The sequence below is a fragment of the Pagrus pagrus genome, assembly GCF_965226575.1.
Source record: "Pagrus pagrus genome assembly, chromosome: 17".
In the NCBI taxonomy this organism is placed as follows: Eukaryota; Metazoa; Chordata; class Actinopteri; order Spariformes; family Sparidae; genus Pagrus; species Pagrus pagrus.
This window is the reverse complement of record NC_140201.1, coordinates 23,607,445-23,679,405: the sequence shown is the minus strand read 5'-3', so window position 1 is coordinate 23,679,405 and position 71,961 is coordinate 23,607,445. Positions and strand designations below refer to the sequence as shown.

At 40.7% G+C, this 71,961-nt stretch overlaps 1 protein-coding gene across 4 annotated transcripts; it reads left to right on the top strand.

The window, feature by feature from the left end:
• Nucleotides 1-11,434: 11,434 nt before the first annotated feature.
• On the top strand, nucleotides 11,435-45,143 carry phactr4a (phosphatase and actin regulator 4a). Of its 4 annotated transcripts, none has more exons than XM_084379040.1 (16): nucleotides 11,435-11,757; nucleotides 17,110-17,224; nucleotides 20,561-20,604; nucleotides 30,604-30,765; nucleotides 30,855-30,935; nucleotides 31,038-32,240; nucleotides 33,960-34,331; nucleotides 37,760-37,891; nucleotides 38,360-38,930; nucleotides 40,827-41,062; nucleotides 41,285-41,447; nucleotides 41,708-41,763; nucleotides 42,955-43,016; nucleotides 43,140-43,277; nucleotides 43,747-43,823; nucleotides 43,993-45,143. In XM_084379040.1, the coding sequence occupies exons 3-16, from the start codon at nucleotides 20,592-20,594 to the stop codon at nucleotides 44,006-44,008; spliced, it is 3,282 nt and encodes a 1,093-aa protein (XP_084235166.1). In that variant the 5' UTR covers nucleotides 11,435-11,757; nucleotides 17,110-17,224; nucleotides 20,561-20,591; the 3' UTR covers nucleotides 44,009-45,143. The 4 variants fall into 4 exon arrangements, with proteins under 4 accessions (XP_084235166.1, XP_084235165.1, XP_084235164.1 ...); XM_084379039.1 differs by having other exon boundaries at nucleotides 20,561-20,622; XM_084379038.1 differs by lacking the exons at nucleotides 11,435-11,757; nucleotides 17,110-17,224; nucleotides 20,561-20,604 and adding an exon at nucleotides 23,503-23,739.
• The last annotated feature ends 26,818 nt before the right edge of the window (nucleotides 45,144-71,961 follow it).

Below are 71,961 nucleotides of genomic sequence, written 5' to 3'. Positions count from 1 at the left end.
GCCGTTTTGTTTATTCCTCCCTGACATTTTATTCACCATTGTACACCAGTTTGGTTCATCAATCAGCTAGCTTAGCTTTGTCGCTAATGGGACAGTAGGCTAAGGTTACCCATCTTATTTAAAAGACATGAACTGTTGACCTCTGTCTCATAACTGCTACAGTACGCTAATGAGCACTGACAAAACAACATGCTATTAGAAAATTTGCAGGTCAAAGTTCACCAAAGTTGCAGATTTACTTAGCCCCCGTGAGTGAGTCCACTTATCACGTAAATTTCACGGAATGAATTGGGATTGGGACCTCTTGACTGACGAAGCCAAATTGGCCTTGGATCATGTATTATAAGCTGGTGTCATGAGTTGTCACGTGTCACTGAAAAGCTCAATGCTGATAATACAATAAAAATACATTTTAATCTTTTAAATTGACTGGGTTTTATTTGCAGAGGTTGTCTTAAGAGCTTCATTATCACAATGAGGTCATCGTCTTGCTTTGTCAAGGTTGTTATTACAAGGAAGCTACTGTATTACAGAGGATAACATATCCTGCAGAATAATAACCTTTTGACAAAATGTTTTTCTTGGACTTGCTGATTGGTCAGCCGAACACTGACAGCTTCTTAGCTACACCTACAGTAGACAATGCTTTATTACACAGCTAAAACTTGAGGTTTTCTCATTATTTGGCTCAGAAGAAAAATCTTTTGTGCGTAAACAGCAAGAAGCTGCACAAAGGCTAGTTTTTCAATGTCAATGTGACATTTGCAAATGGTGCATAAAGACTCAACATGAACATTTTTCTAAATGAATGATTGAAGCCATCTACTTAACGTCTTATTCATTCTCTGTATAAGAGATGAGAAGATTAATGTCACTCTTGTGTCTGTGTGTTTAGTACAGACGTGGAGCCTGGAGTGATTAACTAAGCTTAGCTTAACAGCTAGCTTGGCGCTCTTAAATAAAATACACCTTCTAATAACAATTAGTAAGTTACACCTTGTATCTTGTTTGTTTATTTAGTATTAAAGATATTAATAAAATGTATAATTGCCAAGTTGAGAGACAGCTGCACTGGGGTGAGAAACAGTTAACGCCTTGTAAAGCTGGACTTGTCATTGCCATTTGTGTTTAGGTACATGTTATCTTCAGGAATGTTTTAACAAGATAAATGTATTGTCATTTTTTTAACAAGAGTATAAAAAACAAAATAATGATTGAGTCCTTGAGTCCTGCTACATCTATTTCAGACGATGGAGTGTTTTCTTTTTAGACATATTTCTGAACTATGGACGCAGCCAGACTAACTGTTTCCCCCCAATTCTAATCTTTATGGCAAACTAGGCCAACTCTCGGCAAGGAAGTGAATACGTGTATATCCTGCAATGTCAAACAATTCCTTTTAAAGAGAAACAACAGAATAAAAGGACCAAATCTTACATAACATAAGGCTGTCATAATCAGGTCATTTTTACAACAATGAGCTGGGCTGTGACTCAGGAGCAAATCTAAGTCACAACCTTTATGTTCTTGTGACGCAGCGCTGTGCTTCTTTACTGCACTGTAACAATGGGATAAATATTGGGTACAACCTAGAATAGATATGAACTCATGTGCATACTTAAGATATCTCTCCCAAATAATTGTATTTGAAATGATTCAGAATTACACATTTAGGCATTAGCCAGACCCTCTCTGACTGGGCGACTGTCAGTCAAGATTGTCAAGGAGGGTTGTAATGGACAGTGAATTAACCAGTTCAGCACCCTTTTTTTTTTTACAAGGATATAAATCGTTTACACTAATAGCATTTATAGTGATTAATCAGTACAGTGCTGGACTGGAAACATGATCAGGGAATCTATCTGACCTTATCAGTCTCACAAACCCAGACAGTGACAGGGGGACAAATAATGAGTCAAACATTTGGGTCAGTTACATCAACGTGCTGTAAATTATGTGAAGTCTGGTTCAGCATGATTCAGGTTTGTCTGCTACTGATGTGTCTATATGTAGCTAAAAGTTAAACTGGCATTGGTAACTTTATTTGCTTTAACTTATCATTCTTAAGTGAATTGCACAGTGTAATGGCTGCAGAAAAAATGACACCATCCACATATAGATTTGTCCCCTATAAACCTCACTTTCACTACACTGTTTTCAAAAACAGGAAGAGGCATTGTTTTCCCTGGTCACTATCCACAGGTAACGGTGGAGCAACTGGAATAATTACTTTATTTAGTAGCCAGGCTGCTAGCGTCGCCATGTTGCTAACTCTGTCCATTTGTAAACCCCTCATTATTCAGCGCTAAGTCACTGTCTGCGGCTGCTTATCACATGAGAGGATCCGTGGTATTCTCCAACTGACAATAAAGATTTCAACTTTTCCACATCTTTGTTGCCCTGTTGGGCATTACAGCAGTAACACCCACATGTTCTACAGAGGGACCAAGCAAACACTATTACCTGACTGTTATGACCAGACAGTGTGCCACTGTACTGCTCCTCGTGACTGATGCTGTAATACATAAATCTTCTGTTCTCCCGTCTGGCCATCATTAAACTGTTTGTTCTGCAGTCACACCGCTGCTTCTCGTGTCTGCGAGTCCATGAACAGACGATGTGTCATCGCCGACTGACAGAAACGATGTGACCTCTCTGTTAAATATGTTCAGTTAAGACCTTTGTACTTTTCCTAAACCCTTTTAAAAGTTTTTTTTTCTTTTTTTGAAAAGCACTGTTCACTTTGTAATTTTCCGTATGAAATTCTGTCTGAGCTGAGCCTGAAAAACCTGGTTTAAAAGGTTTCACAATTGCTTTAATGGGCCTATTTTACATAAGTGCATTTTCAACTGATCGAGTGACTTTCTCAGAAATTCACTTGTAACGTTGATCTGTGACGATGTTCTGTGGTCCTATCTCGGCGTTCCATCAGACAGTCCTTTTGTTTCCAAATGGTCCTGTCAGTCATCGCGTTATCAGCCGCTGTAAAGCAACGATAACACATCTTCGTCTGTCTTCTAACAGCTAAGATCAAGACAATAGATAAAAACTGAGAACAACTGAGAAGTCATAGTTGCAAGTGTGAATTGTGTCATTCCTCTGATCCCTTTTGAGATTGTCGCTGTCATTTCAAACTCACTCTTCTCCCCTTTTTTTGATGTCTTTTTCACCGACTTGGATAAGAATGCAAAGATCCCCCAGGAGAAAGGTTTGGTGCAGGGATGTTGCCTTATCTAACAACAGCACCCGCTTGTTTTTCTGTGGTGAGCAGTGTTTCATCCTGCAGACACCAGGTGCTCGATCTCAGACCCCACACCTCTGTGCTTCATCCCATGTGGGTCAGATTTGTTTATTCCATCAACAAGACAACGTGGCGTGGAATTGCAAATGATGTGTCAAAACCGGACATAATACCTTGTTTGTGTTCTGTCAGCCAAGTTTCTGCTTAACTCAGGCTAAAAGACCAGGCGTCACAGGATTGTGTTTTCACTGAACATCTGCAACTCACGCATCCCTCTTTATATTTGTATATATTGTTTATATTGTAGAAGCAGTTCATGTCCAATTTATAATCTCCTCTTTTATTTCCATATCACTGTATCATCCAAATCTATTGACTAATGGCTACGTATGTTTGAGAGACCCAGAGATGAGGCAGGAGTCCAAGGTTCAAAACACAGAGAGGCTTTCATTTCTTCATGGATTTCTTCAGAAGTCTGGTTTGTGTGTTGTGGTTTAAGGTCTGCAAAGAGAAGAAAATTATTAACACAAGATCAAATATTTCAATAGAAATTGCACGCACTAATAAAAGTAAATCAAATATTAAATACAGAAGATCACTTACATAACATGGCTGAGCTTAAGAAAGAAAACAGAGAAGAATGCAGTATTTGTAGTGGTAATCAGGGCTCTTTGAAGGGATTCATTGTTCTCTTTAGTTTTATAGGGTCAGAGGTTACTAGGTTTATCTGCGAAATTATAACTGGGTTAATGATAGGGTATCATTTGGATCAGATTAAACAATATAATTTCATTTTGCATGCGCAAACTAAGTTTACCACTGAATTACTTGTATTGTTAATGTCAATTATCTGCATCGTAAATCTCACACAAGGTGACACCATATCCTTCTGAACTTTGAACTTACCCTCCGTAAAGTTGCCTTGCCTCGAATGCCGGTTAATGTTAAAAAAGTTATTGGCACAATAAAAATGTATAAAGAAAAAAAAAAAACTAACTCCCACCAAAGTGCAGTTGAAAGAACCAGATCATTCATGAACATAACATCACTTGTACAGCAGTATACAGTATGCAGCCTCTCCGGTGAAGTTATTGCACCGTTGGGGGGCATGTCTGCTTTTTTCAAGCAGGAGTGCATCTGCTCCAGTGCGCCGCTGCAACTAAAAAGTGATAATGTGTCAATGTTTTATTTTCCTGCCTTGTTTGCCTCCAAATGGTTCATAAAATCAGTTAATGCTGTTTTTAATAAAAGTACTGTTAAGAAAAGAGAGGTAGTTTCTTGATATGAATGCATCATATCTTTTAGGCTCATCACATGTTGCATATGTGAAATGTTAAACTGCAGAGTTTAGCATGTCAGAGTAGTTACTCTACATTAACAAGTGACAAATTTAAATTAAAAGTACGATGTAAAGTGGTCTGAAGTTCAAACACTCAAGTGAAACACAAACACCAGTTGTAGGAAAAAATCAAGCTTTCTCTAAAATAGTTTCCACTTAACCTGCAACAACACTTCCTGGTCTTATGGCATTAAAGATACTGTATTTGACCTAACATCCTATTTAGAATAGCATTAAAACTATATAGTGGCCTACGATGTGCACTGAAATAATCAACACAACTGTAATTTGCTGTAATGGACAATGCCATTATAAGTCTTGTGGTGACGCTCTTTGCTGACTGACAGGGAAGTGGTGTTCAGTGTCATCGCAAACTGTCGCAGATTAATGTTGTTATGCAGGTTCTAAAGGTCAGCAATGAGGGTTATAAGCATGAGTCACCCGCAATCTGTTTTTCAGGATTACTTGGCTCTGGCTTATCTTGCGTTTGAGTGAAACCGTGATACAGCGGTGTATAATCGCTCTTTGTGTCCACACTGATGAGCTTATTGTTTTCCTGTCTGTTTCCTGCAGGGTGGCGCAGGGAATGTGTGGGCCGCTCATGTATCAGGGCAGTGGTTTCACCCTCGCTACTAAATATAACTCACTTTTGTGGTTTTCCTCTTTCACTTTTTTAACCTTTATAGAAGCGTTAGTTTTTATTCTTAAGAGAGAAACTGAGGGCATGGAAATGTTACTGAGGTAAAAAGTATGTCAGGAAAATGTGCTAGAAGTATTAAATGTACTAAGTGCAGGAAATGTCACCTGAAGCTGATATACAATCATATTTTATTTAATAGTATATTATATAAAAAGACTTTAAGTTTAAAACAATCATAAAATGAACTAACCAACTGATAAAATGTGAAGAAGGAACAGTGTTGACATTATGTCACAAATGTCTGTGCAGTGTTGCAGAGAAATCTACTGGAGGTAGAATGCTAACTAACTAGCCCTGGCCTGTTCCGTCTCGTTATACCACTTTGTACCGCGAGAGGAGTTCACAAGTAAGAAAATATTCCAGGCTTCACAAACTGTTTTAACATATATAAACGTCTAAAATATGAATCCTGGTTCAAGGTTTATTTATGTGTAACAGCAACAGACTTGCAGATTAAAATGCATAGTGTAGTCCCACGATGTCTCATGTCAGAGTGCAGAGGATGAGTTGACAACGCTTCAATATAATATGTAATAACTGTAGCTCTCCCTGCTCACTTTCTAAGATCAAGGGCGTGGAAGTCGTGACTATCTTGTTAATATCTAATTTTAATGTTTGGATAATGTTTTATCCCCCACAACATGCTACAGTCCAGTAAGTCTGAAAGTCATAAATGTGTAATGACCCTTCAAATCAAAATGCCAAATAAGGAAACAAGATTTTTATCCCCGTTATTTTATTTTTGTCATTATCCACACAGCAGACCATGTATCCAATACATCTATTGTTCCGGACCTGTTTGTCATGAGGGGTATGAGGGAGAAGCATCACTCAGCATACACAGGCAGAGAAACACATTCATGACAGAGCTAGCATGTTAGAGCACTGTCTGGCTTCTGTCTTTGGACGGTACAAACACATGCAGACATACAAATCATCATAGAAATGCTGTATCTGAGTCAAGCTTTTGTGATATCTATTCATCTGTAACATTCTGAAATCTGACAGGTAGCTGAGTGAGTTGACCAGACATGAATAAGCGCCCTTTCCCCTCTTATTCATCCATAGAATTTACGATCAGATCGCCCAAATTTGTCGCAGGAAGTGAGCGCCTTAAAAAAGAGACACGACAAAAGCCGTAATATAATCCTGCTGACTAATTATAGATCTGAAGAAGTGGGTGTAGCTAATCAAACAGCATGTATTGTGCAGATTCTATTCACCGCAAAACAGTCAGACTATCTAGCATATTTATAGTGATCCCTCGCAGGGTTCAGAGACGCAGGTTTCCTCTGTTTGTTCACTGTTTCTAAGTTTAATATGAGGGTGTTCCATGCAAGATCACAATGCTGATTGGCAAATGATTTTTTTTGAAGAGGAAATGTTAAACGTGATGAAGCTGAATTTTTCTTTGTGGAAAAACACTAGAATGATGTGTAAAGCTACTGTGTGTTCAAGAAGAACAGCACGTTTCAGTGACTTTTTATCTGCTGCATGGGGAATGACGCTGGAAGGTCAGCCGGTAGGAAGTATTGGGGACTGTGAACATAACTTTTTAATGATTAATTAATAAATCTTTGAAGTGAAGCTGTGTTCTTCACCACCTGGTTCCACATCTGTGAGTAGATTTCTTCAGAATAATAAAGTGAAAACACAAAGGCAGTTCACTCTCTGATTATCAGGCTGGTGTTTTCAGCCAAATGTGTGGTACTGGGTAACAAACTGGAATACACATAAATAAAATACACATACTCGAATCATACAGACAACATAGGAAATCATGTGAAAGCCAGTCTAAAGAAGTGTTTTGGTTTTAACAGGGTTTTTTTTACGGTCCACAGACTCAGACGATCTGATGGGAGGGGGGAGATTGTTCCAGAGCCAGGACCACACAGAGCGCTCTCCTTTGGTTTTAAGTGAGGCAAGTGGAATAATAACAAGTTGAAAAGGAGCAAGGGTTGTCTGATTAAGGTGAGTGAAAAGTGAGTTGCAGAAGTCAAGATGGGAAAATATGTACACGTGAATGATACATTCTAAATTGGAAACTGATAATAGTGATCAGACTTTTTGCAAAGGTCTGCTTTTAAATGCATTTGGGAGGATTCCTTGAACTTTAGCCTACTTAGAATATTCCTTAAAAGGAGGATAAGTCAGTTGTTGCTGAAAGGAAGAAAGCACACTAATGACTGAGCTTTAAAGAGTACAAACCAGTGTTTTGACAGGACTGTGCCTTCATCAGAGTCATGAACAAAGCCGCAAGGCAAACACATGCAGTCAACCCAGAACAGATGCACAGTTGTCAATGGATAGTTGGTTTAGCAATGGTGAGACTCACCATAGCCAGTGGTCAAGTGCCACAGCCCATAAACTACCATCACATCAGAAACAACACAGATATACACTGATCAGCCTAAATGTTTAGACCACTAACAGGTGAGGTGAATAACATTCATCATCACTTTACTATGCCAAGTGTCTGCTGGGAAGCCTTAGGTCTTGCCATTCATGTGGATGCCACTTGACACGCACCCCAAACACCATTACAGACCAAGTATGCTGACACCAGCAGTGTTCCCCCTGGCAGGATAATATACCCCGTGACACTACAAAAACTGCTCAGAAAAGCCCAGAGGAACCGGACAAAGAGCTCAAGGCCCTGACCTGGCCTCCAAATTCCCCAGATCCTAATCCAGTCAAGTATCAGTCTGACGTCCCGGAACCAGTCTGTTCCGAGGAGGCCTCACTGTGGATTGGGCTTGACTCTGACCCGTTGAGGCATGAATCCAATCGATGCAATTGGGATCAGGGAATGTTGAAGGCCTTGGGCTTTGGCAGTGTGGCGGGGTGCATTGTCCTCCTTGGGGGTCACTACCATCTGTATTGCAGTTGCCATGAGGGGATGTACTTGGGTCAGTAAGGGTGTTTGGGTGGGTGGTGCGATTCCCAGCAAAAACTCTGCGTAGTAATGAAAAGATTAATGTTCTTCAATTCACCTGGCAATGGATTAAATGTTGTGGCTGATTGGTGTATCTTAAGTTACAAGGATACAGAGAGAGTCATGTTTTTCATCCATCAGGTGTAGCCAATTAGAGGGAACACAATGTATTCAGGCCAACAGACTGTGTCCACTGGGTTAAGAGTATGAATCTAATTTGCCTCTCTGGAGAGCAGTGAATTCACTGTGTAACCACCTCAGGGAGAGGGTGAGACTAATATCTTTACCCCAGAACTTTAATGATGCAGCAGACCCATGTTTAGCCAGTACATAATGGTTTGCAGTAGCATGAAATAATCTATGTTTTGTGCGCTTTTGTGTGTTTCGATGTGTTGAGCTTAAAAGCAGTTTGTTCAACATAAACCGGCAGAGCATGAGGACATCTCAGTTTGTAGATAACACGTGTGCTACTACAGTTTATGAATGGTTTTATGGTCTAGGGTTACATTTAAAGTGGAACATTGTGTAAGATATGTGGATTTTATATATTTTCATCTACCAACTGTGCAGAGATATGAACATATGTTCATGTAAATATGAAGACATGCAGATTGATTTGGAGTTGTCTGTTTTGGTGTGGCTTTTGGTTTGTATTTCTTGATTCATTTTTAATGCAATTTTATTTGTTGTTTTTTGTCAGTAACAAACAAGAAAACTCTTATATAGTGCCATGCATAGTGTGATAAAACTGCACTGAATAAGGGCACCTAATAAAAAGCAGTAAAACCATCACAAATTTTTAGAAAACCAAACGAGGCAGCAAGAAGAATCAATTCAGAGGGTTATAAAGACAGGCTGTTAGAAGACATTTAGAAAAAGAAACAGAAGTGACAAGTGTAATTGAATGTGTCACAGTGGCAGGCTCAGACCTTAACGGCGCTTGGTCAAACTATTAAGCAAGTCGGACCAAAAGAGAACACTTAATGTGTGATTAAAAGGTCCACTCTGGTTTATAGAGTACATCCATTAGCAGCATCTTAAAATCACTGCTGACCCCGTTTGGAAACATGTGCATATTTGATATCGGATACAAAATGCATTGCTGGGGCATGATAAGGTCATTGCATTTGCTGCCAACTTAAATGCATGTACGTAACAATATAGCTCTATAAATGCTTTTAATAGGTTGCTGTCAACAGCTAAAAATCTCCCACCTCCTCTTTCCCTTATGTATCAATATCCCAGCACTTCAACAATAAGAGATCTGTCCCAATGTCATAAACCTCCACAGTCCTCGACCAGTGACCCAGCACAAACACTGTGGGATCAGATCATAAAAGGGGACTATAATTAAATACAGTAAGAGGGTGGAAACCCTGTCTGGGGCACTAAGACTAGACTGGGTCCACCAAAAGGTCACTGGCAGGCTCGCTTTTGTGTGACTTTTCCTTCATACCTAACAATTCCACTCATGTAGAGATCTCTTCCACAGAAACAACAACTCCAGACTGGGAATGGCTGGAGCAGCTATTCTCACAGCAGGCAGCGCTGCATGCACGGTGTGTTTACTTCCTAATGCCAGCCAAACAAAGGGCACATAAATTCTATCAGAGTTACATGAATTGAACAACTTCAGTATCAGCTCTGGCATCGATGCCTTGTTCTTGGATTACTGGAAACATTTAGAGGAGTGTCTGCAAAAATATATGAAAAATGGTTTCTTCCTCGATGTTTGACTTTGATTAAGAAATGTCAACTTAACAGATAAGTTTATAAAAAGCTCTGGTCATAATTAGTCCGGCGATTGTATAACTCAGTTTGTTCAGATGATTCTTGTGTTGAGTTTCTGTCTGCAGACTTGTGGAGCCACTTTGTGTCCACATTCAGTGTCAGAGTCTTTACCAGGCCAGTAGATGGCAGACCAATCTGTGCCTCTGATCTGCTGCAGGGTCTACAAAAACATGCACAGTGCTCATGCCATGTAGTTCTACAAATGACCAGAAGAGATCACAGTATTCAAACTTTTGGTTGCTCTATCTTCTGCAGAAAAACACTGAGTGACTACTCCTGTTTCAAAGAGAGCAGAGGTGAATTAGACCAATTTCAGCTGAATGCATTAAACATAGCAGTGAATTCAACATAACAACTGTGCAAGGAATACAAAATCTTTGTGCATACCAATGTTTGTAAAAGTAAAATATCTTCATGGTGACATTGCTTCCCAAGTATTTCACCTTTTACACATAGATAGAAAAAATATTTGTGCAAGTACAGTGGAAGAAAAAAAGGGAAATATTTTCATTTCCTATGCACTGAAAACACAAGAATGTTTAAAAGCTGATCTCAACCTATCCAGCACATGTTTTACTGGATATATATATTTACTACAATACTAAAGGAACTGATCCTACTTCATTAACTTTAAACCTCAATATTACAATGCTACTCATGTTTCAGTCCAAGTCTCCGCAGAGGATGGTTACATTGATATTTCTAATAGCCTACATCTGCACATGTCACTGTCACTGTCCCCTGAGGATTTGCTTCAATCGATTGCAATTACTTTGGATACAACAGTTGCAGAATTTTCCGAAATTGTATTACACCAAGTTCAACATATAGCCTCCACATTTTAAGATGTCTTGTGCAATAGATTTTTTTGATAGATAGATAGATAGATAGATAGATAGATAGATAGATGGATGGATGGATGGATGGATAGATAGATAGATAGATAGATAGATAGATAGACAGACAGATTATTTTGTGGTGAATAATCAAGGATTCAATGGTTAAGCATTATGTTAGTGAAATACAGTATGGCATACTCATTAAGGCTGTGCTAAAAGACTATTTTCAAAAATCAGAATTATAAAAAAAGAAATATGAATGCAGATAATAATAATCCTATACACTCTGATTGTTTAATCTTATGACCTAGCTAACAATTTATGCAAATTTAACAAAATATCTTGCTTTTGAAGTTATTATTTTTTTTACATTTATTTATTTTTTTGATATATATATATATATATATATACACACAACTTGCCATGGTCACAATCTTCACAAAACCTAAACAAGAAATGTGATCAGCTCCAGCCTTCAGAGAGCTCAGCTGGTCACGTGGTCCCTGCGGCCTTTTCTCCAGGTGGGGGAGCAGAGCAAACAGCCACCCTACGAAGAAGTGCGCATGCGCAACTGCATTTAATCTTCCTACCGAGTTAACGTGAGACACCTTTTGACAGCAAAGTGTTCACAAAGAAGTTTTGAATGCACCGTTAAACGGCTTTCTTGACATTAAGTGCAACGTTTAGGCGATGTTTGTACGCTTTACTCGTTTCGCCCGGTCTGGAAAAGTTACTTGTGTGACTTTATTTGGGTCAAAAGGTAGTTAGTGAAGCTAGTTCCGCCTTGCTTTCTCCCTGTGATGGACAGCCGCGACAAGTGTCAAAAGTAATCAGGAGTCAACGAGATACAGGATAAACACGTCTGCTGACTTTTGGATACACTTCCACACAAGTTACCGCTTTCTAGAAACGGTGAGTAGCCTTTGTGCGCCATAATATTTTGATCTCTTTGAGCTGGAATGACGAGTGTGGGCTAATTTACGTTAGCTAACAAAGCTAATGCTACAGTACAGGGGACAGTAGCCACCTGTTGCTGGCTCTTACTTACTTTAGCTAGCAGCAGCCAAGGATTAGCATTATGTCAGTGCACTTTGTAATACGTTTCTATCTTTAGCTCACAACCCTAGTTTTGGCTGGTCATTAGAAAGAAGTTAACAGGGCGACCGAAAAACAGTCTAAAAAACTATTTAAACTGTTGGAGTACGTGACGTCTAACTTTACCCTGTTAGCCTCTTTTATCCGCTACCTGTAGCTACCTGTCAGACATTGGCTTGCTTACATGAACACGATATATAACTTTGGCTAAGGCGATGCTAAATGGGTGAAAATACATACATACATACATACATACATACATTTGTGTTATTGTTTGCAATTCTTAATTTGCATTTGATTCGACACTGAGACTTCAGAAGTTTACATGGCAGCTGTGGCATTATGTTACATTATAATCGCTGCAGGGAGACTTCAGGTGTGAACTATTTGGCTTCCGAGTGAAGCATTCCACTGCATTCCATTCACAGGCCCGTCTACTTGTTCCAACAAGCTCCCAGAGCTTTTAGTACTGACTGAAAGCAGTAATACGCCCTGTAGGACAACACAGACTCTGAGAAATAGGGACGACAAAAGGGAGCTGCAACGTATTGTATTTGTTCTAGATAGACAGCATTGTAATCAGGTCAGTCATGTCATTGTGCTTTGTATACAGATAGTTGCGGATTGTTGCGTCTGACAGGGATTACATCTCGTTTATGAGCAGAAAAGTTGTTGGTAAATTTCATATCCGTCTGAACACATAAAGGTTGGCAGTATTTTGGAATGAGATTGACAGATTGGTGTTGCAGGGATTGTCACTAATATTTTAGTGGATTTAAATGTTGGGAAATGGACGCCTACCCCGGCTCCTGACTGTAATCCTGTCCACAATAACACCGTCTTTGGCCCATATCCAACTGGTGTCTGGAGGTAATATTTATCTCAGCCAAAGACGTCGTTTTCTTGATTCAATTTGCATGATAGTTGAGTATGTCTCAAGCATATGTTCAATTTGGTACATTGGTACATGTCCAGGAATTCTTTCTTAACATTGTAGAATGGGAATTACCACTATTTGTGTTATTTTCTCTTGTACTACTCACTGCACGTCGCAAGTAAATCATTTTTGAAACTTTTTCTAGTTAAATTTCAACAAACAGCATTGTGCAGCCTAGGCCAAGATATGCTCTGTACTTAGTCAAATTTGAGAAAGGAAGCAAACTTTAAATGTTGCTGATTTGGTAAAACAAGCTGTGGTTGCTAAAATAGACATAAATAGAAGACAGAGATGTTTTGTTGTTTGAGCATTTGAATATCGTGGGTCTTGGTGGGACTTATATAATCAGATGTGTGCCCCATTGTCAGCTAACTGTTGACAGTAGCTCATTGAGATCCATGCAGCTCACTCCCGAACAGACTCCAGCTTGGCTCTTCATTTAGTGATTGCCAAGTCTGCGGAATGGACGTGGTCCAATGGCTGATTGTACTCTGCTCAGCCCTGCAGAGCTTTATCCGATGAACTGGGAGTTCTTAATGAGCTAATAGGGAACTCACAGTGAACAAACAGGATTGTGTAAAATGTATCAATTACCACTACAGTGCAAACAGAGCTAGAGACTTTTTAAAAGAGTCATATCTTTTGAGCATGTCAATTTGACATAATCTTTTAACATTAAACAGCACTTCGGTTACATTAAAACTGAGTAAAATTTATATAAACAGGGTCTGTTTACATCTGGATTGCTAATATTGTAACAGTGAGTATAAGTGTCCTGGATTGGTCTTATATTTGTGTGAATAAACACTGTGACAGAGGATGTTTTGAGCTTTTGCAGTCTTAGATCAGGTGCATTTTTATTTTGATGTCAAGCAGCAAGCACCTGGCAGTAAGCTATCTAATTAGCATGATACCAGGTGACACTGGTGATTTGCAAATACGTCTGTGGCTGCTCTGATTATGAGAGTGAACACCCTGGTTACCAATGGCTGAGTTATTAATGATTTGATTTTTAAAGCATTGTTTAAAGACTTTAGCACAAAAAAAAGAGGTTGCAATTTTATTTTGAAGAGGAAATCTGAGGCATACGATACTGATGACACACCAGCTCCTCTGATTTTGACTGTCTCGGTTCCTGCATGACTGCCGAGAGTTGACGTAAATATGAAATAGTGAATGGAAGTCTTTTATATATAGCAGTTTGTGTAGGGATGGAGGACATGGCCAATAAATTATATCACAATGTATTTAAATGGGCTTTCTGTATCATTTTGTTGCAAGTAACATATATAACTTTCTTTTTTATTGGCCACATCTGAGTGAGTTGGAACGATATGTGAAAAATAAGACCTTCCCCATCGCTCTCAGTTGTCTCTACAAGTCTGTGGACGATTTGTTTAAGTAGTTAAATGCTGCTGGACTGTGGATTTCTTTGTAGGACTCAGGTTGAATTTATTTTGACAGTCCTTTTGTAAATATTTATTTAAATATTACACTGTCGAAATTGAACAATCTTTGGTATTCACCCTCTTTCTCTCCCCCTAGTCCCTCCCACCCTTGCAACGATAAGTTACAGTGAAACTTAATTTGAGTTTAAAAGCTAGCAGTAGCTGTCTGTTTGATATCAAGAGACAAGATCTGGAAACATGTGATTTAGTGGATTACATCGTTGGAATCTGTTCTATTTACAATGGACGATGAGCTGTTCTGTGGCTGAACTGGCCAGGATTACTTCTGTTGCGCATCCTGTTACATTGTTAAATGCCAGTCTTACAAACCATAAATGTTCGTGATATTCCTTGGGTAAGGAGGATCCTAAAGTGTGTGATTTCATTTCATGAATGGATGGATATTTAAGTGGCTGGATTATTTGGAAGAGAGAACGTCACAAAGTACAGTATTAAGTAATGTATTGTTAACAGAATGGCTTCTTTTCCTGCCTGCCTGGTTGCCTTCAGTACTTAGAATTACTTTATGAAATAAAACCCTCTGATGTAACGTTAGGAAGACGTAGGAAGAGCCACGTTAGGTAATTGGTCCAATCAGCATAACCATCCAGTTAGCTACATCACTCTATTGGTTTGTTCATATTTCTCAAATCTGCTAGGAAGTGAAGTAATGTAAAGTAAGAAGACAGGCATTGGACTGCAAACATGCATAACACAGCTGTCAGCCTTTTGTTCAGTATCAGTTTGATTTAGTCTTCTCTGTTTATTGCTGTAATACTTGTATATTTGAAGTATTGCATTTTATTGACATTGTTGAAGAATTAATACTGAGATGTCAGTGTTAAGCTGTCCTTGGTCATTTAGTAAGTGTAAAAAAATTACAAAAAGGCATACACCGATACTCATGTGAAAGTACTGAAATACTGTTGTTAGATCCTGTTACAAAACCTGAAAATCTGGCTGCCATTTTGCCTACTGTTCTTAAAATTGTTCACATTGCTTGCTGTTGCTCAGTGCATGTGGGCTTGATTTACTAAGACAACATGGAAGCAGTGACCTGAAACCGGACATAAGGCAACTCAAAGGCCAGCCCATCTCCTCCTCAACCTTTGGATGCTCTGTAAAATAATGACAGACAAGACTGGGTGTGAACCTGTTTGAGTTCGCACGCGTTTGTACATGTTCACGTGGTGTCCTGAGGGCTTCAACATTACAATGCCAGAACTGAGTCTACTGGCTCAGCTGCTTCAGTTTACTGGCTTGTATGCTCACAAAACAGCAGCGGTGCACATTAACTCACCTCTGTGTTTGCTTTGCTGCCAGCCGGAGCTCCTGCTGGCCCAGTGCACCGGGAGGATATTTGAGAACAGACTTGGGTTGCAGCGGTGCTGAACTTTATCTAGTGAATTATTTGTGAGTTCAAATGCGTATCAACTTCTCGTTCTCCACAGGCAGGTTGAAAACAATTAATAATGGATTAAGCCTTTATGAAATGGTAAGAAAATGAAGTAAAGTCAGCTCAGATTTAATGGATATTTTGTTTATTAGATTGATTTATTCCATAGCTATCCAGACATAATGATGCAAATGGCAGTAATTGTGTTAAGCTTGAAGTAAGTCATGCAAATGTTTCTGTGACACATTACTTTAGACTATACATGTGTTTATTTATCGGGAATAATATAAAAAATTAAAAAGTAATTTACAAGCTCAACAGGGTCTATGTTTATTGTATCAAAGTTTCTGGTTTCAGTTGAAACCAGTAAAGAAATGATTAGTGGCTGATGAGAGCATTAGATTAATGAATCTACTATTTAGAACTTTATAGGCAGCGCCCTTCAGCCTTGCTACCGATTTTGCCCGGTGGCCACCTGCAGTATTTCAGCAAAACATTCCCCTGCAGCTCAAAAAGCATTTTTACCCATAATGCTGGTTTTAAAACTGTTGACAGCACACCGTTAACTACAAACAAGGTCAATTATGAGGGTAGAAACTCTCATTGAAGGAAACTCTCAAGTGCTTCTTGGACTGAACTAATCCCATGTTTGCATTCGGTATCTAGTTCTTTTATAAATCTGTAGTAATCTGCCATCATGTCATTGAATGAAATTACACTGCAATGTGAATTTTTTTATTGCACCTGGAACTGAGTTTCCTCAATTATGTCATATTATGGATTCAACTGCATTTTAACAGAAATGTCCTTTGTTATTTAAAATGTCAGTTTTTTTTTAATGATAGTCATTGTACTGACTTTATGGAAGTAGGCACTGATCTGAATCATCTACCCTGATTATTCCTGTTGACAACATGAATGTGATATGTAGCAGTAACATGTACACTAGAGTAGTGGAAATAAGCCTTTTAAATTGACCGTTTGAGGTGGTGTAGAGTACAGACGTGTAGCCCTGCCTGCAGCTGTTGAGCATGTGCTCTATGTACATTGTAGGCCAGGACTTGTCAAACCAGTTGGGCTAAACCAAAGCTGATCAGGCAGAGGGGTGTCCGCTGTAAGAAGCTGCTTTAAAAGTTCAAAGCAGAGTTGCTTCGTTAGTTTGCATGTGAGGTAACAATCTGACAGCTTGGTCGTATTTAAGTCAGTGGCGATGACTGTCTTGGAAAAAGGATCTAGAACATAAGAAAATGGCACCCACTAAAACCTTCTCTGATAAACTGAGCTTAGTCAGCATGTTTTGAGAGTTTTGAAAAAGGTCACTGAGCACTGAGAAGGAAGTTGACTTTGTGTCTGCCTATTTTATGTACTCGTCTGTTTATATCTTACAGGAGTGCTGCAATCACTGCTGCTAAGTCGTCCTGCTGGAACCAGGAGTCACAGCCTAACTGCAAGGACAGGGTTTCTGTGGAAGAGTTCATCGAAGATCAATGATCTTCAATAGAAGTAAGTTGGTGAAAAAGCAACTAATATTGGCTTATTGTCCTTTTCTTTCATCACGACTACATTTGAGAATTGAATTCACAGTAAACCCTATGCTTTATCACAATGCCACAAGAACTTGGCCTAGTCCACCTGATAAGGAGGTCAAATACTTGCCTGCCATGCTACACTCTCCCTTTTATTCTGCACTGCACACATTGTGCAGCCTGTTCAGTCACACAGGCAGGGCTTCAACTGTTTGCTGTCAAAGAACTTTTGGCATTCCAAAGTGCAGCCTGATACTGCTGTTTGGACTTCCCCTCTCAGCGTCATGATGCAGCTGCACCCATGGATTTAGACCAATTAGGTGCAGGGCCATCGTTTGAATCACTATTGTGAAGCTCTGTGGGAGAGACAACACAACTTATCTTTGTTTGTCAATGTCAGCTGCTTATCTGTACTTGAAACTGATCCTCTCACCGATCATTCCTCCTGCCCAGCTGCTCTGTCGTAAAACTACAGGAAATTATAAAGTTGTTACTGAATAGTATTGGGACTTAGGTTACTTTCAAGGAAGTAATAGCAAATTCCCTGCTTTGCATCATCTCTGTTTCCCGTTTCGAACTGTTGTGAAACGCTCAAACGACAGATATGACAATACTGCTCTCAAGTGGGTGTCATTTTACAGCTACTAGCCTCTACTTCGGACGATGCGAGCATGATGATAAAGAAACGTGCTTATCCGTTTGTGTCAGTTCTGTCCCCACTCTATATCCTCTGGCTGGCAACATATCCTTGAGGAAAGCCCTGTGTAATGTTAAACAGTTGATTGGACACACTCAATTTGCATGTTTATTTGCCTGTCTCCACTTCAGACACACAAAACATTGAGCCTATTTTGCTATTCACTGGATTGTTGTGTTGATTTGATTTGGTGCAAGTTAATATGAAGCTGGTTTAATTTATCAGTTGTGTCGTCAGTCCCTCGGTGCTTAAGCACAAACAAATCTTTCCTTGTTGTTTCTTTACAAATTGAGTTCAAAGTGGCTGAAAGAGGCTGACCTGCCGCTTTTGCAGTTAAAACTATCAAAGGAATTCCTCTGTAACTGCTGTCATTGTGTCGAATCTTGAGGTCCTTTGCATCATTTACTAGTAGTTCTTGATTTAAATTACATAAAATAGAAACACCCTGAGCATCCTAGTGTCTTCAAGGGTCTAATTTTGGTTATTCAGAGCTGATTTTGTATTTTAGAAGTTATTTGATATCTTCTGTAATATTAGGTGCCTGCACAGTACATCATGGATATACCCAAATACAAAAAATTACTCAGGATTTAACTTCCTGCAGCTTTAACATGCAAAAAAACCTGCACAAAGACCACTTGATTGCTGTATTGCTGCTTGAGATAACCAGGACGATCCTTGAGTGTTCAGTGTGCTTTTGATTTTTTTTCACTGTAGATCCTTAGCTCTGGTGGGATAGAATGTATTCCCATATTCCTTCACACTGCAGTCCATTTTGTGCTTCATGCTGATGAGATGTGTATTTTTAAATGTGATTGTGTAATTGGTTGGTAATTTCTTAATCAGGACATCTGCTTTCATGTCTCTTTAGAGGAAATTCTGAATTAAAGTAGTTGATCTGCCTTTTAATCAGCAGGATTTCCAGTTGGAGTGTGGGCTAATTAATGCACTATTTTGTCTTCACTAACAGAACAGCGCCTTTGTTCAGCTTCAATCTGCCCCCTGTTAGCTGCAGAGAGCATCCAATCTATTGAAGTGCCCTGAGAGGCTTTCATTGATTTACTGAGTAATAATGGACATCTGGTGTTTTCACTGATTGGAATAACTTTTGCAAGTTCCTGTTAAGTTTAACTCCAACATCAGCAGCTTAACAATGCCATAGTCCCCAAAGCTTTTTTAATAGGAAAGTAACGAACATAAACAACTGCAGTGAGGTGCTGAAAACTGGAAATGAACATCATAAACACCTTTATCCAAATATCTACTAAATATAAAATGTATTCAAATTAAATCACATTACTTTACTGAAACTGCTTCACTTAAAGGTTTCTAATAGATGTGCTGAAAATGTTAATTTTCAGCTTTAATTGAATATAATCAACACCTTTATCTACATATCCAACCAGAATGACACTAAGTAGAGTGCATACCTCCGCCAAGGCCCAACATACTCCTTTAATTCAATCAAACCAAATCTGACACCAAACTCAATAGCCCAGTATCACTCTAAATATTAAAACACCTATAATTGCTTAACCATAATTTAAGATCACCAGATTTGTAACAGCCAACCACTAAGACAAAAAAAGAAAATGAAGATGGAATCATAATCTCCATTGTGTTGTGGAAGAATAATAGATTTTTATTAGTTTCCATATCAAATTGTACTCAATCATTGATGCCAGCCACCTAAATACACATTTATTTCATCAAGATTCATGAATTATTACCTGAGAAATTAATGAAAATGTATAAAAAAAAATAATAAAAAGCCCTTTTGCACACTGTTAAGGAAAGTGAGACGAAATTCCTGAATCTGCAACAAAAGTTAATGGGCTCTATTCTGGGCCAATACCCATCCTCCATCTAAGTTTTGTGAAAATGCATTTAGTAGTTTTTGTGTAATCCTGCTGACAAACCAACCAACAAACAAAATATAAACTAGATACCCATTACAGAAAAAACCTTCAAGTCTTAATGTATCCAGTCAGTGAGGTGCTCGAGTTCTTAACAGTAAATTCAAGTGTCTCCTGGAATGTAAAACATTCAATTTAGCTCCTCTTGGGAGAAGTAGTACCTTCTCAATTCCAATATATCTTAGAGAGGAAATGGGATGATTGAATTCAACAAAATGCATTGCCACTGAATAATTCATGTTTTTGCATCTAATAGGGCTTCTGTGATCAGCAGTATGAATTTTCACTGCTCTACTCATCTTTCCAACATATGATTTACTACAAGGGCAAGTGATAAGATAAATGGCCGACACAGTGTGGCATTAAAAAAATTCCTTAATAGGGATCTCTTCACCTGTGTGAGGATGTTTGAAGGTGTTATAGTGACAATGACTACAACAATGCAGTCAGAGTTAGGTGCTAGTTGTAGTTTGAGCCTGTGATTGAGTGTCAGATAAATATGAGTGTACCAGGCCGTCTCTCAGGTTTCTACCTCTATAATAAAGCATGACAAGTCCCACAACCCCCCAACTTTTACTTCTGATGAAATTATGCTTCACAGCTATATCTTTTAATGAAGTAATCTGTTGTATTCTGCTGTTATACTGAAGAAGGCTATCAAATGCATTTCATACTGATCCCATTTGTTTATCTATTTCAGGAGCTGCTGACTGCTGAATTTTTACACTGTAATGGAAAATCCTGGTAAGAGAAATTCTTCAAGTAAGAATTTATCATTTGTAGTTTTGATATTTAATGTTTTTCATTGTGATACCTTTGTACACAACTTGTGAAACCTTTAGATAATGCTGTACAACTTGAATTTGAAACATATGATCTGATTTAAAGGCTTTACTTTAGTATATATGTTGGCTGTAGTGAGACTCAGGTGATCTCAGCCATAGTATCATGATGACAGAAAGTGGTGAGTCACTAACCAAAGTGTTAGGTTATGAAGTTGTCCATTAAGGGGTTGCCCCTGTGACGCATGGTGCTGTTGACACTGCAGCTATCTGATTGGTCCTCACCCAGAGGACACACCTGTAGGTTATCAGAGCTGGTTTCTCTCACTGCCTCTCATGGCCTTGTGTCTGTTTCAACACTGAACTCGATCATTGACGACCGCAACATACCCACGTATCACGTGTCCCAGTTGTAGTGTATTTCTAACATCCGTGGGAAAATACCTGAGATGGCTGTTCAGTCTCAATATATTTGTGAGTAAACCTCTCTCAACCTTTCTGTGTGTTTTTGGGTGTTGAATGTTGTATTTACATTTGAACCTTTTTTGACTTGAAATGAATGTTTGAGACAGTATTGAAGTCAGATGATCATTAATGGCTTTGGTCCATTCAACTACCAAGACAGGACATGGGCATGGCTCCATGATCACTTTATAGTCAAACGGGGCCATGGCAGGAACAGATTAGTGAGGTTTGATCTACTCATCCCTGCCTGGCCCTTTGGCCAAGCAGTAAAAATAAACTAGACTTCCTCATCTGCTCTCCTCTGAAGGTGATGCGTTTCTGACATGGAGGAAAGGCTGTTGAGCCACTGTGCTTCACGTCCTTGTATTTTGATCCGAAAGAGCAAAGTCTCCCAGCATGCTGTCTCGTGTTACATTCCGTTAGTATCTTTGTGTTTTGGAGTTGTCTTGATGACAACGTGTGATAGTATTTTTGTGAGTCATCATGTTGATGTTTTTGTTCTCATGTTAAGAGTAGTTTGTTTAAAGCCTAAAAAAACGTGTTTGTCTCCATCTGCTGATGCTGTTTGGAAAGAAAGAAAGAAAAGGATTTCAGTGCCATGATGAGTCATAAGTTAGAAGATGTCCTAGGTTGTGATTCTTGTCTGTTTACCAATGACTTCCAGGATTGTTGTCCTAATTACCAAAAGGCTGATTGTGATCTTGCATTCCACACATTCCTCAGTCAGAGTTGCTCTTCTGTGCTGTCGCTTTAATTGGACTGTAGAGGGAGCAATAGTTTTCTCTCTCACTTCTCACTTAGTGTACTTTTCGATCTTCCTAACACCAATTCCTAACAGCAGTTAAAGGATCAATGATTAACCATTAATTCTTTAATTGCTGTTAGGAATTTAACTTGTTAAAGATTAACCGACAGTCGGACATAGGCACAAATACATCTAAAAAGTATCTTTTTACAAATTTCAAATACTTGCTTATCAAATACATCAAAATAGAATACAAAGTACTGTACTGGTATGAGAAAATGTATTGATTAAAATAAAATGTGTAATTTAAAAAATACAAAAAGACAAAACTGATGATATTTCATTTTAGCCATTTAGTAGCCTCTATATGGATTTTGTTGGTTAAATAGCAACAGAGGAAAGTTCCACAATTAAAATAAAGTAATTATTTTGTGTTACTAGTTAATTGTTAAGTCACCTGGTGTTTACTTTAATGTAGCAAAAGTTTTTTAATGGATAAACGTCAAACATAATTAATCAATTATTAATTATAACTCATATCAGTTGTAAAGACAGCCATCCATCAATTAAAGAAATTGGTTGAAATTTAGCATCCCTATTACATTCTACTGCTATTTATGGAAAGCTATAAGTGTTATCTCCCTGTCCCTCCATCTGTAGATAAAAAATGTTATGAACTGGTTATTACATTAAACTGTAGACTTGGATCCCTTTCTATAAACCAAATTCTGTTTGCTGAGATGTTAGAAAAAATGGTTTACATCCTTAGTCCTACTTTCCACTTTTATCTCTAACATGCATGGAGTAGCTCCTCTAACTCCCACACACTGATTACATATAAGCTAATCACACAGTGCTCTGATAGGAATGTTTGGACACAGACTGCCTGGCTGCCCTGTTTTCTGTCCTGCATGGGGATGTACAGTTTGCGAGATTTAGGCCCTTTGGAGAAAGTTGTGACCTGTCTGCTCAGGTGCAAGCATGTGTTTCCAGTAAGTAAAGTTTGTCTAATTTTAAAGACACAATTCCAATTTTTTTTAATTTCTAAAACCAATGCCAATTAAGTTGTAATAAAACTGTTGTAGCCTGAGGGAGATGTAGTCAAAGAACTATGTCATGTGTAGCTGTCAAACAGACTAATATTTAATTAAAGTATTATTAGTGCATACTATACAGTGCATTTCATAGTTTAAAAGGACAATCCCTGGTGAGTCATTGGACACCTCAGCTGTGTCACTTCCTCTACTCTGGTTATGAGCTCCACCTTGGCCTGGCTCACCTCAACTTCTCGAATTACTTCACCCAGCTGAGCCCGCCCCTCGCCCTTCAGGGAGTAGTGTTTTGTCAGCCTGTGAAATGTTGCTAGCGGGGGGGCCCACTGCATTGCAAATCCCTCAAGGCTTGATGGCTGGACCAGCCAAACCTCAAAGCTCGCCTGCTGTTGAACTTTGCCCCTAAAAAATCTGCTCTTAGGAATGAAAGGCATCTAAGACTGCTGGATTACCTTATTGGCGTACCTCATTTATGAAGTCAGAGCACCAAGATGGGAGGGACCTAAGACCTTAGCGAGTGAGTGTGTTTGTGTTTTAAAGCAAAAGAAGGAGGGAGGAAAAGAGGGAGAGACCGAATCACACAGGCTGAAGGGAGGGGGAAGGCAAGTCTACAGAGACGAGAGACTGAACGCCACAAGTGAGCAGTCAAGACAGTCTTGAGTTACTGGAGCTCCATGTCTGTTTGGAGAGGAGTGAGGTGACTTTAGGTTTTGCTCTCCTGCCGCGGTCCTCTGGAGAGGCAGGGCCCGGCAGGCCAGCGGGGACAGGAGCCGTAGCATGGGACACAGTGCTAGCAGTGAGACAGTGGCCCAGCAACCAGCCCAACACAACACGGGTGAGTCCGAGACAGAGGCTCAGAAATGGTTGCTGTGAACATTCGGACTGATTTTTAAATGAGCGAACAACATGTTTGCATTTGTGTAGAAGGCCAGCAAGAGGATACAGTGTTATTTTACATATGAGCAGGTGTTTTGAAAGACGAGAAGAAATAACAAGGTGGCAGGCACAGACAGGTGAAGAAGAATGCATGCAGATGGAATGTGGTGATTGTGAAATGTACAACCCACACAGACTTCTCTCTGTCTGCACGCAGCGCTCCATGTCTGTGTGGAAGCGCTTCTGAAAAACAAGATTTGGGGGTACAAGGCACCAACTGACACCATCTCTCCCCATGTGGATCTGTTTTTCTTTAAACTTAAACAACTTGGCTTCTCAAGTTTTCATCCACAGGTGCTAATGGCTGTGACTCTCTGGTTATGCTAATAGCAGTCAAACTTTGAGAACCTGTTTTAGCTGTCAAAAGGAGGGTCCTCTCTCAAGTTCTGTTTGCACATATACAGTTCCTCTTGATAATACAGCTCGCAGATGTTGGAATCCTGCTTCTATGTAAAATAGGCCACCCCCTGTCTGTCACTTCTTCTCTGCATTATGTTTAAGCAATAAGCTGTAGCTCATGGCCTGCTGTTGGTTGAAAAGAAACAATGGTCAGTTTTTTGTTCCATAGATTTCACTATAAGGTTCTGTTCTTGCCTAAATAAACAAGTAACGCAAGAACATCCTCTTCTTTCCGTATTTGCTCTCCATGCAAAATGTATTTTGCCTCTGGTGTGCTACTGTGTGTAGCTGGTGTCACCATATCCTGTGATTGACATGAGTCATATGGACAACTTGTCCAGAGGACTGGATATTGCATTAGTGCTGGATGGTTGGTGCAGGTTTAATGCTTTTTATTAGTCCTTTGCATTTACAGGAGCCTATGTTGTTACTCGTCTTTCTGTTCTTTCTGTGTTGAAACAAGCTCCCCTGTTCAGAGTCAGTTTAGAAATGCTTACCTGAGGCCTGGGTGTCAGCCTTTACTATGAGCATTGTATGATTTATTATTTTTTTCTTCTTCTTGGCTTCTTTCACCCCATCTGTTAGGGATCGGTGCCTTTAATTCTCTGATTCTTTTGCCGTCTCAGATGGACACACACCACTGTAACACAAGGTCACCACATCACGCTTTGCTTCTGTCACAGCCAAGCCACATCAGTATTTTCCCAGTTTGCTGCCACCACACCCCTCCCAGTTTAACACCCACTGGTGTCAGTGTTATGTGTCAGGAATAGCTGTGAGTGCCAGTGGACTGCACAGAGTTCACTGACCTCTGTATGCCTGCATTTCAGCATGGGATTTCACACGTACATGCAACAGTCTGCCTTATACAATGGGTAGACAAAATGACTTTGTTTATTAACTAAAATTGTACAAACATTGCAATGGTGGGTCATCTAAGGTTGAATGCTAGTCATCAAGCCAGGATTGGTACCAGTACCCAACAGTAGCTCACCCTTTTTTTCACTACTTTCTGTTGAATTAGAAATGGAATTTCAGTTGTAAAAAAGGTATTTAGTTTAGATATTTAGAACATTTAACACACTGAACAAAACAAAATACCTCCCTCTCTTTTCCCGCTTCCATCCCTACAACCTCCAGCCTATCAGTCTTCAGAGACAGCAGCGGAGTGTTGGCTAAGGCTTTAAAAAAATGCTCATCTAACATCAAATAAGACAGTGAAAAAGCCCACACATTCAAACCCTTTTAGATCCCCGTTCCCCTCACTCACTGTGACTCTATTACTTTATACTTTAAGTTACTCTCTCACCCAGATGCGTGCTCAAGTATTAAAATTTGGCAATTGGAAATTTGATTTAATGTGAATCCCTGCATGATAGTACTGATGTAATTTGGTTGGCACCCTTACCCAGCAATTCCACTGGTTGCATGTGCATTGCGGAATGGCTCAACCGTCTGGAGTGGCCAGACCGAGGAGTAATCGCATAATCGCAATTATACATGTATGTGTTCATAAACACAACAACAAACAGACAAAAGGTTAGTGTTGCCAATGGAAGGATTGGAAGAAGGGTGGATATGCTTGGATTTCGAAAAAAAAAGAAGCCTTGCTTATCTGCTGTAGGAGCTGCAACAGAGTAGATACGCAATGCAGCGGAGCCAGTGGAAGTACACACATAGACTACAGTGAAAACTATACAGCTCCGCTGCCGTGGCGGATCGGAGATAGACTGAACACAGATCTGGTGGAATTTGGGGGTTAGTTGTACTGAGTTTGGCACCCAACCCTCAGCCAGCACTTAGATTTCTGTCTTTTGGCAATTGTATGACTAAACTGAAGGTGTATCACTCAGTAAAACTGCAAAATGATTTAATATGTCTGGCAAACGTGCGTTAATGAGTTGAGACTGTTAAACCAAACAGACCAACTGCATCGACACAGAATAACAGTGATGACACATTAAAGGTTGTGAACAGGGATACACACAGAGCATAGAATGTCAAAAATATTGCTTATTGACATAAATCAGACTTGAATTTTTTTTTGTTAATGTGCTTCCAGTGGAGTTAAATTAAACTAAATATCAAGATAAGGGGCCTATTTAAAAGCAGGTCAAGGCCTAGGAGTACACATCTCTCTGTCCTGCCATGTGATACATGATACAGTGTAGCATTACAAGAGTTTGGACATTTTCTCATGTCATGTTTGTACTACAAGTAGTAACTAATCCACTTCTGGACATTTGTGGTGCTCTCTAGCCATGAAACCATTGCTGCTGAAGAGTAAAACTGAACATGTTTATGCTGACAATCAAAGTACAGATGTTTAAAATCATGGTCAGCAGCTGCCCCCGCAGACAGATAAAGGTAATCCATGAAGCTGGAGTGATAAATCTGTCAGGTTGATCTATCAGCCCGTATCAGCTTATTGCACATATATTGGTATTAGTGTTTATATCAGCCTATCAGTAACAACAAATTGCTGTACAGTCATGCCAAACTAGGTTTGCGATCATTTAGAAATGGTTTGGCCTTTCACAGGAGGGCCTGCTCCTCAGGTCAAGACTCTGCTGTCCACTTACATCTGAAGGAGAAAAATCATTCCTTTGAGGACAACAATGTAAACATCTTGACCAGAGAAGACAGATGGTTTGAAAGAGGAGTAAATGAATCCATCTATGTCAAACTGGAATGACCATCTTTGAACAGAGGAGGTGGCCTAGGACATTACTTACCACCCACCCAGAGTTTAAAAGCCTGCCAACTCGCCCCATATATCAATATATTGTTATTAGATTTTCTAAGCTCCCAAATATCTAAATCGGTATTGGCCTCAAAAATCAAGTATTTGTCAGGCTATAATGTCACAGGCTTTAGAACAATCTGCCAGTTTGGGACGTGTCAATCTGGCCAAAAATTAACATCACAATCTCTATAATCGCAGTCACAATCGACAATCTAGATTGCTATATTTTTTCTCAATTTTGAATTGCCCTGTAGAGTGTGGCCAGACTTGAAATAGCCTAGGAGTTTCTCCATCTGCACCAATAAAACATTACATTGCATAAAAGGGAGTTCTTTTTTTCACCCATGTTCCTCATCCACCTTTCCAGGAGCTATAACTCGCATTGCATTATTTACAATACGTCACTCAAGAAAGAGCCATGTGAAGTAATTTGTCCAATGAGATGGCATACTTTACATTATTAAAACGTGATAAGACATATAAAATAGTAAAAAGTGACATTTCTGCCAGGAAACAATCAGATTAGCTCAGACAGCAAGGGATCAGTGGCAACACTGGTCTTTAGCCAAGGGCATAAATGAGATGGGACTAAACATGGAGGGCACTTAAAACAAAGCCCAACATAACCCAGTTATTTATCGATGGGCTGTAGCCCACAAATGACTTTAATCAAGTTTAAAAACTAAAATAGGCTGCCCTACATCTCTAGACAACAGACTTAAGTCTTACTAATCTTTTATTTAAGAACATCAGCATATCTTGGTGGTTAGGTATGATTTGTAACTCACTGTTCATCAAATTAAGCTGATAAGTTTCGTCAGAGCAGAAATGAATTGTAAAAGAAGCATTGGTTACAATTAGCTAGTAGGATGATGAGCAGCAGGACAAGAGCACACGACAGTGTGGGTGAGCTCACTCTGTCCTGTCTGACAAATGGAAAACCACTTGTGTTGTGTGCACAGCATGTGGTCGTATTGTGGTTACATACTGAACACACAGCACATCTATCTCAAACTGGATGTCTTGAGATCTGCACTGTCAGCTCTTACATTCCAGATTGGAAGGTGGTGGTAGGTGATTAATGGATCATGAATTAATCATTAACACCTCCATTCAATTTAAAAAATGTAATGTTTTCTAAAGGAGCCTGATATCCTGAGCGTTTCTCTCTGGCTCATGATACTGGCTACATTTATCCTTGACCTTGAAAAACTAATCCTCAGGACATGAGGTTTTACAGTGATTGTAAAATGTAACAATTCACTTTTAATCCCACACTGGAATATGCGTGACATACGTGTAGCAGAGAGTGTTTGGTAAGGGAGGTTACCCCCTCTCCTCTGTCGGATATTGTTCAGCTTAAATCAGGCTATTTGGCTTCACTGAAAGGAAACCAGGGATCCATCTTCTCTTGTTTTGCATAGTTTTTCATGTCATGCCTTTCCCAACACAATTTACCACCACAGTTTATGTTTGCCACCATTCTGGGTTGCATCTTATTAACCACAACCTACACTTTTTTTTTCGATCAATGTGGTAGTGTAAGATGACTGCTTTTATGCTGTAATTATGTGGTGTCAACTCATGGTTGATATTTAATTATATTGTTTGCATTTAAAAAGAAAGTAATCTAGTTACAATAATGATAATAATGATAAGAATAAGAATAATAACAGTTTACCTTTCCACTACAGTAACATCACTAGTGCAGTCACCAATTAGAAAGAAAGTTTACATATAATTGGTTTTGAGCTGCCAAACACATATTCACTTTTTATATAAGAGTAGTACAACCTTGAGTTTGCAAATATGCAAATCTATTGTACACATTCCTTTTTCATCATAACAGTTTGGGAGACTCCCCGTCACGCATGCCACCGTCACACTATGCTATATTACTCAGTGTTACTGCTCTAATGAGAAAATGAGCTCAGCTGTCTTCCATTTGTACATTATCTTTAGAAGAAGTAGTTAAGCCTTCCCACCTGCCTGCATTTAAACCACAGTCCTTGTTCATGGCTCTGTGCTCTCTGTTGTGTAACGGCTGCCATACGACTCATCACCTAAGAATTATAATAGTGGTTTCACGCCCAGTTACTGTATTGCTGCCTTGGGTTTTTTCAACTTGGGTATTTTGAGTCATGTATTGTCAAAATTGTTTGCCTACTGATATTGGTGAGGTGAAGTGTCTGCACAGAACCCAAAGGATACTATAAGACAACACCCAGCCCAGCCACAGTCTGTTTACCCTGCTGTCATATAGCAACATATATAGAGGTATCTGCTGCTGCACCACCAGGCTACAGAGCAGCTTTTCTCTGCTGTGAGACTCCAAAACTCATCCTCAACACTCAAAATTGATTTTCTTCCACTTTGTTGTACAACCTTTTGTTGTAGGTCGACAAATTAATTAACCTTGAACCTTTAATTTCTTTTAGTATAATCTTGTCCGTCCTTCTTGTAATTTTTGGTCGCATTTTTCTGGTTCAAAACACTATCTAAACTTGTGTTGTTCATGGTGAACCTGACAAATAGAGGATGTTACATGATCCTTTACCCATCACTGTTGAAATTCACATTAATTGGCACCACCCTGAAAATAATACCAAAAGAGGTTGTGCCCATATTTCACTGTCTGGCTCTAATGTGACAGTTGAGACTGCTAAGCAGGCAGTAAGAGTGGAATTTGGACCGGCCTCATTTTCAGGTTTGGTCCTCTATTATGACAGATAATGAAGCAGGAGCTTAGAGCTGGAGCCCTACCCTAAACATGAACTGATCAGGAATCTAACCTTGCCATCGTTGCAACCAGAACCAGACTATTTTGTTTTTTTGTTTTATATCTAAGATCATTATAGGTTGATATTGGCCTTTATATCAGCCAGTCATGATGGCATTTTATCTGGCTGATGAGTTGAATGTAATGCTTTTTGTTTATAACCTGTAACTCAAACATGCTCAATTGGTGTCTATAAAAGGCCCTTAAAGGAGCTATTTTTTAATTATGTTTTCTATTATGGCAGTCAATGTTCAAGAAGATTTTGTCAATAACTTTTTGCTGAAACTCAAGACTCTTGAACTGTAGTGGATGCTATAGTCACTGGCCACTAGCAGTTGTCATCTGGATATGGGGATTTAGTAAGACTGAAGATTAAATTCCGTTACGCCCAATTTGAAATACAGGCTTACCCACAACTATGATAAGTCCCGGCTATGTAATATTGACAACACCACATAATCTTTATGCTTTTTGCAGTTACAGTCACAAACGCACAATGAAGTGTTCTGTAAAAAAAAAAGAAAAGATGTCCATATCAAATACTGAAGTGGGCTATTATAATTTTGCTCAGCCACAGCTTAAATGTGTAAGTGAGTTCAAAGAGTGTTTATTGGTTACTTAATGAGTAACCAACACCTAACTTGTAAAGTAAGGCCTGAAATAAGTGAAATTCAACTTAAATGTCAGTGTACTGAAACCCAACGCTGCTAGAATAAAATTCTGAACACAGCTACAGTGCCAGGAGTTTTTATTCTCGGCAGTATTGGCTTCACTCAAAAAGTAGTCTATAGTCAGTCTTTGAGTAACCTTTTGTTTGCCGCTATGTCATGTTCATGCAGATGATGAAGTCGACAGCACAACACAGGGTGAAGAAGGGAACTCTGGTGGGGGAACACCTCCATCCAAACGCAAAGGCAAGTTCTCCAAAATGGGAAGAATCTTCAAGCCCTGGAAATGGAGAAAGAAGAAGCCAAGTGAAAAGTTTGCTGAAACATCGATAGGTATGATTGGTACTAGGGCTTATTATTTTCACATAATGTGTGTATTACATTATGCTTGATTGATATTAATGTATTTTTCCTTTTGTCAGCCTTGGAAAGAAAGATTTCTGTTCGAAAAAGTCGGCAAGAGCTGATTGCAAGAGGAGTTTTAAAGGATATCCCAGAGAATGGTAAGTCGATCTTGTTTTGTTAATAAGGATGCTATGGATAAATTGGCTCCATCTTTGATGACACTTACCTGTATTTTTACTGCTTGTGTCTTCATGAAACAGACAGCAATGATGTGAACCACTCCAAAGGTCAACCAGTGAAAAATGGACACCCTGTGCCAATGGACGTGGATAGGGTGTCTGAAGCAGGAGTGCGAGTGTCCAGAGGGGAATCTGACATCAAAGTGAATTCCCTGAGGCCGCCCCAAGCAGATGACCGTCGAAGCAGAGCACCGTCCGATGCCTCCCGAAGTAATCGGGCACCTTTGGATGTGGACTCTCATGCACGGCTTTCTGTGGACGTAGACAGACGAAGCCGTCTGCCATCAGATGTTGATAAGAGAAGCGGTTCCCTACCCCGGGGACCTCCACAAGATGATAGATACCGCAGAGAAGAAAGGAGAGATGGCAAAGATGACAGGGATGAAAGAGGAAGGAAAAACAAGGAAGACATGGAAGGGAGACACGGGGGAGTTGACCGGAGGGAAGACAGAGACTTAAGAGAAAGGCGCGAATGGAGAGATGACAGAGAGAGGAGAGATGAAAGAACAGAGAGAGACGTTAGGGAAAGGAGAGATCGCGATGACAGGGAACGAAGAGAGCGAGACGATAGGGAACGTAGAGATCGCGATGACAGGGAACGTAGAGATCGTGACGATAGGGAACGTAAAGATCGTGAAGATAGGGAACGTAGTAATCGTGACGAAAAGGAAAGGAGGGATCGGGATGAGAGGGAGCGCAGAGATCGTGACGAAAGGGAAAGGAGAGATCGGGATGAGAGAGAAAGAAGAGACAGGGATGAGAGGGAACGCAGGGATCGTGACGAGAGGGAAAGGAGGGACAGGGCAGATGATGGGGATCGGCGGACTGAGAGGAGGGACAACAGAGATGAGAGAGAAAGAGAGGACAGGGAGAGGAAAGACATTCGAGGAGAAAGAGATGATGGGGATAGGAGAGATGACCGAGACAGAAGAGAAGACCGAGAGAGGAGAGATGATAAGGACATAAGGGCCAAGAGAAATGAAAGAGAGCGAAGAGACGAGCGGGAAAAGAGGGAGGAGAAGGAGAGGAGAGAAAAACCAGAGCCTCAGCGCTCTGGGGATGACTCGCGGCCTATAGTCAGGCCTGTCTCTGAGATGGACTTGCGGCCTCCTCTACAGAAGAGCTCCTCAGAGGACAACAAGAAGCCTCGCCCTGCCTCAGAGGCTGACAAAAGGAGTACCCTACCCAGATACATGCCAGCTGCAGAGTTCAGAGAACGCTCAGGTAAGATCTTACTATCTGTTTTCTGCACTTTTCAACCTGCTAGTTGGTGAAATTCAGTGGTGCATTAACATTTAAGAAACTTCTATGGAAAAAGTTGATGGTTCTGTTGTAATTTCTCAGAATCGCAGCTTTACCAAAGACAGGAGGCCTGTTATCTTAGCACATTTTTTGACAGTTAATTCTGACAGGTTAAGAACTGAATGAGGCACTCATACTTGGCCCTGTTTTGTACAGCTCTTATCATGCAAAGAGAACTATTTCTGCTGGAGAGCAGCTCTCCTAAATATTTGTGTTTCTGTTGGTCTTGGAAAAGTCTGAAAGGGTCTGTAAAGCTGCCAAAATGTATTGAAAAGTGTTTTTCTGAAGCTTATACAATATACAGGTTCCAGCTTTTTGACTTTAAGTGGATATCTTCTGGTGTTACTGTTCTCTTGGTACAAAAGTCCCTCTCTGTGTTGCTGCAACTCAGGAAGGAAACATTGTCTATTGAAATATGCAAAGAATTTTGTTCTTAACATTGAACGATACCCACTTGATTTTATGAACTCAGACTGCTGAAGCCCCATGTTACCGAGGACAGTGGAATTTGTCCCATTCTCTTTCATTGGAGGCATTTCAGGAGATCTTTAAATGACCAGTAAAAACAGGAGGAGTGATTACACCAAACAAATGCTGTTTTAAACGTGCATATATGACTGTTAGCATTGTTTTCAGACAGACTTGGAAAAAATGTGAACCTACCCGTACTTGCAATTGCTTCAGTTATATAATAAATGTATAACATGGCATAACAATGTGCCAGTCAAACATTTGTTGTACTGATGGTGCTGAGGCTATTTCACAATCTCAGAGTGAATCAGGTCTGCACGCCAATCAGGGAACGAGAACTGAACTATATGCTAAACCTGTCTCACGACGGCAGTGTTTTCGAATCATAAGTGCAGTAATATCAGGATCAAAAGCAGTCAGTCTGTACAATGTGCAATGCAGGAGACATTTTAACTTAGATAAGTGTGTGTTATTAAAATGAGTGGCATTCAGAACATTGATTTGACCTGTTTTTTAGCAAAGGCTTCTCTGGCCAGCTTTGAATATATTGAATACACCATACTTCATTAACAAAAAAAAGGTGTTATGTCTTTAATTGTACACACCTTGTGTCCTGTACTTGTGCTGACATGTAGACATCCTGTCTCTTGGTACCTGCACACCATTTCCTAGTCATGAACGTGTTGCTATGATGAAATGCTAACACGTGTGCACACCAAAGTCTTCTGATGGCGCTGTGAAGGCATTTTGGGTAAATGATTAAACTGTTATTCTGACAGGGTTTGTGAAGCTAACAGGCTCAACCTGAAGGCCTCAACGAACTGGAACAGTAAATATCAAGCTTTGATACATGGATTCAGGTGAACATGAAAAGGGGGGAGAACAAATCATTGGGACCCCTGTGTGCTTCTTTGATCTCTCTTCATGTATGCTGTGTGTGAACTTCAGTTCATCTGATTCATGTTACCGCTCATCCATTAATAACTGAAGAGCCTTGTTCAGAGGTGCCCTCTGGGTAAGCGCTGAAACATCTGCTTATTTTGCAAGGTTCACCAACTCCTCAGCATTTCCTTCAGTGTTACTGTATGTGATGATGACCCTTTGTGTTTCCCGTGTTGTTGTCACTTCTCCTTTAATGTTTGTGTTTGCATGTATGCCCCCCCTCTGTAGAGTCCGCTGGTGTCCGCTTCGCCCCTGACCCTCGTCCAGCAAAAGACTCCCAGCAGGAACCTCCACCAACCAAACAGGCTCTGCTTCCCCCTAAATTTCTCACTGCTTCCTCCACTGATTCCGCCAGGAGTCCAACCCCCTCCTCTTCCTCATCATCCTCCTCCTCTTCCTCCTCCTCCTCCTCTGCCGCTTTACCTGTGGCCAAGCCACCGAGGACGGTCTCGCTAATAGTTGATGACCCACCTCGACCCTCCCCCGCTGCTCCTCCCTCAGCTGACTCTGACGCACCGCCCCCTGTCCCTCCCCACGCCAAGCAGCCTCCTGTCCCTCCACCCAAACCCACCAACCGCAACAGCAACCCCGCACTGCTTGGTGAGTTTGTTGCCGTCTGCTTCTTCAGTTTTATAGACGCATAAAACAAGCGTCTCTCTATAAACATCTGCTTTGGTCTTTGTGTATCTGCCTTTATACTTTCAGTCACACGACCTCCAAAAAGAGCTTTGCAGGATTTCATTAAGGCCCAAGGAAACTTTTTATGGGGTCTTTGGGAAACAGTGATATTACATTGCATCACAAATGGATTTAAGCAGTCACCTCAACAGAGGGCCACAGACAACGTTGCCATTCTAGTCAACCCAAAATATGGTTGCAGTTTGTCCTAGATGTTTAATAAATGTATTGGTGGTGTGTTTCATGTACTTGTGGGAAGCTCTGATGCTGAAACTTGAGTTAACAGCCCATTCCAACAGCAGTGTTTTAAGTGCAAACAGTTGTAGCTTCGTTTGAATGTAGTGTTGGAGTTAATTCAGTGACAACATAGTGACAAGATGGAACTTAAAATTTACAACTTACACAAGCAGGTGTAAAGTAATTCCTTATGAGACAGGAGAGACTAACGATGGAGCCATACAAGGTTTTTCTTCAATATTGACACAGGGAGTACATTACGTGTGACAGATATCTGTTTACATTTATGATTGCACTGACATGCACACTCCTTATTGTGCTGTACACGTCCCATTATTAGGAATAGAAGAGGGCACAAGTGATATTTTATACAGCAGATATTTTATTGACACCACTTGTCTGTAAGAGTAACTTGAACTGTTAAGGCGTTGACTTCTGCAGAATATTTAAGTTTTCCAGAAAATTTTGACAGTTGTATTTTTTCTGAGCAGCCCTCTTTACCTCAGTAAAAACAAAAGTGATGGATAAATAATATACATAATGGTTAAATTATTATAGTAACAGACGTTGCTTCTGCCATATTTCAGTTATTTAAAAAGAAAACCAAGATCACATTTTTAGTACTTAAAACTACACCTATGAGAAGTTAGACGAACAAACTAATGTATATACTCTATTTTGACAAATAAGCTGTAACAGTTCTTTTTGTTCGCTCTTTAAAGTAATATTTAGCATTCTACGATAGTGCGATGACATGTTTTCAGGTTTTCTTTAATGCACCTGGATTGCAACTCAGTAGCTCATAATTAACTGAGTGGCACTCAGTGGAGCACATACCTCCACCAAGGCCCAACAGTGCTTTTAATTCAATCCTCTTTAAATCTAATCCAACGTCAAATAAAACACATATTATTATATTATATTAGCTACATCCAGATTTTTTTGGGATCTGCATCAAATTGTACTCACTGAGAAATTAACAAAAGTGTTGTAAAATGGCCTCACAATGTTGAAGAAAGTGAAAAAATAATAATCCTGCATCGGTCCCTTTATCTAGATCCACACCAAAAGGTAATCTGCAATGGATGAAACCTCTCTGTGACAATGTTTTCATTATGGCCAACTTAGCTGCAGCATAAGTAGAGATGGTGCAAATGAACAATGTTCTTAATTCAGTAAGAAACTAAGTAGTTACTTGTTTAACTTTTGAGTACAACAAGCTGCAGGTGCATAACAGCTGTGGATCTCTGACCATCTGATCAGGGAAGTCACTTTTTCTGCCTGAAATATTCTTGAAGATGAAAGTCGTTCTCATTCAACAGAAAAGCTTTTGTGAGGTCTCAGCTAAGACTGGGATTTACACGGTATGAAGGGTGTGCAGGGTGTTGGCCCACACCTATTTCACAGATGCAAATGTTACTTTTTGTTTGTTCTGGTGTGACTGTTGGGATTTTTAGCAAGTGAAAGGGTGAGGAAGACACTGTAGGTGGTGGAGCAAGATATTCTTTGGATGTGTAGCATGTAAAAAAACGGTACCTTTTATCTAGTACATTTTGAGTCCTTGCCCAAATCTAACTGTCAGTCTCACAGTGAGGCTGCAGCCCGTTGCTGCGTAGGTGTTTTCCAATATGTTGCTAGTGTGCACTTTCAGTGTGCACAGCCACCAGTCTCTGAGGAGAGGACACGCACAGGCTTGTCTTTGCACCAATACTGCCGTGCCAGCACTTCTCTGGAGGTTAGATAGAAACTGATTGGCTTTTAGTATTCCATATCCTTTGTCCCAGCATGCCACAGCTGCTCTTGTTTACAGCCCATCCCAGTACTGTCTCTTTGATACAGTGTCTGTAGCAGGGACACATTCCACCACCATTTGATGGGCAAGGTTTCAATGCATATGTTACTACACTTCATTTCACACTCGGTCTACAGTTGTTTGTCCGTACAGAGTAGCTTGACTTATTAATTTCAGTCTGAGATGACATTGGTCTTTGACATAGGAGAGTGTCTGTTTCAGTGTGTTGGACTGTTGAAAACTTGCAATTGCGCACATATTCCTGGTGAATGCAGTCCCTGTAGAATACATCTACTGTTTTTTTCCCCTCTTTCCAGTGTGTTCAATTGAAGTGTTTTTCTTTTTTTTTTTAATTGAAGTATGTTATAAAATTCAGTTTTTATGTTGAATCAATCACAGTAATTAAAGCAGTATATCAGCCCGACTGATGTATTGGTCTTTTGAGGATGATATTAGTCTTTATATTTGGTTTGGTTTGTTTCAAAAATTCCGATAATGATACTTTGGCCAACATTAATTTCTTTTTGGTCACACTGTCTAATAACCATCATTAATAACTGGTAAATCTATAGTTAATTAAACTTTAGTTGATAGTTAACATGGAATGCTTAATAAACAATTTATTAAGCAATTGTTTATTGTGAAGTTGCAATAATGTTTATGATACTTTGTAAATGGTTAATGAATACTGTGTAGTACTATATTGTTTATAAAGGATTCCATTTTTGTTAACAGTGAAATAACTATTGACTAAAGTTTAGTTAACTTTACCATTTGTTAATGATGGTTATTATTAAGTGTTACCATTGGGTTTTTTTTAACCCTTGCAAAACTATATTTTGATCTGGATCCCTTATATTTGTTTACTGACACACACAGCAGGATCTTTTACAGTGTAAAAGTCAACTTGTCAGTGCTCCCTGGTGGAGAATTTAAATCACTTCTAGCCTAGTTTAGCATTTCTGCAAAGCAAATTTCTTGCTAGCTGATCTGTTGGTCCAGCTGTTACTGTGACAGACAAGTTGAAACATGGAAAAATGGGGTTTCCCTGTGCTTATTTCCCTGAAAGAGAACTCTTAATACGAAACTATGTGTCAATGGGAAATGCCACCCTGCAGTGTAAACAGGATTACTTACAAAAGTGAAACTGACTGAGTTATTTTTCCACAGAAGTTGTTTAACTTCCAGGGAAGGATGCATACTGCTTCTTGACGGTGTAAAACCAAGACAAACTTTATTCGAAACCACCCTCTTGTATTTCTCTCCCAGCTTGGAATGTAAACCCAGCCCTATCCCTGACATCTCCACTCATTTTTGCCAGCCTCCTCATTGAACAGGGGCTCTAAGGTCAGGCAGCCTTGTTACTGGACCAGCTGGAGACGCCAGAGCGAGCTCGGCCTGTATCTTTCTCTACCTGTGTACCTGCGGCACAGGGCTGCCCAGACCTGCTCAGGTACCCAGCAGGACACCAGTCCCGCCAGTCCATCTTAACAGAGCCTGCAGAGTTGGCATTTTGATTCTCCACCCTCATGAAATATGGACTATCTCACCTCCATTTTAACTCAAACTGCATTTTGCATGTGTATCGCAGCCACTGGAGCTGTTTTTGCTCAACTAACGTCCAGGAAAACATTGCATGGACATGTTGTGTGCTGGAGTGCATTGGATGTGTTTGTTGATTCCAGTGGATGTTTCTTATCGACTGTTGATACAGTTGTGTGTTAATATTTATGTCTCACCCTCCACTGACTCAGCAACCAGCTCAGCAGTAACAGGAACGTCATCTAAACTCTTACTGACTTATATGCTTGTTTTTGTTAATGAAACTAACTTCACCTAAAGACTGGCTTTGCATCTTCATGTTCTGGCTGCAGATCATCATTCTGTATGACATGTATTGATTACAGTTTATTTTTAACAGCGGAGCTTTCTCAGCCTGGCAGCGGTGTCATCATAGTGCCAGCACCCGCCAAGCGCTCTCCACCTACCCCACCAAAGAGGATGACCCCTGTCACCAAGCGTCATTCTGTGGACCCTTCTCCTCCCAGTCAGGTCCCAGAGTCTCCCACCACTGACTCAGCTTCTGCCCCTGCACTGATGCCCCCTGCTGTGCTCAAAGGAGACAACAGTGAGGACAAGACGGCACCTCCTCAGACCTCCACTGAGTCTCCGCCTTTGCCACCGTCCCACATTCCTCCATCTCCTCCCAGGGTTCAGTCGCTGCAGCCGCCCAGCGCCTCCTCCTCTGGACCCATGCCCACCGTGCAAGCTGATCCCCCGAGCCCGACCACCGAGCCGCCCAGCCAACTTCCAGCCATCCCCCTGCACATTCTCATCCAGAGAGCCCTGGCCAGCCCTGGCCCCGCTCAGCCCAACCCAGATGGTTCCCAGAGGGCACACTCGCTGCTGTTTGAGTCTCCTCCAGATTTCCTGATCGAGGATGTGGGAAACTCAAGGCACTCTCTCCCCATCACCATCGAACCTCTCAGGCTGTAAGTGGCCCACATACTGTTCACCACATTCTAACAGAAGAAAACATCATAGATTTGAAAGCTGAGAATGAAACAAAGCAGTTTGTTTTCTTTAGTTTAACCTGTAGTACAGGGCTTTCCTTTGTGGAATTTTTGTTTTGTTTAAATCAGTCAAGTCCTACTGAGACTAAATGACTTGTTACTTGTGGTCACATGCACTCACCAAGCTATTGACAGATGCCGTTTCTGTAGCCTGACACACTGTCAAGTCAGAGTTTTTTGAAGAATGTGAGAGTGCAAGCAAATCATTACTCCAGTCACGCGATTAGTCAATCAATTATCTGATCGGACAAAAAAGACATTTGAAGAAGTCCCTTTGTGTTCTGGTAAATAGCAATAGGCTTTTTTCACAATTGCTGTAGATCAAACAGATAATTGAAAAATCAAGAACCTAATTTACAAATGATTCCATGAAAGAGAGATCTGTAAGTTGTGCCTTAAAGCCAAGCACTTAGCTCGTTGGCTGAGACAAACAGCCCATCCTCCCTCTACTAGCAGCAGGCTACCTGCAGGCAGTGAGTCACCTCAGCAGAGGGAGGAGAACAGGACAGGATGAATGACTCACTGATGTCTGTGTTCTTCATTCATTCAGTAGTGTGATGTCAGGACAATTATTTCACTGACATTTTAGATTTGTTTCCAGTGAGATATTACTGAGTGTATACAGTGACTTTGCTGTTGTAAACCATGATTGTTGTGAGTCTATGAACAGCATTTAGATATATTTGAAATATCAACAAATTTTAAATAACTTTAAAAGGCAATTTATTTTTATTTTTTGTATAAAGAGATACGATTAGATATTCCATTTTTGGCCATAAAATGAGCTGAAAACATTTTGGCATTGGTGGTACTCCAAAACTTTGTTTGTGGGTGGTCTAATATCACAGTTCCCTTCAAAGCGTACTAAGACCCAAGCAAAGACTGTTATTTTCTACTGTCCATGCAAACAAGTTGAGTAATGTATAAAGCTTCATCGTATAGCCACAGTTCAAGAGCCTGCGCAGAGTAATAATGTACTAATGAGTCACAGGACCACACATTAGACGTTATTCGACAAACAACAGGGAACCATGTTTAAGAGACTACTTTAAAGCCAACTTTAATCTAAAATTTAATAAGAGACGAGCAACATCAACACAGAACGATTTAGAAGGGAACAAATGGAAGAAAGCTTGGGTGGGCCAAGTCATAAAGAGATCCAATACCTGTATGACTCGGTGCTGTGGGAGCGGAGCCAAACAAAATAAGGTGTACACTTTCAGATTTTTAATACGCCGCTCCAGACATCTGCCGTGTAAATCTGTCATAAAGATTACACATCGTCGGGGAGGCAGAAATAGAGCAGTCCCAGTTTCAGCTTCGTTTGGACTGCAGGTTTTTCTTCTCCCTTTATTTCATTCATTAGATTAAATTAAAAAAAAAATTGAATTTAATATACAAGACAAAACATAAAACTCAACACTGTCATTGACAATGAATATTGATGTCATTGGATCATCTATATTGCATCGTCATATTTCAAGAAAATATTTTTATTTCAAAAAAGATATAAAGACTCTGTTTCCTGGGTTTCTTCTGTTGCTCTAAAGCTACCAGCAAGAGAGCAACACTATCGTGTAGAACTGTGCCTTGTTTATCGCTTCAGCAAACAGTTGAGCTTTATTCTCTCACCTGGCAAAAGAGTTGCAAATTGCCTCTGACTGTACAGAACCACTATCTCCCTGATTACTAACTCATACCGGCACCTCAGGGCAAATTGTGGTTCCAAGAAGCCTAAGAGTTTTGTGGTTATTTCTCACACTTGGACGTAACAGAAAAAAAGCTGAGCTTTCTCACAACTGTACCTTTTTACAGGCCAGAAGACGATGACTTCGACATGGAAGAGGAACTGCGTAAGCTTCATCCTCCGAGGCTTCCTCGCCATGTGGAGCTGGAGCCCCGCAGCAGGAGAGCTATGGTTGGAGACCCCAGAGTGAGCGTCATCCATGAGGGCGGAGGCCCCGGGGACAGTGAGGAAGAGTCCGATTCTGACGGCCCCATCCTGTACAGAGATGACGACGACGATGATGACGACGAAGACGGCCCTCCAAGTAATTTGGCCTTCATCATACCACTACACTCCACTCACATGCGAGCAACATTTTATACAAGTGCCCTATTTAAAAAACGGCTCTAGACTGCACATTAAGCTCAGACTGAATTATTTTTTCATATAAAGCACTTCTTTGTTTACAACACCTGTTCTTTGTAATGTTTGTATTTTGTTTATATATCACTGCTCACTGATTATTTATGTGCCATATGATTAACAGGTGGCCTGGCGAGCCGTGTGAAGAGGAAGGACACATTAGCCCTGAAGCTGGAGAGACAAGAGAGAGAGGAGCGCAACGCTCAGGAGAACCACGAAGACATGAGTTGGCATAACAAGCACCAGTGGGAGGAAGTGAGGAACAGGATCGGTACCACACTGAACAGGTGAACAACTCACAATTGAATGTGACAAATCAGTGTCACCGATCTCCATCCATCTGTCCTGCACAGTTTGGCTGATTGCCTACATTGTTTATGGTGTAATTCATCTTGTTTGAGAGGCTCTCCTTCCACTTCAGGGATAAAGCCCACACATTTCTTTAGTTTGTCATGGAACTGGTCACATCGCAAGACAAACTGTGCCTTTTAAAATGATCTTTATCGGCTTGAAAAAACGAATAGTCAACAGTGTTTTGTGTCTTCAGGCGGCTGAGTCAGAGGCCGTCAGCGGAGGAGCTGGAGCAGAGGAACATCCTTCAAGGTAAGACTCTCCCTCCATCCCTCACTTCTGCATTCAGGTGTTTATTTGCATTCGATTCCTCAGCCACACAAGGTCAAAAGGCTCCTTTTTCATTTTTCTCATCTTTGCTTCAATCAATAGTCTGCATTAGTCATTCATTCAGGCTAATGTGTTTTTTTTCCATCTTGCCTCCGGCATATGGATGGCCACTAAACACACAGCAGTTTGTACGACATTAGTGATTTGATTTTATCAAGATATTGTTCCTGATTTGAATAATAGGGCAACTCCAGGAGCCATATGCATAAATCAAAACCACTTAAAATAAAGTGGTATTTATAAAGGGAAATGAGAGGAAAATGTGCGCCATGCATCCTTCAGAGCACACTTGCATGTGGTCACGTGATATGATAATGGAGAGATGAAGTAAATAGGGTCAGGGACTGAATTAAATATCCAATATTGTTATATGCCGTTAGTCAAGTATGCAGTCTAGACACCAGTTTCATGTATCCCTGCTTCACATTCATATTTTTAACTATTGGAGTCAACTAGATAATGTTTTCATGCTCTAAATTAAAAAAAACACATTATTTTTCTCATACTGTCCGTTGCTGCAGCACCTCTATTCAGCCTCTGTCTAAACACTGCATTTTAGCGCCGGTCTCTTTCAGGCCGCCCTCCAGAAAAGCACAAGTATGCTCTGATTGGTCAACTCTCACAGGCCTGAACAGACACCACCCTCAGTGTGTCCGCCTCTACTCTGCTGATGTTTTTGCATCCACAGCCAGGCAGGGGAAATCCCACTTCCTATGACGTGGGACCTTTTTAAAACAGCTTAAGCAAATTAATATTAGAGTGTACAAGCAGACTTAGTATAGTGAAAATCAGCCTACTGTGGTGAAACATCAGCGCAGCAACACCATGATGCCAAGTTGGATCCCAGAAGCAAGTATTAACATAATACTTCTGAGGATCTGTCAACACGTTTTGATCCAGGCTTCATACCACCACGCTGCATCTCGCTTGTCCTCAAATGACTCGGCCAAGACGATGCCTCTCACCGGTGCTAAAACAATGCTGCGCCTTGTGTAGAGCAAGACGGCAATTTAAGATTCCCGTTACCGCAGCGTGCCGACGGCAGCTCGGGTGGAATCCACCTGAGTGGTCACAGTGTTTCCCCCTCTCATGGAATGTCTTTTCTCCTTGCAGCCAAGAACGAAACGGATCGGCGATTAGAGAGATGCGAGATCAAACGCAGGCTCACCAGAAAGGTCAGGATGCAACCAAATAACTGTATCATACATCTGCCAGTTATTATTAGGAACTAGAAAGTAGCCCCCCATGACACTTCAGACAGATCTCACTTAACATGCTGCTGTTTGTTCCTCTATCAGCTGTCGCAGAGACCCACAGTGGCTGAACTGCAGGCGAGGAAGATCCTGCGCTTCCATGAGTACGTCGAGTCGACCCATGCCCAAGACTACGACCGGAGAGCAGATAAACCCTGGACCAAGCTCACTCCTGCTGACAAGGTAAGACTCATCCCTTACCTACACACACACACAAACGCACACTCGACACCTCTCTTTATACTAACAGGGCTCTTGAGGCTTAGAGCGTCTTAGCAAGAGGAGAGCCTAAGCCCTGTGAGTTTTTTAACAGCAATGTCTTCTACTTTGGTCAACTCTCTGAGAGGATTTGCATTCCAAGCAGATTCGGTATCGAGGAGGAATCCCAGGAATGCTATACAGCTGGTGCTTAGTTTTACCAAGTGAATTACCTGGTCCAGTGAAGCTCACAAAATATGTAGGAACAGAGAATGTATGTTGGAAGTGACATGATTTTAGTAACGCGTTTCATTTGTATTTAAAGTAAAAACATGTTTTTTTTAGCAGAAATAATGCAGCTTTGATCACACTCTTGCTGTCTTCTTTTGTGCCTTGCTATAAATGTATAAAGCTGTTCCAGCTGAAGTGCCGTCTCTTTCATGTCTCCTCTCAGGCTGCCATCCGCAAAGAGCTCAACGAATTCAAGAGTTCAGAGATGGAGGTTCACGAGGAAAGCAGGATCTATACCCGGTCAGGCTCGTGTACAATTCTCATCAATAATTTACCTCCACTGTTCTCCAAGTTTATTCAGCTGCATCTTCAATACTTTATTAGTTCTATTTTTGAAGATTGTTTTTTACCTTGATGTGATAAAAAAGCTAGAAATAGCCTCCTGACCTTCTCCCTCTCTTTCCCTCAGGTTCCATCGGCCTTAGCTGTCCATGGTGAGCAGTAAAGCACTTAGACTGGGAGCAGTGAGGAGGAACAATTCCCTCTTCTCACTATGAACTGAACATGTGGCGTTTTTACTGACTGCCTGCTAACCTGCTTCAGCTGGACGCACCGCTGTCGCTGACAACTGGAACCAAAGCGAGAGAAGCCACAAATCAGTTAAACCTCGGGTGGTGCTCAGACATACTCCAGGTCTGTGGAATTCAGGACGGGAGGAGTTTGTTGGTGCGTTCATGTTGGAGGCACCCGGTGCCAACACTAAAAGAGCGAGAACTCGGAGAGAGTTATATTGAACTGACAGGATAACTGTTGGAGGGTTATCACACTGTGTTCATGTGGGGAAACTACTCGCATGCCTTTACCTGCCTTCACATGACATGTTCTCTTCTTTACAGAACAGCAAGACTATGCACATAAAGACACTGTAACACTGACGATGGTACCACTAAACTAATCTGGATTTATATGTTAGGTACCGCAAAAGGTGCCATACAGCACCAGCCTTACTCACGTGATCTCACACACTTACGTAATTTAAGATTCAGACAAAATGTGAAAGACTAGTGCGTTTCTTATTTAAAACTCAGTCGTAGCTCATTTAGAATCAACAGTTTGAGCTCCGAGCTGCTGATTCCAACCTAATATTTGAAAGAGTGCATATTACTGTATTTTGTTGATCATTTAAATGATTCTCATGGAGCACATATTATATTATTTTCTAATAAGGCACCTTATGTTCCTTAATTGGGTGTGTAGAAATTGAAATGGTTGGAGCCTATAATTCTATGTTTATAACTGAATTATTCAAGCAGGAGAATGTACATATTTTTATTTTCCTGGCTGTTTTATGGTACTTTATATATGCGAGTCCATAGTTGGCTGCAATTGTATAAATCAATTATGTAGATTTGATTGACTTTATATTGTACATCCACAGTACTGCTGACATGTTTTAATTGTAAAGTATTTCTCAAATGTTATTTCCAAGTAGTAATGACACAAACTATTTCTTTTTTTTCCTTTTTTTTTTTGATACAGAGATCTTTAACATGTTTTTGCAAACCTCACTGTATAAATGAATCCACTCAGAAATTAAAATAACCTGTGATTTCCCCTTCAGTATTGTGTGATTATTTTAGTCTCTAACACCAAGTCTGTCCCACTCTTCATCCTTTCTATCCTGCTGTCTGCTGGAGACAGAAAGAAATATCTGAAGTGAATGATCACTGTGATCTCTAAAATGGATATGTTGAAGTATATAGCCCCTTAGAATGACCAGATGGGGGCAGTGTTATATAAAATGTGCAGATTGATTTACAACCCGGTCACCAGTGATACAAAGTCCAATAATGTGGTTTAAGACAAAGAAAGCCTTTATTAGAATCATGTCTTCCCTTCACAGATGAATGTGTTTAACAGAAGACGTGGAGCTGACATTTCTTTGAACAAACCAAGCTTTTGTCCCTTTTCACCTCCTCTGTGACGCTAATTAGCAGGAAATAGACACAGAGTCAGCTCTCACCCAATTAGTGTTCACACACAAGCTGAATGTCAAATGATTACAAAAAAGGAAGTGATTAGAAAGAATCACCTTTGTTCTTGTGTCCTCGTGTGTAGAACAAAAAGACTGCAGTGGATCCGGTATGACAGCAGCATGCTCTAAGACACAAACGCACATAATTCATCACTTTTTAATGTCTAATAATCATTTACTATTCTTCTGCAGCCATGTAGCATTGCTTGTAAACTTTTCAGAACATAAATAATAAACTCCTCAAAACTAATTTTTACTATTTGTTATTTTAGTCATTGATATATTTCCACATAACCAAATTCATGTTTCTGTCTTACACACATCGGTTATACAAACTGACACAGATGATCACAATCACTGTCCTGTGGTGTGCCCTGCATGCAGTAGTTTGTGATAGCGCTGTCATACTTGCACTGCTGCTTCACTTAGTTTGAAAATCTAATCTTCAACAGCTGAACATGAACCGTAGAGTGCCATCATTTCACTGCGACGGGAAACTGATTTTAAGACAGCATAAGCACCTGCTCCCTTTGAAAGAGCATACTGGTTGATGTGTTTGAAAATTATGTTTGGTGCTGTTCTCATTTTCAAATTGTTGGAAAATTGCTTTTTCATGTTCAATTTGTCCCCAAAAGAGCACAGTGACATGTACATGCAATAGGCCAGTGGAGCAGTCTCACTAATCTCTTCTGAATATTGTCCACTTTGAAGCAGGACAAGTCTTTGAGAATGAAATGTTGAAATCCATTATCATTTCCATCTTCATCTTATTGTTACAAAATTGCATTTTCATTTAAATGTAAATGGAACAAACTCAATCTTGCAGAGTGGTGCACAGAGCACAACCTGCTGCTCAATGATAACAAAAGCAAAGAGCTGATTTTTGATTTGAACAAAGAAGGCAAAGACACACCACTGTCTACATCAGTGGAGCTGAGGTGGAGCAGGGGAACAGTTTTATGTTCCTGGGAATCAACATCACAAAGAGCTTGACATGTACATCACACATCTCCACCCTGGTAAAAGAAAAGACTAGGTTGTACTTCCTGAGGAAACTCAGGAAGGCAAAATTCCCTTGCCATGTTCTTGCAAACTTTTTTCAGAGGAGCAATAGAAAGCATTCTGAAACTGGCATCGTCCCTGCGCGGCCCAGGACAGGAAGGGTCTATAGTGGGTGATTAAAACCATCCAGAACATCACTGGTACCATATGTAGGGCAGCAGTGACATCAGTGAAGTGAAATTTCTGTACAGAGCCCAAAGGATACTAAAGGACAACACACCCAGCCAGTCTGTTCACCCTGCTGCTGTCTGGCAAAAGATACAGAAGTATCCGCTGCTGTGTCACAGTCTTCATCAGCAATCTTTTTGATATCTAGAATGAACTTGGAGTGCATCATTTAAAATGTGATCTAACTGTGCAAAAGCAGGTGTCTTTTACTTTTAATACATTAAGAATTAAAAGGTCTATGTAGATCATATGTAGACGCGTCACATGCTATTGGTCACTTAAAAAAAGGAATCCCACAGTTACTGAGGCTGAGAAGTGCTGGCGTGATAAATCATTTAATCTTCAGCTGCACTGACTCTCACTGTCAGTCATAATACCAAACCAGCAGCGATGATTGAATACAACTTCATGAGGCCTGATTTGATTACTCATCCATTACACATCCTCCATTTGAAGGCTGCAGCTTGAATGTCTGACGAGATGGAGTCACCAGGGACTAGATGTCTCTGTGGGCCCGACTTTAAGCAAACCATACCCAGTCATCCTGTGGGTTAGATGAGGTGCCTGCAGGCCATCACAGACTGGTGTAAATGAATCCTATAATAACATGAAGTGTGAGCACGTAGGTCCTCATAAACAGCTTGACAGAAGATCTCAACTCTAAATTGGTTAGCTTGTTATCACACTCTCAAACTGTTTGCACTGTGGAACATGTGTGGAGCTAATTAGAGCTGCCGACATCTTGGCCAGTAGCCTTAATGCAGCCAGAGAAGAAGAGCAGGTGTTTACTTTAGTTTCGTAGCCGTGCTAGTGGCATGGGATGGATATGTTGGCAGGTTAGTTGGTCAGTCCACCACTTTGGTCCAGACAGAAATATCCCAACAACCATTGGATGGGTTGCCATGAAATCTTGTACAGACATGCACAGTCTCCATCCTAATGACTGCGGTGAGCACCTCTCTTTTCACAGAGCACCACCTGCAGGTCAATGCTACACCTATTCTGAGACATATCTTCACATGTACTTGATGGATTGGCACATTCATGGTTTCCAGATGATGACTACTTAAACTTCTGATTTACTCTGTCACCATGTGGTAAACATAACAGTCATGGGACTCAAGTCGAGTCTTTAGTTAAAGCAAGTCCCTCTCTCAATCTAAAAAACTTCCCTCCCAATCCATTGAAACAGTGAGTTGATAGACAGACTAAAAAGAAATTAATTTGAACTGTACACATAAAATGAACACTGACAAATCTTTACAGTCTTCAACTTCCAAGTCCAAGTCGAGTCTCAAGTAATTTATTTTCTGTCAAGTTGTAAGTCCTCAAAACAGTGATTCGAGTCAGACTTTTTATGGAGCACCACCGGCAGGTCAAAGTTTCCGCTATTCTGAGAAAAATCTTTATATCTACTGGATGGACTGACACATTTTCTACAGACATTCCTGGCTTCCAGATGGTGAACCCTAATGACTTTGGTGATCCTCTGTTTTATTCTCTAGTGTCACTCTGAGGTATGCATTTGTGGTTTTGAGTGAAATGTCTCAACAACTATTTGATGGATTGCCATGAAATGTGGTTTAAACATTCATGTCCCCCTCAGCATTGGTGATCCTTTTGTTTCATCACAAAATACCTGCAGAAATGTGTGTTTAGTGCTAATTAGCACATTAGCATGGTGCCACACTAAACTAATATGGTGAACATGGTTAACAGAAACCTGACGTGCCAGATGGTTTGTTTCACAGAAAGATCTGGCAAGGTGCCTCTAGAAACTGTTTGGGACGAGCAGGCACTTTCAAAAAATACTTGAAAAAAAATACCTTGTCCCCTACTGACCATCCTGGCTCTTGGCAATTGTCAATACAGATTAGTTTAAAAGCGCCAAGGCAGGTAATAGCAACAATGCTAACAAGGCAGAAGTGTGCTGCCTTGATAATCTGTGAAATCCTATGTTCCGAAACCTCCAAGAAAAAGAGGCGCGGCGCGTATTGACTCGAAGATGGCTCGAGATAACAATACATAACCATGATAGGAGGAGGAGGAGCAGATGATCTGTCCTCGCTCCCCCCTGTACACTGCACGGCAGACAACACCTGACGAAGCTGAGGTTCGGCCCGACTCTAAAATGAGTCGTGTGGCTGGTCAAAATTGCTCAGTGTAAACTTGGCTTAATACATTCACAGACATAATAGTTTACATTCTTTTGGACAGAATATGATTTATGTTCTTAATTTTACATCAGGAAGGTAAGTCAACCTTTAAACTTTGTGGCTTATTATTTCAGAAATGTCAATGTGATGTGACACAAAACAAAATCGGATTTGTTGCACTCCACCTGTATCAATAAACCGCTCGGAAATTACAAAGCAAGAAAAACACAATCAGTACGTTGTTGTGTTCTCAGATAGCAGCCCCGCATAAATATATAATTTGCTGTGAACTCCAATTTTTTGTTATTATGTTCTTGCAGAAAAAAAAGAAAGAAATGGTGAGCTGAAGTCGACTCCGTCTTGGGTATGAGCATTGAATATTTATGACTGCACTGGGTCCATGAAAGTTTTATGTCCAATTTGTCTTCCTGGGAACTAATCGATGCATTGAGTTGTAGTGGCAGGCTGCTACATTTAGATAACAAACCTCCATTCGGGACAATATCATATCACATTAATGCTTCACTATCATCTAGTCGTGATAATTCATAATTTTGTACTTCAGGATTAGGCATACTAAACATAGAAGAGATTAGTTAGCTTTCCTGTGATAGCCACGTCCCAGTTTGAGAGTTATAATAATCAAATCCTGGTTTATTACAGCAAAACTAAATGCCTCACCTTCACCTCAGCTGCTGCTGACAAAGCATAAATGAAGACATTGCTACAGAGACAGGTGCCTGGAGGAAAGCCTTTTCTGAAGCAGCATGAGATGGATTGTATAAAATACTGGGAGGCATCAGTGTATCATTAGAGAGCCCCAGGAGTCTCCACACAGCGGCTTTTCAGGGGCACGCTGGGGGGGAAGCGGGCTGCTGATGCAAGACTGTAATTACATTTTGTGAATATAACAAAGCCTTGCTGACACTCTCCTTGTCGCGGTGACGAGCCGGGGACGGCTCGCTGGTGGTGATTGCCTCTCACGGCCCCTGATGCTCATGGATGTGGAGGCTGCATGGCCTTAGATCAAGAGAATGAGCTCAGTCAGATGATGAGGCGTTTTGTGGTGGAGGTAGATAGAGGCAGACGGGGAGAGGAGCTCTGAGAGCCAACATCAAAACACAGCAATTTAAAACATGTCTTCCCCAGCAGGGCTTTAGTGTTTCCTATGTAGGCTGTGCCCTCCTCTTTACATCTCCCCCAGCTGCCTGCAATGCAATTTGTAGGAAGCTGGGATGAATAAACTGCAATAGATCCCTCGTGGCAGCATTACGGCTTCCTCTGTGATTAAACCACACTGATTTTACTGCAAGGAATTAGATCTCAATCCAGCAAGACCGGAACTGATCTATGGAGGACAGCATTGTCCATTTCCACCAATTAAATTTGACCTTAACAGTTAATTCAATTAGATACATGATTTTGTCGTTGACTGTTTTTTAAAGGCTAAAGAGCCAGAAAACTTCCTCAGGAATTGGTAGAGATCAAAAGCAGAGCTAAAAGAGAGTGAATATCAGACAATCCCACAGGCTTATTGTCGAGGAGACCAGGGCGAAGCTAACTTCATTGTTAACCTACAAAAATACACTGAACAAAAATATAAACGCAACACTTTTGTTTTTGCTCCCATTTTTCATGAGCTGAACTCAAAGATCTAAAATATTTTCTATATACGCAAAAGACCATTTCCCACAAATATTGTTCACAAATCTGTCTAAATCTGTTAGTGAGCACTTCTCCTTTGCCGAGATAATCCATCCCACCTGACAGGTGTGGCATATCAAGATGCTGATTAGACAGCATGATTATTGCACAGGTGTGCCTTAGGCTGGCCACAATAAAAGGCCACTCTAAAATGTGCAGTTGTATCGCACTGTATCACACTTGAGTGGGCAAATGCGCACGTTCGATAGCATCTGGCACGCTGGAGAGGTGTTCTCTTCACGGATGAATCCCGGTTTTCACTGTTCAGGGCAGATTGCAGACAGCGTGTGTGGCGTCGTGTGGGTGAGCGGTTTGCTGATGTCAACGTTGTGGATCGAGTGGCCCATGGTGGCGGTGGGGGCATTTTGAATGCACAGAGATACCGTGACGAGATCCTGAGACCCATTGTTGTGCCATTCATCCACGACCATCACCTCATGTTGCAGCATGATAATGCACGGCCCCATGTTGCAAGGATCTGTACACAATTCCTGGAAGCTCAAAACATCCCAGTTCCTGCATGGCCAGCATACTCACCGACATGTCACTCATTGAGCATGTTTGGGATGCTCTGGATCAGCGTATATGACAGCGTGTTCCAGTTCCTGCCAATATCCATTCCAGCAACTTCGCACAGCCATTGAAGAGGAGTGGACCATTCCACAGGCCACAATCAACAACCTGATCAACTCTATGCAAAGGAGATGTGTTGCACTGCGTGAGGCAAATGGTGGTCACACCAGATACTGACTGGTTTTCTGACCCCCCCAATAAAGCAAAACTGCACATTTCAGAGTGGCCTTTTATTGTGGCCAGCCTAAGGCACACCTGTGCAATAATCATGCTGTCTAATCAGCATCTTGATATGCCACACCTGTCAGGTGGGATGGATTATCTCGGCAAAGGAGAAGTGCTCACTAACACAGATTTAGACAGATTTGTGAACAATATTTGAGGGAAATGGTCTTTTGTGTATATAGAAAATGTTTTAGATCTTTGAGTTCAGCGCATGAAAAATGGGAGCAAAAACAAAAGTGTTTTGTTCAGCGTATGTCATCCCCCCAGCACGCTGTCGATGAATCTTGTAACTAGCATTTTAACAGCTAGCTAGCTAGCAGTGGAGCAAACTACTTTATAAACTGTTGGGTCGTTCAACCTGTAATAAGCTAGGCTGATCATATTTTAGTAGTAAAGTAAAAAGTTGAATATTTCACTATACAATGTGTAAATAGTGAAGTAAAAGTACAAGCAGCTCGTACTTGAGTAAATCATGAGTAAATGTAATTTGTTACATTCCGCAACTCATACTTATGCACTTATACACAGCTAAATGCTAATGTCAACATGCTAACATTGTCACAACGTTAGCATGCTGATGTTCAGCAGGTTTGTTAACCATGTTCTTAGTCTTGTGTGCAAACATTTGCTAAACCTTAATGTCTTTAAATGTAGCCGGCAGTTTTGTTCAAGGATGCACATCAGGTAGTGGTGACAGTTACACACCCTTACATGTGAGCCACGTGTCATGAATACTGAGGATCCCTCCTTGGATAACAGACGTCTGTCTCAGGCTTCCACTCTGCTTCTTTCTCTTTATAAATCTGCTCACATTGAGCCGATCCAACACATTACACATGGACCTTAGAAAGGACTGCTGGAATTCAGCCAATCACTAAAAATATCCTTTTCTTTTAATACAAAATGAAATGGCCCTTGGAACATTATCAGACCTGTCAATGCTGGAAGCTTTTCATTTTCTATGCAGCCGATCTGAAACCATGTCTTCACAAATGTCATCTCCATTCAGAGGCTTCCATTTGCCTCAGTTTTCATCTGGCTGCTGGAAAATTTGCTTCCATCCTGCGTCAGGCTGAATCAGAGCCCTTTGCACTGAGAGCCCCTTCTGAAAAATGACTGTCAGAAAAGAAATGGGCGCTGCTCAGAGAAGGAGAATGGGGGTCAAAGAGAGAGAATATAGCAAAGGGAGGCAGAAAGAAATTGGTGAAACGTGGGCTGAAGTGCTGAAAGCTTGAGTGTCCATATGGACCCTGTCTTTATAAACCTCCAAATAAAATGGATCTGCACTGACAACCCCTCAGCCAGGGGAACACTTTGTTTCCCTGAAGCACAAACTGAATACATTTTACTGAAGTGCAAAAAAATATATACATTTTATCGCCACTCCAGCCAAGATTCTCACAAACCAGTCTCCAGTTTTACGCTCATTTTTCTTTCATTAACTTTCTTCTCAAAAATCTTTACCCATGAGCCAGTCTGTGTGTTCAGCGCCTATATTTGAGCATCAGTGTTGGCCCCGCCAATCCCCGCTTTACAATGCCAGGGGAGATGCAGGAAGGAGCTGATGTGATTAGAGGAATGCCACTGCACTGACTGGCAATCTAGACTAATTAGCAAAGCTTTGCTGAGTTTTCAGCCCGCAAGGACCTCACACGACGCAAACAAATGTATGTAAAACTCACCGGGGGGTAAACAGACGTATAAATGTTGTTGATTCTCAGCCTGTCTTGTGACAGATCCGTTAGGTTTCCTCTGGAGAAGAAAATGAATTAACTGCTTTGTACAGCCACAGGAGAGGCTCATTCTAGCAACACATTATGATGCATAACACAACATAAGTGAAGCAACAAAGAAGCACAAGCGTGTAGTGCGACATCAGAATGTGAAAATGTAATGTGGAATACACTGACAGCGTGCCTGATAACCTAATATTCACGCTCCTGCTGTCAACACAGTATTTATAACCGTAACACGACTGATCCTGCATTCATACAACTGTCCTGATTTGTGAGATGATGTCCACAAGTCTTGGAATCTTTCTCTACCATCCATTTGACGTGAACACAGCCTAAAGGGGCAAAAAGCGATTCTGGAGATTTATTCACTCATTCAAGTTCATTGTTGAGTCTCATTCCCAGTTCATTAAATACTGATGCTTCGGGTTGGTAGATCGGGCTGACCACAAACCAGAACCATCAGTATTTGATGACCTTGGGATGAGATTTAACTAAGCAGTTCAGCATGGATTTCCTGCAAGGCAAAACACCAGGAAGAATAAGTTCACCAGTTAGTTCCAACAGTTAACAGCAGGCTGGTCATATCTACTGACTAGCATTACAGTGAGTAACAATTTCTTCTTGACTTCTTATATCATCTGGTGTTTGTTACCTGGATGTATTAAAGTTGCCGTGTTGCAGCGTCTTTGTCGTAGCTATGTTTCCATGCTCCCAGAGCTCAGCAATTACTTTGGGGAGAATAATCTTATCATGAAACATTACTCTTTGCTCCTGTTGGCTGTCCTGCTGGGCTTTTTAAATGGGCAACAGACAAGATTTGTGCTTTTTAATGGTTCTTTATAAAGTAAATGTTGATTGCACAATGTAATGGCTGTAGAATAATGCCATCATCTGCATGTAAAGTGGTTCCTTATAAAATTCGCTTTGCTATTTAATCTGCCACTGGGCACAACATCTCCTGGGAAAATGAAGGCTGGCTGGCGAACCGCCCAGCGCCGCCTCTACCTGCTGTCACATCTCCATTATAGATGAATAGTATGAAGAAAGTCACGTTCTGTGTTGTTGGTAGTTGCTACTCGACAGCTGAGTACCTGATCACCTGGTCAAAAACCATTCTGCTGTAATGACTGGTTCGAACATTATGCCGTTGTTATCAGGGAGGTGCACAGACTCTTTCTGAGTTTTCAGGAACAGCTTCGTAACTGGTATTACCGTAAAATACAGGGTTCATAAAAACAGTGATGAGAGCATGATAAAGCATCATCATTTACTTCTGAAGATAAACAAGGACAATTTCCTGAGAAAAGAAGATGTGTGCTGCTTTCTTACACACTGTCTCACAATGGCCAGCCCGCTCTATAGTGTAAGTTAACCACTAATAGTCTCGCTCTAATGGGGCGTTGTTAACCCACAATCTGTGACAGTCATGTCCTCTGGGAGATTTCTTTTTCTCCCTCTGTGTAGTCTTGTTCGACCTGACAAATATCTTATAGCATTTTTACAGCAAGATTAGCTTGTATATGTTTTTTTAATGCAGGTAGACCCACCAAATATAGACGACTGACCCCTTTTGCATTGCCCAGTAGGTGAGTCTGACTTTCTGTTTTTTTCCCTCTCATTTGATGTCACAAACGTGCAGGAAAACAGGTAACCATTGAACATTTCTCTTCTCATCTCTGTTGATAGTTGCACATGCGCGTTACCAATCAGATGCTGACATGGAAGCCAATAATGTGACTGTATTTTCAGTCTCTCTTTCAAACTCAACGCCGACTTAACGATGTTCGACAACTGCTTGAACAGACACATGTTTGTCATTTGTCATAAGAACAACCCGGTGAAGGGGTGGAAATTAGCATGTTGGAGCTAGAGCTCATAAACCACTGCGACTTCTGCAGAGTCATTTGACCTAGGAATGAACGCTGATTGTACCCTTTCCCATTGAAGACAAAAGCCAGATGTTAGTGAGTGTTAGTGGCTTTGTCCATTGTGGAAGGGGTGTAATTGTGTGGAATACTTTAAGATGGAAAAGTTAAGGAAAGGGCCTTCAGTGCTTCCTTTCTTGTTGCCTTTAGCCAAAGACATACAGTATAAGACTGATGCTGCATGACAACACAATGTACTGCAGATTCAGTCACATTCTCTTGGTAGTGTTGACTTTTGAACCAAGCTAGTGATGTTTCCTTACAGATGGCAACACTGCTCAGTTGGTTCAACATATCTCAACAGATATCAGATGGATTGCCATGAACCTTGGTACAGACATGTATGCTCCCCAGAGGATGAACCTCACTGACTTTGGTGATCCTTTGACTTCCTCCTTTAGCGCCACCAGGATGTCAAATCTTTCAGTTATTTGGTGAAAAATCTCAACAATTTCTTAATACTTGTGATCTTCTGACTCTTCATCTACCTCCACAATGAGGTTGACATTAGTGGTTTTGAGTCATGGGTTTTAACTGCCATTGGATGGTTTGCCATGAAATTTAGTACAACATTTCTATTTAACCCACAATATTAATTGGTGATCCTCTGACATTTTATTAGTTTATTAAAATTTCACATTATCAACACTTTGCTTTATGACCATTGCCATCCGCCTCTGATGTATTTTGCAGTTAAGATACTAATCTAAGATGGTGAACTTGATGGATTGTCATTACCGTTGGCTAAATGCTAACAGCAGTGCTATTGCCCTTGGCATTCAGCTCAAAGCATTAGCTCAAGTACAGCCCTTATTTTCCTGTCATCATGAATTCTGATTTACATCTTGATGTCTCGCCTCTTGGTATTTTCCAGCGAGGGTCAATAGAAGTGTGAAGGAAAGAAGCGAGGATGTAATTATTTATTATTTATTTATTTATGCCTCTTTTCTGTAGATACATGGTCAGCAGAAAGCAATTATGCTTCCATGAGTATGTCCATAACGCTGACTCTCCATAAAACCTCCAGATGATTATCTTCTCATACAATGCATTCTCTGAAGACAATTCACTTGAAGCACCTCTGAGCCTATTACATCTCTACCTGAGATATAATAATACCTCATATTATATCTCATATTTTAAACCATGATTTGCTTTATCACTTTCGCCCTGCAACTCACCCACATCTTTAAAACACCTCGTCAGGGTATCAGTGAGGTAATTTAAGTGCCTGTTAAACTTTCAGCAGCCTCACACACTTCGTCTGGAACAGTTACAAGCTAAAAGGGTTTTTAGTTTTACTGATAGCACAGAGCAAAGTGAAAATGGAGGTTCAGTGAGAGCAGACACTATTTGTATAAGTGACAGAAAATAAAATTCCAGTGGTGGAGGAGTGCTTTTTGTGTGGTGTTAACATATTTGTCTTGGTTTCTGAAAAAAATGGAAATGATTGTCTTTAATGGTTCAATTTCACACTGTTTTTCATGGTATACCTGTGATTAAACTAAAACATCACAAACATCTAATGGTTTGTGAAAATTCTGTGGCATTGAATAAAAATTATGAGAAAGTAAGTCTTTTGGCAAAATATAAACTGTCTGTTATGAATGCAAGAGCAAAATACTTTTCTAGCATTATTAAGAATAGCTTCCACAAAACAAGAATGTTATTCAGCACCATTAACTCTGTTGTAAATCAGCCTGCTAGACCTGGCCTGGACCCCTCACCATCAGCTGTGTGGATTCTATAAAAATGATAAAACTGACTGAATATCTATCCCTCAGATAAGGCTGTCGAGAGTCCATCAGCATGATGATGCATGATATTGTTCCAGCTCAGTTGCAGAATGTGTTTTTGGGGAAATTTGTTTTGAGCATTCTTGCTTATTAAAAGTGTTCTTCTTAGTGGGAATATCCCACTTTTGCTTAATCCTGCTGTAGTTCAGCCCCAATTTTTAAAAGTTTCAGTTGGGTGTTGGCAAACTACAGCACAGAACCTACACTGTTGAGGGTAACCAGCGATGTCCTTGTAGCAGCTGATGGTTGTCTCTCCTCAATATTGGGTCTCTTAGATCTCAGCACTGCCCACAGAGGACCACACAATGCCTGGATTGATCACCTGCATCATTGGGTTGGAATCTCGGCACAGCTCTCGACTGGTTTCTGTTTTTACCACAGATAGTATATTCTCTGTCTCTCTATCCTGCTTATTTCTCATGTGGAGTCCCTCAGGACTCACTCTTCAGCCCCCTTCTCTATGCTTCTGCTCGGCAAAATTATTCAGAACCTCAATAACTAATTCTCCTGTAAGACAGCTGAGAGGCAGCTGTTCCTCCCTATCCAATCCAATGACCAGACTGGATCCACTACTAGTGCTGCACCGATATGAAAATTCTGGGTCCGTTTTAGCTACAGAGTGAGACCTCTCACCTCTGTCAATCTTTGTAGAGAGTTGCACATTGCTTAACGGGCAGGGTGTAGCCAATCAGGGGCAGAGAAGGGCAGCTACAGCTGGTAACGATGGCTTTGGTACAGCCGTACATGTTGGAGCCCACGGCAAATGAAACTTGTGCAAGTAAATAAAGATTATTTGACAAGTGGTCCTGACTGAAATGTATATAACCTCTTTAAACATACCTTTCATATAACCTTCTTTACCTTGAAAAATACGATTTCATTGAAATATAAATGCTTCAAAAGCCTTTTCATTCTGCTATACAACTACCCACTGCATGAGGAGAGTCAAGTCCAACAAAAAGAATCTTTCTGTGAAGCACAAATTAATGCAATTGAATGTAAAAGCGATCAGAAAAGCAATAAATATATTTAAAAAATATATTAAGTTGCTATGATGCCCTCCTATTTGCCTTTCTGGTCCATTTTCTCCTAAAAGCCTTCAGCTCTCTCTTGACCTTGCCTCTCATCTCCGTCTCATCCCCATACAGTGAGATGCAGAACATGGAAAGAAGAATCCATTAGAGCATTGTGTTATCACAGAGGTCTGTGTCAGCCTCCACTGAAAAGACGTCTCAATGCTCTCACTGAGGAGATCACCTCAGAAAAGGTCACTGGAAGTCGATGATCTTTTTCCGAGTCTGTAATACGCCCACACCGCTGACATTTTCTCCAATTTATTTGAAAACCATCCACACGTGCCCACAGCACGTTACAAGAGTCAAGGACAAGGCAATTGCTGTGGTCTGCTGGGTTGAATCTGATAGCAAATCAGAACTTTCCTATGACATAAAGATACAGGAAAAGTCATCCATGCCCTAATATCCTCAACATGTGATTGTTGCAGCTCCTATTTTGGTATCAACTGGAACAGAATGCTGCCGCCAGTCTCCTCTGCTGACATAAAAAAATTCCTTACACCTGTTCTAGCATCTTTACACTGGCTCCCTGTTCAGTATTGAATTCCTTACAAGATGTTTCCATTTAAAGCCCTGCATGGTCCCGCCTCAAGATATATTACAGAACTTTAATCCCCATTCAGTACAGCTAGGCCCATCAGATCTACAGATCAAGGGCTATTAACCTTCCCACGATCTCCTTGTAAAATTTCTGAAGACAGGCCTTTCGATAGCTGTACCAAGACTCTGAAACAGTCTCCCTGAGAATAAATGGACAGCAGACTCTCTTGACTACTTTAAATGGTGTATTAAAGGATAACTACCGTTTTTTACAACCTGGACCTTTTTTCTAGCAAAATATATGGTCATTTACTCACCCAGATAACTTTGGTGTCATTTGGCGTCGTTCGGACGAAATTAGATCCAGTGTAGCGCCGATATATCCATATAATGCGAGTAACGGGGCAGCGACACACAGCCTCTATATAACGCATTATCTGCCACGAAGCTAGTTAATTTCACCAATATTTTGTTACGATATGCTAGTGCTATTCCCCTCTGAGTCCGGGCTTGTCTGTTATCAACATCCGGGGTCAAACTAGCAGTAGCAGCTACAGGTAAACAAGACGGGCTGTCGCGGGTGCGTGCGCAGCTCAGAGACGACATCTTCCAGTCAGAGGTAGTAGATCAACCTACAGACCCCGGATGTTGACAATAGACGAGCCCGGACTCAGAGGGGAATAGCGCTAGCATATCGTAACAAAATATTGATGAAATGAACTAGTTTCGTGGCAGATAATGCGTTATATAGAGGCTGTGTGTCGATGCCCCGTCACTCGCATTATATGGATATATCGGCGCTACACTGGATCTAATTTCGAATGACGCCAAATGACACCAAAGTTATCTGGGTGAGTAAATGACCATATATTTTGCTAGAAAAAAGGTCCAGGTTGTAAAAAACGGTAGTTATCCTTTAAGACCCACTTTTACCCCCTCGCCTTTCCTGCAACGGATCCTGAAATTATTTGCATCCTACATCGACACACATGTGTGTCTGTATCCTTGTGTTCACTATGTAGGCTGTCGTCATCACCTCCTTAAAGCACAAGATCTCACTTTCCTGGATAATGTTTGAGTCTGAGGAACAAACACTGAAGTTGTATCTCTCTTTCACAACAGTGAAATAACAGGATGTGACATGAGTTTGTGTGATATTTAGATTATATTAATTTGTCTTCGAACAGAAAGTTTGCACTCAATCAAGTATCATATACAAGTGTAAGTTATACCTACAGTATTTGTTGCATTACATTTAAACCAAATCAAACTCACAGCACCTACTCTGTCTTCATGTCTCCTGAGTGCGTGCTCGGCTCTATCCTCCCATTAGTTCCCAGCTAAAATGTTAGCGCTGAGCGTTCTGTGTTAAATTGTGCCAAGTAAGAAAGAAAAACACTATTCAGGAGCACTCAAGCATAAAGAGAAAGAGGCTTGCACATTTACCAATTACCGTTCAGAATATTAGCTTCCAAGAAAAAAATGCCCATGCCTTGCCTCACAGTGATTAATGTTATTTTACTCAACTCCTATAAATATGAAAGTCCTCATATTCATGGTATTCTGTGTAACAGTGCAGACGCTCAGAAGCTGCTTCTTGAACGTCTGTTTTCTTTAATTGTACTCAGTGGAAAACGAGATAAATCCACAGTCTCTAAGTATGTGTGCTGGAATAAGTGAAACTGTGGACCAGTTTGTAGAGGGTTTGCTCATTTGGAGCGGCCGGTCTTACATTGTTCTTACTATCTACACTTTACAGCATTGTCATTTCAATGTAAACCCACTCATTGCACTTGTAAAATGTCATTTTTCAGTGAAGTAAATCACACAAAAATAAGTACATAAACCTTAGATACTTGAGAACTTGAGAAGAACAGTGTTTTACAGTATGTGGCCAAAACTATGTAGACACCTTTTGTGCCCTTTTGGTCTGGTGCTGTCTCCTTAGTTAGAAAATCACTTTTTTGTATTTTTGGACAGAAACTTTGTTATATTGACCTTGAATGAGGCTTTCCACTCATTGATAAATTAAATACAGTGTTGCTCTAAAGATAAAAGTGAAATCAGGCTACTGGAAATAAAAAACCTGTTTAACATAAAACAGAATCACTGACTTGATAAGTAATTGTATAACTGCAAAATTTTAAAACCAGAAAAATGATTATATCCTCTCTTATGTGGGAGGCCTTGTATCCCGAGATAAGTCATTCAGGTCATGACATGATAAGTCTGCAACAGAAAACATGTTTATTTTCTCCAATGTTTGTTTTTAATTATTAACTTGACAGAGATAGATTCCCTTTTAAGGATGTTCAAATCCATTAGAATAAGAAAAGTCAAAGAGGGTGTCAGTCAGCTTGCAACTCAGACATACACATATAGATAGTTGTATCATGTCTTCTTGAAGAACTTTTCTCAAGCAATGAGGGTCTAGTGAAAGATACTAGATACCCGAGTTTCATTAAGGGAAGTGAGTCGGGTGCAGCTTTTTTAGAGCTCGACTAGTAAAAGGTCCTGCAAATGTGAATATCTCGGCCTCTGCTGCTTTTTACTTTATGATTCTTTTATCTAATCTGTCTCTTGCAAATCGTCAACTTTAGGGCAGTCCAATGCCAATTGGGTGGAGTGACCCTTTAACCTGCATTTCTTTGTACTATTGGAGAGTGCCCGGAGGAAACCCACTCAGACACAAGGCAAACACACAAACACTCAAAAGCAATGGGAACGTAACATCATAGTAAGAACTACTTCATCCTTAATCATGAAGTCTGAAGTGAGCCTATAAGCTTCATTCATGACTCATAACTCTGCCTTGACATAAGTCAGACTGTCCTGCCCAACATATTTTTCATCTGTTCACTTCCATCTCCTTTTATTTACTGTCCTGAAGGAATAAATTATAATAAGAAGATGCTTCTCCTATTCAATTACTCATAAATGCAGCATTTGCTCCCACAGGGAATTCCTCATCACCTGGCTGTCTGAAGTGTGCAACCAGCACAGCTGGAGAATCCAGACAGAGACAGCTTGATATGAAGCAGCGTGACTTGAGTGCGAGCGGAGAGGCTGGAGACTGATGCAGCCAGAGAGAGGAGTGGTGTTACTACTGGTGTCCTCACAGCTGAGTGCCATCATGACTGATGATCAATCACTGTACCGCCATGCTCTCCTAACCTGTCAGACTCTTACAAAAGCTGTCTGAAGTCCCACGGGTCCTCTTGTATCTGCTTGCATAATGTTCTCATCAGTTGTACCCATGAAGAGCACACTTTTAAAGCTGTGTGGCACCATGTTGCTCATGCACACATCTGATACTACAGATTACTGTATCAATGCTACACCAATTTCTTATGGGAGGGTGTTAGTTGATGAATGTAGCAGTGGAGAATAAGTTATAGCATTAATAGTGTCAGTGGTATAGTGAAAACCTCATTTAAAGCTGGGGAACTACCTTATGTCTCATTTAAATCTAATACCTAACATTATCATAATGAACGTAAACAACAAGCATGTCTGTGCTTACTGCTGTCAGGCTAGTATGTTAGTGTTGTCAAATTTTGGCTCCATTTTCTCTTCCACTCTTGTGCTTATCTTGCTAATAGCTTTGGTAATATATCTGACCGCCTAGCCTTAGGGAAGACTCTGGTCAAGTGCAGGGTGCATGGGCAGAGTACACAAGATTGGCCAGGTACATACAGTACACAGGTATTGGTGGTGGTATTGGTTTCCCCATAGAGCACCATTATAAAACATCTGTAAAACTGTTGATTGCTGTCGGAATATTAAGAGATTGTCTACAAATACAGCAAAAACATTTTAAAATAAAATGCATTAACAACCCTAGCTTTAAAGACATATACCGTAACTAACCCGGTAAATGCAGATGCAGTGGTCAGTTGAGCCTTCAGATTTCGCTACATTTATGGTTTTAATCTGAAACAAGTATTACCTTTGACACAAATACATTCATTAGAATTGGACAAGAAAGCAACAGTTTTGGATTAAGAGCAGCAGACTTTGAGATGGTCACTGCCCATGCCATCTTTGGACCATCCAACCTGACCAGCCCGACGAGGAGAGGGGAGGTCTAGGATGGGAGCCATGCTAATACAGCTTGGATTTAAGGCTGCTCCTGGCTAATGTTTGGAAAAGACAAAGGGGACTCAGGCTGGCCAAAGCAATGGGAAAGACTGTCTTACCCACATCCTTACAGAGACCTGTCTCCACCACACCATCACAGATCAACCTGTCAGAAACTGTTGCAGACCCCGCTTACTGCAGAATTGTACAGCTTTCGACCACTGACTGATTCACTATCCAGAGCCAATTAAGTCCAACAAAGACCCACCTCAGGTTATTGTTCATTACAGTGTCAGTGGTTTGGTTCAGCTCCTGCATTTTCAGACTGTTATTTTGGTACCCTGCAGCAATCGCCCAATTTCAGCCTAATTGCCTCCACAAGCTGTGTCACAGCCACTGCTGCAGCGGCTACAGTTAATAATACTATGAGACAGGAATTGATATTTTATATATTTTGATATCTTACCATCACAAATAAAACTGCCAGGAAATTGTGCTTGCACAAAATGAAATAATTAGCCGCAGTGTCTTTGCAGATTGGCCCAGTAATCAATCAATCTATCTATCTATCTATCTGAACATGGCCTTTTAAATAAACCACCAAGGCTGTTATTTCTCTTGTGAGGACAGCGTCTGCTAGTTGAAGTATCACTAAAAACACTGAGGAGGAAGATAAATGTTTCATTGAGCGCGAAAACTCCTGGATGGTGTCTGCACCTCCACACAACTTTAATATTTAAATTGGTAACTTCAACCTTTCAGTCATAAGACAGTGTGCAGTGCACTGTGCAAGAGCTTTTCATATTTTCCTATTTGCCTGTATTTGCATTTGCATGGTTCTTCTTTTATGCACCTGTCAGCCATGATAACTAGAGGCAAAGATTCACTTTTGCAGAAATGTTCTTGGCCAGCGGTGATATTATATATTTGCACAGGCAATCATGGGTTTCAGTTATTCATATCCGTGTCTATGAGACTTATTGAAAACAGGCCCTTAGAGAGTTGATATATATGTGCCACATAGGCTCTGGATGGATGAGTGGGTTTCCTGGCTGGACAAAGCAGACATTGGCCCCATTATGTCCCACAACTCGATGGGCCCCAAAAGCCTGCCAGTTATTTCTGTGCTAGTTGTTTTTTGGAATTTTATTGGTGCAAACTGGTTTATGAACATGCAACACTTACAATGTAAGTGACATTGCAGTGATAATGGGCTGAGGACAGTGATTTTTACCTAAATGACTTAGTGGGGGTGTAACAGTGAGTGTATTCGGGCACATCTGTCACGGTTTGGTACATGCAGTTTAACAAAGAGTACGTCTGTCTGTCACACTATGGTGAGAGCGTATGTCATTGGGTGAGAGTATAACCGTTCTGCTGCATGAAAGCAGATGGGCCAAAAGCATTAACAAAAAAATTGGCATTTACATCACATTTACTCATTTATTATATTCGTTTTTTATCAGCCCTGCAAAGTCATGACCTATATGAGAGTGTATGTCCACTGTTTACTGCTTAATGCAAAACATCCTCTACCAGCTATCTCAGGTGAACACTAGGTGGAACAAACTGTAACTTGGACTGACATTACAGTCTGTTGAAAATAAATGAGAAGAAACCTAGCCTGCTTTTTTCCCCCCGTTGTACCGAACTCACACCTAACCATGACCTCAAAACTGTGACTGTGTACCACACACCCCCTAACACCTAGTGATACCTGTCTTGAAAAGGGGCCCTTTTGCAAAATATAGCTTTGAAACCATCAACATCACCTCAACATCAGTAGGATTACACAAAAATGACTCAACAGATTTCCATGAAATTTGGTCAGGAGGATGGTCCAGAATAGACCCCATTCACCTGTGGCCGGTATGCAGATAAAGGGGCGGATCCAGTAATTGTTTCTCACTTTCTTTAAAGGAGCAATAAGCGGAAATGCATTATTTAAGACTGAAGGAATTAAAAAATCGCTACATGGAGAACGAGAGGTGTAATTTCATCTGGAGTATAGGATGACGTCACACACCCGCTCTCTGTGTTGATCTCCAGCCTCATGTTTACAAGCCGGTCCGGCCGCGCGTTCATGTGCGTTCATGTGAAACTCCGCCTCCTCCCTCCCTGTAAAACGCGACAGCCAGTGAGTAGTGACAGCGGCAGCGGCAGCATTTTCGAACTGCAATGGCAGACAGCGGAACAAAACCTTCCAATGAAGACGAGCAGGAGCAGACTAAAAAAAAAACGGTCATTGGCAAAGAAATTGTCCGATAAAGAAAGGGATAAAACCAGAATTAACATTGGCCTGGCGTTTCCGAGGTGGAGGGAGCTACGAGAGCTAAAGGGGCTACAGTCGGACTCGCAGCTGGCTCTTCTTCTTCTTGACAGGCAAGTAACACCATAAAGTCAAATGTCTGTTTCATTGTCTGTGTTACAGTAACTTTACACACTTGCCGCTATATTGCATGAGTATGTAGCATGGGTTAATGTCCGGAGCTGGAGTTGTTACCAGCTCGGTCCTCAGCAATGGGTCAGGCGTTACGGTTGTGTTTGGTGAGTAGCCCGACAAGCAGCTAACATTTCAATTAGCATTGTAAAATTTAGCCTGGCGGACAACCTGGGGGGCTCACGGGCTGTCACACCAGGCTGAAACATCGGTCTCACTCACGGAGAAGAGTAGGAACGTTAGCATTAGCTCCCGGTGCTAGCACTAGCCAGGATCCGGCCATGGCTCTAGCCCAATCAGCCGATAGCAGTCAGCTGCGATCGGCAACTCACAGCTATGCAGTGCTTCTACCAGCTCTAACAACTTGATCACTGAACCTCCAATCCAGCTGGGGGTTTGCTAAAAAGTCGTTGCTAAGAAGGAAATATTGTCATTGTCATTTGTCATTGTCGAGCAGAGGCAGAGGGAGGTGTGGCTAATGGCACACTTTGTTTTGGTCTACAGGCAGTGCTCAACAGCAAACCTAGCGGTGAAATGATTTCGCTTTTTGCTCCTTTAACATTGCGTGACAAGGCATTTTACACCTAAATCTGGCGTATTTAGGTGGCTGGTATCTATCCCAGATTGCAAAATTGTACCAGACACCCACATCTGGCCCTGTATACCACAAGGAATGATGGCACTTGGGGTGGCGCCCCTTTTTGCCAGATCTGAGCCACAAGCAGGCCCTAGCATAGCCAGATGTCAGCCAAGAGCGAAGGTCTATTTGTTAATAATCCAGCCCACCAGAATAGAATGAATTGTGGTCCAGATAAGAGCAAGTTCTGGTTCATTCAGTTTGCTCTTGGTTGAGATGTGGCCATACCATGACCTGCTTGTGGCTCAGATCTGGAAAAACCTGTCTGGTGTGGGCCAGATCTGAGCCGCAACAATTTTGCTGTCTGGGATAAGTGAGTACAATTTAATGTGGATAAAGGGGACTGTTGGGCCTTGGTGGAGGTGATCGTTCTACTGAGTGCCATTCTAGCTTTAGCTGATGTTGGGCTCACATTTTTGAATCAAGTTGCCACAAACTAATTTGATGCTGGCTGACCATGTGGCCGGTATGTTTTTGTGTAGGAGTGATGGTCGGTATGTTGAGCTCCCAGCAACATTCTGTATAATGAAGCTGCTGTGTGGAGTCAGGTGTGCACTGGACATATTTTGAAGGTCATTGGGTACAAACCAGCATCAATCAGACCCTGAAATGAAAACTGACAGCAGCAGAGAAAAATACAATATTAAATAATAAATACAATATAAGTACTGAGAGCAATAAGATGATAAGATATCAGACTATACAAAATCTGATTGATTTAAGTAAAAAAGGGAAAAGAAAAAGGCATAAATAGAGAGAGTAAGCAGATGAAAATTGTTGGAACAGAGACTGCAAATCAGTATGTGCTAGTCCGCTTTCCCCCCAGAAACATATGAATAATAGTTTAGTTTATGACTTTATTTGACAGGGACAGGGCATATAAAAATGCATTTCTGAAATTATACCAGAGTCAGCCAGAGAGCCTAATTTCATTTGTAGTCAATTGACTTGGCAGTCAACTGTTGCACTAACTGTAAGAATAAAAGCATTGAAGATACAATCAATCACAGACGCAGAGAAAATGCAGATACAAACAAGAGCCTGTAAACAAAAGAAAGGTGTTAGACAAACAAAATCAATAACTGCATGACAACAATCAACAAACAGCATGAAAACACAACGATCGGCCTGTTGAATTGTGAATATTATGCACAGAGCCCATGATAAGCAGGAGTAGCTCATACACTTAGCATAATAATGACACATGGGACAACAAACAACATGAAAACACCTCACTTTCTATCATGAAAAAAAAACTTTTGCGAAATAAGGTTATTAACTATGCTGTAAAATGTTAAATGAATCAATACTAAGTCAATGTATGTACTTTAAGTAGGACGCTGCCCAGGGACAACAGATGCAATTTAGCTGCTAGCTAACTTCGGTGCAATTAGTTTTAATTGTGCACTCTCCCTGTTAAAAGGGTGAGGGTTGAACCATAAATAAAGTAAAATAAAATAAAGTGTTTTTGAATTTAACAAGTTAAACAGCATGTTAATTAGTGAGCTGTCAATGAGCTTTAGGTATTTTGATATTTGGACAGAGCCAAGCTGGCTGTTTCCCCCGTGCTTCCAGTCTTTATACAACGCTAGGCTAACCTTATCTCGGTTCCAGCTCATTACTTGAAGCACACACACGAGACTGGTATCAATCTTCTATGCCGTCGTTTGACAAAAAAGCAAATACACGTATTTCTCAAGATGTCAAGCTAAACTTTACTCACCCTTACAAAAACATATATCAAAACCACATCAGTAGTTCAGTTGGTATGACATACCTGCCTATGTGAACCAAACTCTCCTCTTCAAGTCATAACCTCCAACCAACAGTGGCTTGATTAGCCCTGCTGGCTCTGATGCATCATTGTCGTCACAGGATTATCCATCACCACTACTCAATATGCTTAGGTAAGTATGTTTCAGCCTTGGCTCATGGAGATGCATTGATTTGTCCAGAGACCTTTAAATGTGTCATTTACATCCAGTGGTAGCTCAGATTTAACATTTGCAGGGAATTAGGATTATCCTTGGAAATAACACATTTTCTGTCATGGCAGTAGGAGTTGGTAATACCTTTATAAGCTTAACTGGTGTGGTTAATAAGTGTGCAAAAATTATAATCAGTGCAATACATTAGAAGAAACAAGAAGAGGTGTTTAATTTAAAAATGTGTTAACTGCCTGCAGACTAAATTATAACTTGGCTTAAAATTACACTGTTGCACAATACAGTTTTTGTCTATTATATTCTTTCATTCTGTTCTTTTCTATTTACTGTCAGCACTGCTCTGCATTGATTTAAGATCATGAATAACTTAAGTAGCTCATTTGTCTATCGACAATACTGTCAACGGGCAAAACCCTGAGCTGTCACACTGAAAACGTATGGCAGCTCAGATTCATGGGAACAGTAAGAGGCTGATTTACACAGATAGGAGCAATATTTACTTCAATGTTGTTATTGCCTTATAAAGAAAAGGAATAGTTTGTCATGCTTGGAAAGATGCTGGAATGCTTTCTTGCTGAGTTAGGCCATTGGGTTGCTTATTAAAGCTGGGTGGTACATTAACCCAACGTGTTGCATGTTTGACCCAGCACTGTCTTAGAGGTAATTATTTGCTGGAATAAAAGAATCTATACTTTAAGTTATGTATTATAAAGAGGTCATATTATGCTCATGTCATGCCAAGCAAAGTAGTGTGATCTAAAATAACACCGCTACAGCAGTAGCAACTGTATGTCTGCTGACTGACTGGACAGTATATATTTTACAATTTATATCTAAATATGCATATTTATATAATGCCTGTTACATAATGACTCACATAAGTTACAGAAGTAAAGGCTTGACTCCAAACCAGGCATTTCAGGCAGTGCAGGAGCAATGTTTTCTGTGGGAGAGAGTAACTCCCTTTGGTGTGAACTTTGCAGACTTTTTACATGCACACAAATGCTTCATAACACACTTAAGGAAAGGCAAAAACCCCCAAAGCATAATATGACCTCTTGAACATACAACAAAGGAAAGAGAGCATATTTAGGGATTCATCCAATATCTGTTAACAGATCTCAAATGCGTTATCAGCTTAGCCAGATTTTATTATTTAACCATTGGAAAGATTGCCCTTGCATAAAACCGGGCTCTCTTTGTAGTAGAAAGACGCAAATATTTGTTCTAATTTGTCTTAAATGACCAGAGAAAACAGAGAAAAATGGCTTTGAACCAAGCAACCATATGGTCTACCCAGTATTTTTTTTAGTGTTCACTAGGTCTTGTATATGAATCTATGGTCAGAATAGACAGAAAAGCATGCTGGCTTGCATACTGTAAAATGCGACTTGATGCAGTAAGACATCCTGGTATTTTTGGCACACTGTATTTGGCCTATGTATTGTATTGGAACGCTAATTAGTATAGTACTATGGGTACTGAAACGCAGCTGAAGTAAGTCTTCTAGTGTGTCATCGTTCTCACCTCAGTGTGGTGTAACAAACCATAATTGGGTCATTACTGCCCCCTGAGGCCAGAGGGCAGACAACAACCCACTGATGGTTGGTGAGAACCACAATTGATGTGGGTGTTCTTTTAAATCCAAAGACCACATTGAGCAACAATAAATTATTCCAGCCTCAGAAGCAACAAACACAAATATGAGCTTTTAAATATTGATTATGTCAATATTCTCTGGCTGTGATATTCATCTTTCTTTTTCATCTGCAAGCATACAAGACGTGAGGCTGTAAAGAGTGAAATCTCTTGAAGTTGTAATACATTGATCCCTGAAAAAGTTGCATAAAAAAGAATAAATCTTTTTGCAAAAGAGAAACACAATCATGCATCGGACAACACATTTAATTAACTGGGGTCTTTAGTATGATTAGTGTGACTCTCTGAAGGGATCTATTCAGCCGTATTTTTGGGAATATAACAGGATAATCAGGGCAGATAACACCAAGGCTAAATCGATGCAGAGCTTTCAGGGAGAAAGCTTTGAAGTAAACTAGCATCTATTAAGTCTTTTTTGTCGTCTTTTTTGTTGATGAAACATAAACAAAGACGAACACAACAAATAAAAGAGTCAGCAAATTGATTTTCTTTCGTTATGATTATGGTTATCATCGGCTTTATGTATGCAGAGTTCAGCTTCTCATCACTGGTCCATTAAATTGATGCCAAGGCTCAATACACAGCACCTCAGTTCACTCTTAAAATGATTGTATAATAATGCTGTCTTGTCTGTTCCTTCCCGATAAAAGTAATAACACTCTGCAAGGTAGAAACTTTCTGATGGAGAGTATTGCCCCGCTTTTGTATTTCTCCTTGAAACAAGCTATCTCGACTTAAACTTCTGACATTCACATAGCATCTAGCACCAACGAAACTTTGGCTCAACACCAATCTGATCTCCAGATTTCCGATTTTTACCAAGTGGACTGCCAGTCCCTGGCTTTTAACCAGCCTAGATGGGTTGGCTCCAAGCCCAGTGGCCTGAACATCACAACAAACAACCATGACTGTGTGTTAACAATGCCAGCAGGCATACTTAGAGTTGAAAGATGACATTGAACAACTGAGGATGGAACGCAGAAAAATGGATGACTAATCACTAGATGCCAATGGGACCATCACGGCCGCAATATGGTTGCCAGAGCTGATCGTGGCCATTCTAGTCGAAGCTCATGTTTCCATTAGTTGCGACACGGCACACCTCAGCAGCATCCCAGAAGCGGCTCACTTCACTACATCAAACATTTAAGTACATTTACATTTAAGTACCTAGCTTTCTCACCCATGGTAGAAGCACAACAATCTCAGGAGGTCTACTGTATCAGCTGGCAGCATGCTCCGCTTCTGTAATGTTCTGGTGGAGCAAAATAGTGTCACACACATAACGTCATAGACAGGCATCCGATGAAAACCAGGGGTTAGTAACAGGCTTCTCCACTGTTACTACGGCCCAGGCCAAGCATATCTCCGCCATGGGCTCCTCCTATTGTGGCTACCGAGCACCAGTCTGCTCTGGTCTCCAGAGTGCCTGTCCACTGTCAAATGCCACGATGCCACCCTCCCATGGTCCAGATGTGCTACCAATGGTGGCTGGTCGGTTGTGAGGACTGCCCTCCCAGTCCCAAAAGATGACGGGTGGTCCATCCTAGGAGCCAGACCTAAGAGACAAACCTACACCATGGCCAACGCAGTACAGCTGTGGGTCCTCATCAAAAGCGGCAAACCATGGTCACCTTCGCCGGATGCTATTGATCTGAACAATAAGTCCCAGGTTCTAGAGGAAACTGTTGGACCCAGCTCTCTGCAGAGATCTGACTAGGATGGACCGTCCTCTCCAGACCACCCGACTTTGCTGCTCCTGCTCCTCAGTCAAATTGAACCCTCTGTGCTGTCACCACACTGAGGAATTACTCACTCCCTTCAACCATTTCTGTAGCTTAATTCTTGACTCAGTTGCTCCTTACAACAGAGCTTGTAAACCCTCAACAAGCAGCTGTGAAGACACAATTGATAATATCAAACAGAATATCTCTCCGTCTCATAGGCTTTTTGTTCATCCACTTATGAGTCTACCAGCATTTTCTGCCCATCACCCTTCCCAGCTTGACAAAATCTTTTTAGCATGAAGTCCACCACCAGCTGCCTTGATATTATTCTACCTAAGCTGCTGAAATTGGTCAGAGAATACTATATATTACTAACAGCTCTCCTTTTACCGAAAATGTACCGCATTCACTTGAACATGTGATGGTTCAACCCCTTTTAAAAAAACTGTCTGGATCCACTAACACCAAACAATTTCAGACCTATCTCAAAACTTCCCTTCTTGAGTAAAGTACTAGAGGGTGTAGTCTGCCAACAGATACCTTGCCTGAGTAGCAACAACATTTTCAGTCAGGTTTTCAGGCACACCAAAGGGTAACTAATGATCTCCTCGTAGTAGCAGATGGTGGCCTCTCCTCAATCATGGTCCTCTTAGATCTCAGTGCCACTCTTAACACAGTGAACCACGCAATACTGATTCAGTGTCTGCATCACTGGGTTGGTGTCTCTGAAAAGCCCTCGATTGGTTCAAATCTTACATAAACAATAGGGCCTCCTCTGTCTCTGTTAACAACTCTCACTCTCAACTTCTCATGTGGAGTCCCTCATGGCTCAGTCCTTGGCCTCCTCCTGTTTTCCATCTATGTGCTTCCTTTAGGTAAAATTATTCAGAACCACAATATATCTTTTTTCCTTGTTATGCAGATGAAACCCAGCTGTACCTCCCCATTCCCTT

Bases quoted from the DNA above. Each gene is read 5' to 3' on its own strand.
- phactr4a (XM_084379038.1), top strand. From the start codon at position 23,682: ATGGGACACAGTGCTAGCAGTGAGACAGTGGCCCAGCAACCAGCCCAA. The intron at 34,332-37,759 runs GTGAGTTTGTTG...CATTTTTGCCAG, and splicing joins CAGCAACCCCGCACTGCTTG to CCTCCTCATTGAACAGGGGC. The intron at 37,892-38,359 runs GTACCCAGCAGG...TATTTTTAACAG, and splicing joins GGCTGCCCAGACCTGCTCAG to CGGAGCTTTCTCAGCCTGGC.